Below are 70,650 nucleotides of genomic sequence, written 5' to 3'. Positions count from 1 at the left end.
TCAGGCAGCTCTGAGCTGCACTGCAGTGCAGTTGGCTAGGCTGAACTTAGGGCCAGAAACATGTGGCCATGGCACTTGAAGGCATGGTTTAATGGCCACAGTGGTGCTGGCTGATGGTTGGACTGAGTGATCTTAGAGAGCTATTGCAAGAAAGATCTGGAGGTGCTGGAATGTGTCCAGAGAATGTCCACAAGGAGGATCAGAAGACTGGAGCTGCTCTGCTGTTGGGACTGGCTGAGAGAGTTGGGGTTGTTCAGTGTGGAGAGGAGAAGGCTCCAGGGAGACCTTACTGTGGCCTGCCAGCACCTGAAGTGGGCTGCAAGAAAGCTGTGGAGGAACTTTTTAAGGTGCCAGGCAGTGACAGGACTAGGAGTAATGAATCCAAGCTAAAGGAGAGGAGATTGAGATTGGACATTAGGAAGAAGTTTTTCACCATGAGAGTGCTGAGACACTGACACAGGTTGCCCAGGGAGGTGGGGAAAGCTTCATCCCTGGAGGTGTTTAAGGCCAGGCTGGAGGTGGCTCTGGGCAACCTGATCCAGCGTGAAGGGCTGGGCACTGGGTGACCCTTCAGGTCCCTTCCAGCCCTGACAATTCTATAATTCCAACCCAAACAGCTCTATGACTTGGGCAAGGTAGTGTTTGTGTAACAGAGGAAACTGGAAAAGGCAAACAAGGTGATGGGAAAAGTGAGGAAGGATTGGTGGCTTGTTGAAGACGGCAACAAAGAGAGGGGGAAATGGCCCTCTGGGAGCTACTGGGACAATGCTGGGAGATACCTCCCAATAAAAGCAGTTAGGAGAAAAGATGTCCTAAACATTCAGAAAAAAAAGATTTCAAATGGAAAATAAGTGTTGAGGAAGAGCATGTCAGAGCTGCTGAGAGAGGCCCAGGTGTGAAGAACCAGGTGAAGTGAAGCTTGGCAGAAGAAGCTGGGGGTTGGTTTAAGGTCCCTTCCAACCCAAACTATTCTATGAGGGGCCTGGAGCACAGCCCTAGGAGGAGAGGCTGAGGGAGCTGGGGGTGTGCAACCTGGAGGAGGCTCAGAGGTGACCTCATTGCTGTCTACAGCTACGTGAAGGGAAGTTGTAGCCAAGTGGGGTTGGTCTCTTCTCCCAGGCAACCAGCAACAGAACGAGGGGACAGTCTCAAGTTGTGCCAGGGGAGGTCTAGGCTGGATGTTAGGAGGAAGTTCTTCACAGAGAGAGTGATTGGCATTGGAATGGGCTGCCCAGGGAGGTGGTGGAGTTGCTGTCCCTGAAGGTGTTCAAGAAAAGACTGGATGAGGCACTTAGTGCCATGGGTTAGTTGATTAGAAGGTGTTAGGTGATAAGTTGGACTTGGTGATCTCAAAGGTCTTTTCCAGCCTGTTTAATTCTGTGATTCTGTCTAGTTTGGATAGAGCTGGGTGCTAGGTTGGACTGGATGTTCTTGGAGGTCTCTTCCAACCTGCTTGATTCTATGATTCTAGGATTCCATGATTTACCCCAGCTTCACAGCCCCTCTCAGAATAGCTCTTCCTTGCTGATGACTCCAACCCTCCCTGCTCCTGGTGGATGTCTTTTGCAGATCACAGAGAATAGGTTACTGCCTGGATGTAGGAAACTGGAATGGCTGTCTGTGTCCAGAAGGAAACCCAAACTCCAGCTGGGGTGAACCTGTGATCATCAGGGGAGCAGTGAATCTGACCTCAGGCTCGCCAGAGATGGAGTTTGGGTTTCCTTCTGGACAAAGAGAAAGTTCATAAAGCTGTGAGCTCCTCAGGGGCAGTGAAGAGAGGAAACAGGACCAAAAGGAGGTGAGTGGCCAAGCAGCATCTGTGAGAAGGAGATGCAGGAGAGATTATTGCCAAGGCAGCATTCCCGAATTTGTGAGAGAGGGAAACTTATTGAAACAAAACAAAGGCAGAGAGTAATTAAGACTTGAAAACAAGCTGTGGTCTGAGCAAGGTAACCTCCCCATTTGTTTTGTGTGTACACAATGAACTGTGAAGTGCTGGAAAGGCACAGAGAGGCAAGCTTGGGGCTTTTTCTGACTGAATTCTAGATCAAACTTCAGATTTCTGCTATTTTTACGGAAATAAACTCAAAGTTATTCAAATGCTTTCAGTCAGCTGTGGTAGGTTATGCTATATATGGAGAACAGCCTGCCCTGCACACACACAGCCTCACCCTGCTCTGTCACTGCACCAGCTCTGGCTGCTTGATGAAAGCAGCGTGGGGATGCACCTTGTGCTGCCCGGTGCCAGCCCATGCAGGTGTCAGCTTTCCATCTGGCACTGCGCATGCCATCTTGGGGCTTTGCCTCCTCCCTCCACCAGGACAGATGCCTGAGGTTGAAGGTGAAGCCAAGTCCGTGCAGTGGAAGGGTGCTGAGTGTCTGAGGTGTTCCTGCTCACAGCCTGAAAGGAATCCATCTGATTCTGCACTGCTGGGGGGTCTGGCAGCCAGCAAGGAGCAGCGCTAGCTGCTATTTCCCTCTGCCTTGGTCTCTTCCAAAGACTGTAGTATATCCAGGACAGGGTCTGAACAGGGCATTTTGATACTTGCCAAGCTGTAACCCAGCATCAGAGAGAGGAAAACTATGTTCAGCTGGGAAGAACAAGAAACCAGGACCACGTATCTGGGTCAGATGGAGAAAGAGATGTCATTCCTGGCCTCCTTTATCTCCTTGGGTGGGAAGTGCTACTCATGCTCTTCCCAGAGATGTTTTGGGTACCCTGATACAGCCACCCAGCCTTACTTTTTGACCCATGACCCCTTGCCTCCTTGATTCCTCTGAGGGGGGAGTGGGACCTTGCAGAGCATGGGGATCTGAAATCAAATCCTCCTGCTTGAGATGCCTCCAGTCACCTAGCTCCTGTTGTCCTTCACCAGTGTGCTGGTGGCTTTACGTGCCTGGTGAGGTATGTTTGCTTACTCAGATGGACTTCTCCACATGGCCAGTTCAGTATGAGCTGGAAGAGACCTCAAAGATCATCCATTCCAACCATCAACCCAGCACCACCATGACCATTACAACATGTCCCCAGGTGCCATGGCCACAGCTTTCTGGAACACCTCCAGGCATGGGGACTCCACCACCTCCCTGGGCAGCCTCTGCCAATCCCTGATCACTTCTGCAGCAAATAGATTTGCCCTCATCTCCAACATAAACCATCCCTGGTGCATCCAATCTGAACTTCTCCTTGAGGCCATTTTGCCAGGGGAGGTCTTGAGAGCGGTCACTGAAGGTACAGAAGAATATCATTCTACCTTCACTGCTGTAACTGGGAGCTGTTCCATATCACAGAATAGTTCAGGCTGGAAAAGACTCTCAGGATCACTCAGTCCAACCAATAATCCTACTCTGCAGGGCTCACCTTAAGCCACATCCCCAAGCACCACATCCAAATGACTTTTAAACACATCCAGGGTTGGTGACTCCACCACCTCCCTGAGCAGCTCATTCCACTGCCTGACCACTCTTGCCATGAAATGTTTCCTAATGCCCAGTCTAACCTGGCTGCCCAGTGGCAGCTTGAGGCCATTCCCTCTTCTTCCATCACTACTTACCTGTGAGCAGAGACCAGCAGCAGCCTCTCCATAACCTACTCTCACATAGCTGCAGACAGCCATGAGGTCTGCCCTCAGCCTTCTCTGTTTCACAGCAACCATCCCCAGCTCCTTTAGTCTCTCCTTATCAGATTTACTCTCCAGGCCCTTCCCAACTTCCCTGCCCTCCTCTGCACTGGCTCCAGCACCTCCACATCTCTCTTGTACTGAGGTCCCCAAAACTGAACACAAAACTAGAGGTGTAGCATCACCAGCACAGAGTACCAGGGGTCAATCCCCTCCCTGCTCCTGCTGGCCACAGCATTTCTGATCCCAGCCAGGATGCCTTTGGCTTTCTGTGCCACCTGGGCACTGCTGACTCATATTCAGCTGTTTGTCCATTACAACCCCCAGGTCTCCTCCTGCAGGCAGCTCTCCAGCCACACTGCCCCAAGCCTGTAGCACTGCCTGCTTGGGGTTGTTGTGGCCCAAGTGCAGGACCTGGCACTTGGCCTTGTTGAAGTTCATCCCATTGACATTGGCCATGGATCTAATCTAGCCAAGACCCTCTGCAGAGCCTCCCTACCCTTATGATGATCAACACTGGCACCTCACTTGGTGCCATCTGTGAGCTCCCTGCTGGCACACTCTGTGTCTGCATCAAGGGCATTAATAAAGATGTTAAACAGAAGTGGTCCCAGCACTGAGCCCCGGGGGACATCCCTTGTGCCTGGCCACCAGCTGGATTTAGCTGCACTGACCACCACCCTTTGGGCCTGTCCATCCAGCCATGGCTGTACCCAGCATCTTTGTCCACATCTGCTGTAATGTTCCAAGAGGTACTGGCAACTTATAGATACGAGGCTTAGACACCACTTCATGGCTTTCAGAAATGTTAATCAGAGCATCTGGGTTTGAAAAGGGGAAAGGATGGAGCAGCCAGTTCAGCTTCCACTGCCAGGAAAGCCCTGGGGTGACTAATTGAGCCAAGGAGCAAACACTGAACAACATCACTGGAAAGAAATAGAAACCAGGCAGTGTGCATGTGCCAGACCTAACCCCTCTGTGACACTTGTGGAGAGGGAAGAAGCAGCACATGTCATCGATCTTCCACTGAGCAAGGCTGCTGACACTGTCTGACAAAGAGCTGATTGGGACAATCTGGTCTGTATGGCACTGCTCAAGGTTGTGCAGAGCGCCTGGAGAGGTCTCAGTGGGTCACTAAATGCCACAGGGGCCCCTTGTCTTCTATGCGTCCTTCTACAACGTGGAGCAGAAAATGGGTTTGTGTAGTAAGAGATGAAGCTGGGAGGGGCACATGTGTGCAGCAAGCAGGATTTGCAACACCAATGCAGGACGTGAGGAGATCTACAGCAACAAATCTAGCAAGAGTGGCATCCGCAGAGAGACAGTGTGAAAAGGCAAAGGGCACCCCTGGATCATGAGCCAGGTCAAGGCTATGCAAGTGTGAGCAGGGTGAGAGAGATGAGGCTGAGAGAGCCTGAGCTGGGGTTGTTCAACCTGGAGAAGAGAAGGCAGCCCTGGGCTGAATCAAAACAATGTGACCAGTAGCACAGGGAGGGGATTCTGTCCCTCTGCTCTGCTCTGCCCTCACCTGCAGCACTGCCTCTAGCTCTGGGGAACCCAGCACAAGGAGGACCTGGAGCTGCTGAAGAGGGTCCAGAGGAGGCCACCAAGATGATCAGAGGCTGCAGAACCTCTGCTGTGGGGACAGGCTGGGAGAGTTGGGGCTGCTCAGCCTGGAGAAAAGAAGGCTCCAGGGAAGCTTCAGAGCAGCCTTCCAGTGCCTGAAGGGGCTCCAGGAGAGCAGGGGAGGGACTGCTTAGAAGGGCCTGTGGGGATAGGACAAAGCCCAAAGCAGGGCAGATGAGGTTGGACATCAGGAGGAAGTTCTGCACAATAAGGATAGTGAGACACTGGAACAGGTTGCCCAAGGAGGCAGTGAGACCTCATCCTTGGAGATAGTCAAGGTCAAACTTGAATCAGCAACCTGCTGCCGTTGGAGATGCCCCTGCTGACTGCAGGGGCTTGGACACTTGTCCTTTGGGAATGATTCTGTGAGCACTGGGCTGGCACAGTGCAGGCTACAAACCCAAGTGTTGCTCCTTTCCTGCTCATCTATGCACGTGGCATGCCCTTAGCCCCAGCACTCTGTCCCGTTGCATTAACACTGGGAAAGATGAGAGAAGCCAGGAGAGAGTACATGGACACCAGAAGTCCAGAAAGAGAGGCACAAAGCCTGACAGCCATTCTGGACAAAGATGAGCGGAGGAGAACTCTGGTGAGTTTTTAGATCTGGTGAAGAGCACCATGGAAAGAACCAAAGTGTTTTATTCCAATAGAGTGTTTTATTCCCCATATCCATGTGGGGCAGGACTGGCAATCATGGGCCTGCACTTCAGGAAGGAGTTGGAGCAGTGGCTTGGGAAAGAGATGGAATTTCCATATCATTTCTTTAGGAACAAGGTGGACAAACTTCTGTCAGGACAGACTGAGGGAAAGCTTATCTTGGCTTTGGGCAGGAGAGGTTTCCTCCAGGTGTATCTTGCACACCCATCTGGCTGTGTGTGGGTTCAGAGGGGCTGTGTGATGCTCAGCTCAGCCCTGTGGTCACTCCCTCCCAGGTACATACTCTCAGCAGCTCAATGCTGCTACTTGTCCAGGAGCACCTCACCCTGCAGAGATGCTTAAAGGCAAGAAACTGTGAAAGCCCAGCAGAGGCCAACCAGGAGCACCTCAGGGAGCCAGGCTTTGCAAGACCTCTGTTTCTAGCCTCCAAGCACAGCTCTGTAAGCAACAGGAGATGAGAGCTGTCTGTCTCTGGAGAGCCTGGAGACAGCAGGAGGAATGCTGCCTGTTTCTTTGGTTACTGCAGCAGAGCCATGATTTATGTCCCTTGGTAGGCCACAGTGGAAGCAGCAAATCACCATTCACAGGGCTTCAAAAAGCAGTCAGACAAACCCGTGGAAGAAAGATCCACTGAGGCCACTAAATCTGAAGCCTTTCTCCTGGCTAAGCAAAGCTCTGTGCTGATAATTGCTGTGTGGGAGAACTGCTACTGTGCATCTGGCCTGGTTTGGCTGCTGCTGCTGCAGACAGGAGGCTGAGATGCAGAAACCTCTGCCCTGACCCAGCCAGGACCACTCCTGTGCTCCTCAGCTGCATTCTTGGCACAATCATCCAGGATGGCCACAGACCCCAGGGTTTCTTAACGCACAACCAGAGGCTGGAAAGGAGACAGGGATCCAGCCTCCTGCAGTCAGGCCACATCCTGGATGCTATTCAGGGCATGCCAGGAGCCCTGTCCTGCTCCCATCCTTCCCTCAGTGAGTCGTGTGGGTATCTCTGGAGGGGTCAGCACAGGATTTAGCTCTCAGCCTAGTTCTGCCAACAGGTTCTCCCCCATGCTGGGCAAAGAGCAGTAAAACAAAGCAGCCAAGCAAATCCCAACCCAGGCACAGGAGCTGCTTTATTTAACCAGCCCCAAAGTTTTCAGATACAAATAGCTTATTGAGTTGGACAAAAGTCATGGTAATAAATGTTTCTTTCTAACTTCACCCTACAAAAATATCTTTGAATAATAGGATTGCATTTCCCCCAAAATATTCTTTACTGATTTACAGCAGCAGCACATTAAAAGCCCAGCACTGGAGTCCCTTCATTAATGAACTAAGACACAAAAATCTTCTTACATTAGTGAATTTTACAGATTAATTCAGCTATTTTTAATATTCTCACAGAGGAGTGCCAGAAGGATAATATTTTCCTGTTCTGTAGCAAAGAAATACACTTCCAGACAGTTCTGACTGACTTTGAAGTGTGCTGAATGCCCAGGCATATTTTTCATCCCTACGAAGTGCCCAAGGAGAGTGGAGCCTGACCATGAGCACAGAGCAAAACCCTGACAGAATGAAATCCCAGCATGGAGGGGGTTAGAAAGAACCTTTGGAGATCACAGAATCACAAAATTATTGAGGCTGGAATAGACCTCTGAGACCATTCAGTCCAGCCTATGACTTAACACCACCACATTGACCAGAGCATGGCACTGAGTGCCACTTCCAAACTCACCTTAAACACCTCCAGGGATGGCAACTCCACCACCTCCCTGGGCAGTCCACCCCAGTGTCTAATTCCCCTTTCCGTCAGAAAGTGCTTCCTAACATCCAACCTAACTCTCCCTTGGTGCAGCTTCAGGCCATGCCCTCTCCCCTTGGCACAAGCTGCCTGGGAGCAAAGCATGACCCCCACCCGATTACAACTTCCCTTCAGGTTGCTGTAGAGAGCGCTAAGGTCCCTCCCTGAGCCTCCTCTCCTCAAGGCTGAACACACCCAGCTCCCGCAGCCTCTCCTCAGCAGCCTTCCCCTCCAGCCCCCTCTCCAATCTCGTCACTCCCCTCTGGCCCTGCTCCAGGACCTCAAGATCTCTCTTGCAGTGAGGGCCCAGAGCTGCACACAGCACTCCAGGGGAGGCCTGCCCAGTGCCATGCACAGGGGTAGAACATCCAATCCAACCCCCCTGCTAAAGCAGGGGCACCACAGCAGGTTACCCAGGACCACAATGGCCAAGCTGGTTTTGGAATCTCCCTACTGCTGCTGGCTGATCCAGGCTAGAATGCTGTATGACACACAGAGGGTCTGTAGGAAATTAGGTGACCTGCACAACTCTCTTGAACCATGCCCACAGCCCTTTGAATCCAACAGATACTGCAAGTAGGAGTTAAAACCTGCTGTCAAGCCTTCAAGCAGCCAGGATGCTTCTGCAAATCCTGGAAGCCAACTCAATGCTCACTCCTGGAAGCTCCTCTTTTGAGCAGTACATCAGACAGATGTTTGCAGGATGTGGCCTAAGAAACCTCCAATCACCATCACCTTCATGGAATCATAAAATCAGTCAGGGTTGAAAGGGACCACAAGGACCATCCAGCTCCAACCCCCTGCCATGGCCTGGGACACCTCACACTAGATCAGGTTGTCCAGGGCCTCATCCAGCTGGCCTGAAGACCTCCAGGCTTCCACCATCTCCCTGGGCAACCTGTGCCAGGGTCTCACCACTTCTTCCTAACATCCAGCCTGAATCTACCCATTTCTAGCATTGTTCCATTCCCCCCAGTCCTATCACACACCCTTGTGTCATCCTGGCACAGGCATTTTAGCTGAGCTCAACCACTGCATCTTGGGATGATTCAGGTACCTGCCTGCTGGAACCCCTCGGAAGGACTGAAGCCACTCTCAGTCGTCTCTGCTTCCAAACAGGCCTCAATTGCAAACAGCCGCTCACAATTCTGAGCCCCCCAGCAGCCCAGGAGGAGGTTGCAGCATGCTTTAAAGCACCTTCAGCAATCTCTAGCAAGACCTGACTGCACCGACTGCGCAGGCACCCATCAGGAGGGCTCTGCCATGCTTATGCTGCCGTCAGGACTCCTCTTGTTTCACCAAGCTCTCTGCCAGCAGCCCTGCTCCCTCCCCACACTGCTCTGGCTTTCTGCTACAGCAGTGCCGAGTACAGGACGTGCAGTGTTGCTCCTGCCCTCACGTTGGTCTCTCCTCTAACCCATTTGGACACCACCACTGTAACAAATCCACGGCCACCTTGGTCTCCATGCCTGTCACTGTGCAGCAAACCATGGCTGCCCACAGCCGCAGGGGACAGCAGCTCTGGCAGCACAGAGGTCCTGCTGCTCGGGCACAGCTCCTCCAGCTGTAAGCCACCTGGAGCCTGTTCCAGGCTTACTTTGTGGTCTTCCAGGACTTTGCTCCTCGTCTCCTCGCACACGCAGAGGTTCACTGCTTGGTGTTCATAGGCATGCTAAAACTTTGGCCAGCATCCTGAGCCCAGCTCCTAACTGGCAGTGCCTGTATGTCCTGGGCCTTCTTTCTTCTCCTCTCTCACTTCTCAGAGTAGCTGGATGATGTATTCCAGTGTACTCCAGAGCTGCTCAATGTTTACCTTCACATTTCCACAGTCTTTTGCATCTTGACTAGCTCACATCCTTGGCTAAACTCTGTACCACTGAGGACAATGCCTATTGTCCTGCATGCTGGCTGGCCAGAGGAGCACTTCACATCTGGAATGAGCACTGTAGGACTATGGTTTTGGGAGAAGCATCCATAAAAGGAACAAACTGAAGTTCATCACCCTGAGCTGATTCATGTTTCATGTCCACTGCTAACAGCAGTGTGTGCCATGCCCCTCGAATCCATCTGCAACTGCAGCTCCAGCCCCTGCAGCTCTGTAGGTGCTGCTGACCTCCAGCTTTAACCACCATTGGAAGCATCATAATCAGCCCTGCAGCTCCAGGAAAATGGGAACAGTGGACACAGCCACAATGGGACAGCCTGGCCTTGTACTCACAGGAGCTTCTGCTGCCTCTGCCTGATCAGTGTGGCTCTGCAGCTATAGTCATGATGATGGTTAGCCATGAGATCTATTTTTTGGATGATTTAGACATGAGACAAAGATCATCAGCCTGTGAAAGGCTCCTGTGCCCTGCCCTGTCCATCATGTTCAGTAAGCCTCTCTGGAGGAGGCAGTTTAGATCTCAGGGAGTTTTCATAGAATCATTAAAGTTGGAAAAGACCTCTAACATCATTACATTCAACCTTCTACCCAACACCTCCATGACCACTAGACCATGTCCCAAAGTGCCACCTGAGTTTTTTCAACACCCCCAGGGAGGGTGACTTCACCCTTCACCACCTCCCTGGGCAGCCTGATTTATTTGCCTCTCTCCTTCCCTATCCCTTTGGTACATCTCATAGAACAGAACAGAATGGTTTGGGTTGGAAGGGACCTTGAAGATCATTTAGGTCCAACCACCTTGCAATGAGCAAGGATGCCTCTCAGTTAGACTTGGCTGCCAAAGGCCTCGTCCCACCTGGTCTTTGAACACCTCCAAGGAGAGGACATCCACAACCTCCCTGGGCAATCCATGCATGCATCTCCTCATGCATGTCCACACTTGGGAAGCCCAGAAGCTGTCCGGGCAGCATGATGGGCAAGAGGCATACAGAGCTGCGCTAACAGCCTGGACAAGCAGCTCCCCATTGCAGGAGAAGGTCCTTACCCCTCACCCAGACAGAACAAGTGCAAAGTAGCTCTGGGGCAAGAAAACTGCTGCACCACCCAGCATGGAGAGAGGTTCACAAGCCCTAGTCCAGGAGATGTGAAAGCCAAGCGGTGCTGCAAGGTCTGTGAGCACACACTGCAGCCTGCAGCCTTGCGAGGGCTGACACTGTGCAACTTCACTAATGGTGACAATCAGAATTATCACCCAGGGAAAAAAAGTACCAGCAGCACAAGGCAGCTGGGCACAAGGAAATCCACAGCAAGGTCCGGACATTCCCCAGACCCCAACTATCAAAATGTCCCTTTCCTGTGGGAGAACTCAGAAGGAGGCTGTGCTGGCAATGAAGGTTTCTAAAGCAATACAGGAAGGGTGCTCAGGTCCTACCCCACTCCCAGACACCCAGAAAAGCCCAGTGAAGCAAGACCCACACCAGCCTCCCATGTTCCCACTTCAAAGCCTCCAGCACCACCTGTCCTTGAGCAGTAGGTTCAGGGGGACTGGGGGGGACAGAGACTGCCTGCATCTTCTTGGAGATGTAGTGAGTAGAAACAACAGGTCTACAGGGCTGGGATTAGAGCAGTAGCTACGGAGAGAGGTTGTTGCTGTTCAGCAGCCTTGGAAGGAGCAGCTTCTCCCTGCTGCATTCTCTACAGCCAAGCCAGGAGGAGGCCTGGTTTGGCCCTAGATGCACACATAACACAGACACAGCTGGGAATTTCCTCTCTTCTGGCTTTAAAAATATATGAGCTGGTTTGAACAACCCCACTATGAAGCAGCATTTCCCATCCACAGAGCTTATCTCTAAACAGCACCCTGCAAACTGCCAGGAAGCAGGCCACAGCACGACACATCTGCACAAGCGAAGTGTGCCAGATGTGACCAGAGGATGGTGCGGTGCTAGGGCAGAAGATGGATTCCTGGAAGCATCACCACCTCGAGTCACCCAAAATCAGCCCAGAAGGAGCAGGACCTCCCTGCTCTGTCGCCTTAGCCACACTGAGGCCACACTGTGTTGCCAGCATGGCATTTTGTCCTGCCGTAGCCTTCCTCCCAATGACATAGCTTTCAGGCCCGTGAAAGAGCCTCCTGCGGTCCCAGCTGCCAAGTCCTGGCCTCATGGTCTTGAACCTCCTGGCATCAAAGTCTTGAGGTTCATCTAAAGAGAAAGTCTGCCTGGATAGGCCTTATGGTCTTTAGAGCTGACTGTGACATGCAGCCCAGCAGGAGGGATGTGCAGGGTGCTAGCGAAGAGAGAGGTCGAAAATGGCTCATCTTGTTGAGCACTGCAAGCAGCTGGCTGTGACGGCAGGGGAAGTGCCACAATGCCAAGTGGCATTGGTGGCTTGGTGCAGGCAAGCGTGGAGATGTCCTGTAGGGCAGAGAGCGGGCTGCAGGCTGTTGTGTTCGGGTGCAAGGTGCTGTTGCAGGTGTTCTGTTGTTGGGTATGGGAGCAGTGTGTGTGTGTGATGGAGCTGAAGGGCGAGCGGGTGTGTGTGGGGAGGGCGGCACGTCACTGGAGCAGGGGGTTCAGCGCGGGAGCAGTGGGGCCGGTGCCGATGACAGGCGTGACTGGGGCTGGCACCGGGCCCGGGGCCGCTGGATGCGCGGCTTACGGGCGGCGCTGCTGAGCCTGCTCCCTGCACCAACCGCCATGGCCTAGGGCTTGATGGAGGCGTCCGCGGCACCTGAGCTCCCGGCTTCGGCACCCCCCGCGCCCTTCTCCACCCCAACACGACCCTGCCGTCTGGACACGAAACGCGGTCCAAGCAAACGGTTCTCTGGTCTCACAAGACAAACACCTCCACTCTCTTAATGACACTTCTGCCTTCACACAGGACAACCACACACACCTGCTTAGAGCCTCCCGGTAGGGTCACAGACAGAGCAAGGAGCTGTCCCCTCAGCCTCCTCTTCTCCACACTGAACATTCCCAGAACCACCCTCACCTCATGGACTCCATCCACAGTACTGCCCTGCACATAGCTCTTACACCCTGCCCCACGCAGCCTCAGCCAAACATCTTTTAAACACCTTCAGGGGTGGGGACTACACCATTGCCCTGCACAGCCCAGAGAGCCTTTTGGTGAAGAAATTGTTCCTCATGTCCAACCTAGACCTCTGCTGAGGCAGTCTGAGGCCCTTTCTCTCATCCTATCACTTGTTCCTAGCAGAAGAGCTTAACCTCCACCTGACTGCAGCCTCCTCTCAGGGAGCTGCAGAGAGCAATGAGCTCTGCCCTCAGCACCCTCTTCTCCACACTGAACCCCCCGACCTCCCTCAGCTGCTCTTCCCCAGCCCTGTTCTCCAGACTCTTCCCCACCTGCTTCTATGGACCTGCTGCAGCCCCTCAATGTCCTTGGAGTGAGTGGCCTGCACCTGAACCCAGGATTTGAATTGTAGCCTCACCAGAGCCAGTACAGGGGGACAATCCCTGCCCTGCAGGCAAATGATCCTGCTTCAATGCAGTTTCTGAATTGGGAAGCAAAGCAACAGCTTTGAGTTGTAATGAGATTGAAATTGTTCACAGCAACGGCTCAAAAGCTCCATGAAAAAGAAATGAGAGTGATTCAGACACCCCAGTGTGAGAGGAGGAGGATGGTGGGTACACAGAGCTGGGCACATAGCCTGGGTACAGACCCAGCAGTTGGGCAGGAAAACCATAGGACTAAGAGCAGGGCCAGTGAAGGAGAGGAGGACAGGGGAACTCTTCTGTCTGCTTGCCACTACCTGCACCCTGCAAGTGATGTCCCTATCTAGCAAAGAGGGGAACCCTGCCTGGGGAGCATGGCCAGGGCTCTGTCCCTCTAGTGGGCTGCTGTATTGGAAGGTGAACTTGGGAGTTGACACATGAGAAAATGAGAAATAGAGGGCTGTTTAGTTTGAAAAAAAGGAGGCTGAGGGAAGACCTCATTGCTGTCTACAACTACCTGAAGGGACATTGTGGAGGGGATGCTGCTGGGCTCTTCTCACAGGTAACTGGAGACAGAACAAGGGGGAATGGCCTTAAGATGAGTCTGAGGAGGTTTGGATTGGACATTAGGAAAAAGTTTTTCACAGAGAGAGGGGTCAGGGACTGGAATGAGCTGCCTAGGGAGGTGGTGGAGTCACTAACCCTGGATGTGTTTAAGAGTTGTTTGGATGTGGTGCTTAGGGCTACAGTTTAAGGTGAACTTTGTAGAGTAGGTTTCTAGATTGGATTTGGTGATCCTGAGGGGCTTTGTCAACCCACAGGTCTCTGTGACACAGTGATTCTGTGATGAGACTTGAGTGGCCAGGCTCCCAAGCAGGTGGCTGCAGCACCCAAAGGGCAGCGTGTGGGATGTCCAAACACAGCCCAATGTGTTCAAGACTGGGAGAACACAGTTGTGCAGTGCAACCCCTCTTGACAAGCCAGTTCCTTTATCCTGCAACTGCAGCTAGTGAGAGCCAGGAGCCAAGAGCAACACTGATCATGAGGTGACAGGAAATGTTTGCCATGGCTTTATCCTTAAAATAACCCCTGCAGACATTTTGCTCAGCAAAGAAAGGTCCTACCCAAGCTCTTGATGCACGAAGCACTGCAAAACCACAAGCAGCAGTGATGAGGCATTTGAACTACTGCTAGCATCTCAACCTCAGATGGTCATCAGGGAATGGAGTAGGACCACAACTGGATGGGCCAAGGCTGCTTCTTCATCCTGTGCCACCACCACTTTGATTGCTCAGCCAGAGCTGAGGGGCCTGAGACAGGCAGACAAGTAAGTTCCCTTGGCTGCCTCGGGAAAAAAATAACAGACCTCAGGAAACAAATGAACCTCTGGGTGCTTCAAGAGAGAAGTGATGTGTGTGGTGAGAGACAGCTGCGAGCTGTGCTGTGGAAATGTTGCTGTGTGACACATCTGTTATGAATGACTTGTCCTGAGGGGCTGCCAGCACACAGGTGCTGCTATCACAGAGCTTGATGGTTTCAGCCCGCGGTGAGGGCTCCTGCCATCAATCCTGGAGAACCTTCCTGGGGCTATCTTTAGCTCTGCAGGGCTCCAGGCTCAGCACTCACTCACAGCTCTAAAAATACAGTCTGTATCACGGCATTCCTGTCATTCCTCTGCTCCTTGCCTGCTGATTGCAGTGGCGTTAGAGCTGTGCTGCACAGCACTGGGCTGCAGGCTGGTATTTGGCTAGGATTAGCTCTCACCTGGGTTCAATACAGCCCTGGCAGGGTTTATTTGAGTTGGATCCAGAGCCAGCTGGAAAATCTGTCTGTGGATACACCTCTTACCTGGCTGTGTGGGACAAGGGCTAGGATTTGCTTGGGACTAGATAGTCATTTAATAACCATTCCAATATTGACTTAACTCAAACCAGATGCTCACAGTAGGGGCTGGGGAGAGCTGGATGGGGGTTTCTCCTCAAACCTGTTGCTCTCTTGCCTCTTCTAGCCTGGTCACTGTGGTGACTTCTAGGTCATACATCTCCGTCTCTCTTTTTGTTGCACTACCACTTCTCTCAGAGTAGTTACTGATTGAAAAACATCAACAAAAGAGCAACAAAGCGACAGAACCACAGAATTGTCAGGGCTGGAAGAGACCTCAAGGATCATCCTGTTCCAACTCCCTGACACGGGCAGAGACCCCTCACACTAGATCAGTTGCCCAGAGACACATCCAGCCTGGCTTTAATGACTTCCAGGGATGAGGCTTCCACCACCTCCCTGGGAAACCTGTGCCAGTCTCTCAGCACCCCCACGTTGAAGAACTTCTTCCTAATGTCCAATCTAAATCTCCCCTCCTCTAGCTTGGATCCATTTCCTCCAGTTCTATCAGTGCCTGACATCCTAAAGAATCCCTCCTCAGCTTTCTTGTAGCCCACTTCAGACACTGGCAGGCCAATATTTCACCTGTCTCTGGCACAGGTGAAATGCAGTTTGGTGGTGCCAGTCTCTTGGCTAAGGAATTGTGTGCAAACCACTCCTCAATTCAGACTATTTCTTGTAGCCTTCTTCAGATACTGGCAGGTCACAATAAGGTCTCCCTGGAGCCTTCTCCTCTCCAGATTGAACAGCCCAAACTCTCTCAGCCCACCCCACAGCAGAGCAGCTGCAGCCCTCTGATCATCCTCGTGGCCCTTCTCTAGCCTTTCTGGATCTGATTACCAGCTCACCAATGGCTGATGTCTGAGCAGGATTTAATGCCTTCTCATTTTCCTTGATAGGCTTCATGAAGCACGTTGCCTTTTTTTTTGTTATCCCTACTGGCAGCTCAACAAAGCCCAGCAATATAAAGCTCCATTTGTGTAATAAACTGTTGTACAATCTGCTGCTTATGAGCACGGGCCCTGAAAATGTGCAACCTTTCTGCACATTACATTAAACACAAACCAGATGGGGACTGGAAAATCCTCCCCTTTGTTGCAGGGGGGTTCAAGGAGCTGCTGGTCAGAAGGTCCTGTTCCACTGCACAAATAAACACAGCAGCTTAACTACATTTAGTTTCCAAAGGCAGCAGTGGGAAACCTAGGTGGAAACATTACGAGCAGCTAGGAAACATGCTGCTGGCACCAGGGCAGGCACAGAGGACCTCTCTGCCTCTCCTACCTCTAGTAGCCAGTCAGTGGCCTCTGGCTACATGCCTGAGGACCAGAACCATCATCCGCAGTGGGAGCTCTGGTACCCAAACCTGGAAACATGTGTGGAGATAAATGGCTTAAATCGTAGAAACACAGAATGCACCAGCTTGGAAGGGACCTTCAAAGGTCCTTCAGTCCACCTCCCCTGTAGTCAGCAGGGACATATGCACCTAAAGCAGGTTGCTCAAGTCCCCATCAAGCCTGGCCTGGAATGTCTTCAGGGCTGAGGTCTCCACCCATCTCTCTGGGCAACCTGTTCCTATGTTCCTCCACCCTCATAGTGAAGAAATTTTTCCTGGTGTCCAACCAAAATCTGCCCTGCTCCAGTTTCAAATCATTGTCCCTCAGCCTGGCACTCCCAGCCCTTGTCCAAAGTCCCTCCCTGGCTCTCCTAGAGCCCCTTCAGGCACTGGAAGGCTGCTCTGAGGTCTCCCTGGAGCCTTCTCTTCTCCAGGCTGAACAGCCCCAACTCTTCCAGCGTGTTCCCATAGCAGAGGTTCTGCAGCCTCTGATCATCTTCATGGCTTTTCTCTAGAACCTCTCCAGCAGATCCACTTCTCTCTTGTGTTAGAGGCCCCAGAGCTGGACACTGCAGTGCAGGTGAGGTGTCACCAGACTTCACCTGACTGCCAGGACTTTTCAAATGTCATGGAGAGTGACTTGGTAACTTCATCAGTCAGTTCCCTCAGGACTCTGGGATGCATCAGACACAGCCAGGCAGGATGTGCCAGGATTCCTGCTTGGCACAGAGGCACGAGTGGTCTCCATCTCCTGGTGGTGTGCATCCAGTCCTGGGTTTGCTGGGGTCCTGATGCTGAGGCTTTCTGCTGGCTCCAAGGTGATTTATTTGTACAATGAAATCCCCTCGGCCCTCCTGAGCAGCACTGGCGCTCAGAAGCCTCTTCCTATTTAACAGAGTCCCAGCTAGACTGTTTTCATTAAATCAAAGTTAAGTCAAATACAGACTGCAGCCTGAAAGTTCAGGCTCGGGCACTCAGCCCTCTCGGAGCAGCTGTACCCTTGGCAGGCAGGTGTCTGCCCAGTGCCCACCCAACCACCCAGTTCACCAGCCCACAGCTGGGAAGGGCATGGAGTAGGGGCCAGCAGCTGCCTAGCTGAGGTGTGCACACTCTGCACCCTCAGAAGATGGGATGCAAGAGGGCAGGAGGAGGAGGAGAGTGGTCCCACACCTTTCTCTTGCATCTCTTTCCATGCCCTGGCAGATCCCTAAAGGTATTAAAGAGGAATTTCATCCCTTTTACACAGCTCAGTTCCAGGAATTGTCTCCTTCACAGACACAATCTCAGATGCTGGGTCCTTGGCTCCCCTGCTGCTCTCCCCATGTGTCTGTGAGGAGAAGGATGAGCTGGGAGTGCTGAACACACCTGCATGGGTGCCCTTCTTCGGAGTGGGATACCAGGACACAATGACCTTTTGCTTTTACCCTACAGCAATCCCCTTTTACCCTCCACCATTCACTAGGGAACAGGCTACAACCACAGAAACACAGAACCACAAAACCTTAGAGGCTGGAAGGACCTCCAGAGATCATCCAGTCCAACTCTCCTGACAGAGCAGGACCACCCAGGGTAGTCCACATAGGAATGCATCCAGGTGGGTTTGAAAATCTATAGAGAAGGAGACTCCACAACCCTCTCTGGGCAGCCTGCTCCAGGGCTCTGTCACCCTCACTGTAAAGAAGTTTCTCCTCATGCTGAGGTGAAGCCTTCTCTGTCCCAGTTTGTATCCATTGCTCCTTTCTTATTGCTGTGCACCACACAAAAGAGACTGGCAGCTTTGCAGTGGCAACCCAACAAATGGCACTGAGTGGGACAGGGACAAACTGCTTCAGGGCCCTGTGGCAAAGGGAGGCGACTGCTGTGTACAGCTGTGGAGAGCTATGGGATGTCTCCTTCCACTTTGTTCTCTTTCTGGACACTGGTCAGACTGCTCCAGCAGCCCTGCAGAGGCTGTTGCACCAAAGAATGTGCCATCAAAGGCAGGCCTGGGTGCCACACAACACAAGTGACGCCACGTGAGGCTGCCAGATAACGTGAGAGGATGGGAGCCAGCTGTTCCCAGCTTGGGGGGCAGGAAGAGCTGAGCCCCTGTGCTCTCCAAGTGTGTAGAAGAAAGGGTGAAGGAGGAGTGCACAGGGCTGGAGGGATGTGCAGGCTGTGGGGGGCTGCAGGGCTGGAGCCATGTCCCAGTGGGCCACCAAGCCAGCAGCCTCAGCGGGTCAGGAGCTCCTGGCACAGGTAGGTCCTGCAGAACTTGGTGCCAGCGGTGTCCGTGCTGGGAGGCAGCTTTGACCTGTGAGCACCTGCAGGTGTTCCTGTCTGACTCCTTGTAACAAAAACCACGTCTGAAAATGGATGCAGGAGTGAAGGGAGTGAAAGCTGCACACAAAATGGGATGTTATTCATGCCAGCAAAAGGTCTCTTTCCAAAGCCATTCTGTCCTTCCCATGGTCCCCATGATGTTATCTCAGGGACACTTTGATCCTGGCACTGCAAAACAGGAGGAGTGCCCTGGCTGGTGTGACTCAGTCTGGCTACAGGCATGGTCCAGGGCTGGTTCTGTGCTGTGCTCCTGCAGCCTGACACCCACGGTGACATCATTTGGCTTATTTCTGATTTATAGTGATTGAGAAAAATTGGGTCCTGAACAACAATGATAACAAATCGAAGAGGAGACACCAAGCCAGTGCCTTGGAACTGTGCTCCCACAGTGCCTGGTGTTTCCAGGACTTACTGCTCAAAGCCTGAGAGTGCACAGGAGGAATTTTCCTCCTTTCATACATTGTCCAGTTGCCTGAAAGAAATGGCAAGCAGCTCCTCAGCCCCAGCTAGCCTTGTGCAGGCCTAGCCTGAGCTTTGCTGGACATCAGCTTCCCCAAGTGACCCTTACAGAGACCTGGCCCAAATTCTGCTCTCTGTGATCACAGAATCATAGAACAGTTTAGGTTGGAAGGGACCTCAAAGTTCAGCCAGTACCAACCCCCTGCCATGAGCAGGGACGCCTCCCACTAGAACAAGTCACCCAAGGCCTCATCCAGCCTTGTCTTGAACACATCCCTAGGCAGCCTGCGCCAGTCTCTCCCCATTCTCACTGTCAAGAACTTCTTCCTGGACACTGGTCAGACACTGGTCCAGTTTCAACCCCCCTCTGCCAGGCTAAACCCATTTCTCCTCATCCTGTCAGTACAAAACCTTGTCAGTAGTCCCTCCCCAGCCCTTCAGACACTGGCAGCCCACTCCAAGGTCTCCCGGAGGCCTTCTCTTCTCCAGGCTGCAGAGCCCCAACTCTTTCAGCCTACACTCATAGCAGAGCTGCTGCAGCCCTATGAGCATCTTTGTGGCCTCCTCTGGACCCACTCCAACATTTCCATGTCCTTCTTGATGTTGACCTAGAGCAATCTGGCTGAAAAGCACAAGAGATCTGGCCCAGATTCTGCTCTCTGCTCCACTACTCTGCAGCAGTGTTGCTGCAGACACCTGAGACACCCAGAGCAGAGCAGGTCCAGCGATGCCTCTGCAAACACAATGCCCCGTGCCCTTCTCTACTGAGCTGTCTCACGTTGCCCACACTGCCCAGCAGAGTCCATCACCACCAGGACACACAGGCTCTTCCCAACAGCTCCAAATGCCACCTTTCAGCCAAAGCGACGCCAACCCCTTGAGTGGCAAAGCAAAGCACACAGTGCCTGCCTCAGAGGCCCCAGGAACACAACGGCAAGGAGCCACTTCCATCGAATCTCAAAATGCTGCCACCAGCAACACCCTCAAAAGCAGCACCCAGACAAATAACCATGAGCCACCGAGGCTGCACACGCAAGAGCTGCTGAGCCAGCACTAATCTGGTCTCACCTCTCCCCCACTGGCACCCCTGGTGAGGCACTCACCATTCTTCCGCTCCGCAAAGGGCGGCGGCTGCAGCTTGGTGCCATCTCTCACTTCGCTGGCAGCTTTCTCTTTGGGTGCCTTCTCTTCCTCATTTCCACTTGGTGCACTGCTGTGGTCCAAGTGATCCTGGCTGATCACACCATTCATCACCGTGCCTGAAGGGACTGGTCCAGACCCTGGCTGCTCCACTTTGGAGAATCAGACAGAGAAGGTGATAAAAGTGGCCTCTGGAAGAGAAGAGGAGCAGGAAAAGATTAAGTCCCCGATGAACCCATGGGACAATGAACAAAGGCTGCCACCTGTGAAACAATTACAGAACCCCAGCATGGTGGCAGTGGGAAGGGACTTCTGGAGATCATCCAGTCAAAGCTCCCTGCTCAAGCAGGGCACCCACAGCAACTTGCCCAGCAGCACAATGCCCAGCTGGCCTTGGAAGCTCTCCACACAAGGAGACTCCACATCCTCTCTGGGCAGCCTGCTCCAGGCCTCCAGCACCCTCACAACAAACAACTTTCTCCTTCTCTTCAGGTGGAACCTCCTGGGTTCCAGTCTGTGCTCATTGCCTCTTGTCTTGTCCCTGGGCACCACTGACAACAGTCTGGCCCCAGCCTCTTGCCCCCCACAGCTCCTTCAGCTCTTGCTGAGCATTGCTCAGCTCCCCTCTGGGGCTGCTCTTCTGCAGGCTCTCAGCCCCAGGGCTCTCAGCCTTTGAATCAAAGAATCACAGAATCGGCCAGGTTAGAAGAGACCTCCAAGCTCATCCAGTCCAACCTAGCACCCAGCCCTAGCCAGTCAACTAGACCATAGCACTAAGTGCCCCATCCAGTCTTTTCTTGAATGCCTCCAGGGATGGCCACTCCACCACCTCCCTGAGGAGCCCATTCCAATGCCAATCACTCTCTCTGGCAAGAATTTGCTCCTAACACCCAGCCTATACCTGCCCTGGCACAACTTGAGACTGTGTCCCCTTCTTCTGTTGCTCGTTACCTGGCAGAAGAGACCAATACCACCTGGCTACAACCTCCCTTCAGGGAGTTGTAGACAGCAATGAGGCCACCCCTGAGCCTCCTCTTCTCCAGGCTAAACACCCCCACTGCTTGGGGTTGTTGTGGACAAAGTGTAGAACCCTGCATTTGGCCTTGTTAAATCTCATCCCACTGGTCTCTGCCCATCCATCCATCCATCCCATCAAGGTCCCTCTCCAGGGCTCTCCTACCCTCCAACAGATCAACACTTGCTCCTAGCTGTTCCAGGCCCCTCAGCATCTCTGGAGACTCCCCTGGAGCCTCCAGCAGTTCCCTGTCCCTCCTGACTGGGGAGCCCAGAACTGGACCCAGGACTCCAGATGTGGCATCACTGCCAGACCACAGAAGATTAACTACTCCATTTGCTCCCCTGTATTTGACACACTGCAGGAGAAGACTTCAGAAGCAGCTGCCTGCTTGATTCTGTTCTCCCTGTCTGCTGAGGCTGCATCCTTATGTGCTTTGCTGGAAGAATCTGTGCTCATGAGCACCAAATGCATGCAGAAACCAGGGGTGGTATGAAAAGCCACAGGCATGGGGCACCCATAGGAGAAAGCTCTTGAACTATTAGGACTGGTTAGCTGAAAAACCTGAGTGACAGAAATTACTCCACTCAGCACAGAGCAGGTTGCAGATTCCATGGCACAGACAGCAAGGACCAGCTGGCTGCTGCACCAGCACCTGTCCTGACACCCTGCACAGCAAAACATAGCTGCCAGAGCCTCTCACTGGGCATCCACGTTGTGATTGGCACACGTGGGAGAGTCAAAGCAGAATTCCACCTCCTCAGGGACAGCTTTTGAGAGCTTCTGAAGGATGGGAGGAGCTGTTTGTCTGACATACTTTCCTACTTCGAGGTTTATGGTCAAAATACCTCAGGGAATTCCTCAGACTCAGATTGTGCTTCTGCAAACATCTGAGTGAGGAGATGCTGCCCTTCCCCAGGAGCAGGGAGGGGAAGGACACAGCTGACAGCAGATATGTCTGTGGGATGTGGCCACATGATCCAGGGGGAGCTGCTGATAGTGAGCACAGCAGAAGAAAGCTGCAGGGAGCGTTTCAACAAAGCATTGTCCAAAACAGAACCTCTCCAGATGCTAAGTGAAAGTGAATGCCTGCAGAATCAGCACCAGCTCCTAATGAGTCCCATCAGGAAGGAGCTAAGGAGAGCTAAAAAAGGTCATTTGTGGAGAACAAGAATAGAAAAGTGCAAGATTGCTGCGGTGATAAAGTCTGATTTAATACCAAAAAAGTTACCAATTTACTGTATAAGGCAGGAGGAACAGAGCCCAGCTGCTCCATGCTTCTGGTGCCAGCACTGCCCTGCACCCCTCTGCCTTCCCTGGACCAGCAGGGATGTTGACATTTGCTTCCTGATCCCTCTCAGTGTCCAACCTTGTGGACCTCATCGATTCATAGAATCACAGAATGGGTTGGAAGGGACCTGCAACATCACCCAGTGCCAACCCCCTGCCATGCCAAGGGACACCACCCACCAGTCCAGATTGCTCAAGACCTCATCCAGCCTGGCACTGAAGATCTCCAGGAAGGAGGCATCCATAACCTCCCTGGGCAACCTGCACCAGTTCCTTCTCATCCTCACTCTCAACAATCTCTTCCTCATCTCCACTCTCAGTCTCCCCTCTCCCAGCCATTGTCCCTTATCCTGGCACTCCCAGCCCTTGTCCAGTACCTGAAGGGGCTGCTAGAAGGCTGCTCTGAGGCCTCCCTGCAGCCTTCTTTTCTCCAGGCTGCACAGCCCCAACTCTCCCAGCCTCTCCCCACAGCAGAGGTTCTGCAGCCTCTGATCATCTTGGTGGCCTCCTCTGCCCCCCCTCCAGCAGCTTCAGGTCCTCCTTGTGCTGGGTTCCCCAGAGCTGGAGGCAGTGCTGCAGGTGAGGTCTAGGCAGAGCAGAGGGGCAGAAGCCCCTCCCTGTGCTGCTGCTCTCCCTGCTCTGGCTGCAGCCAGCACAAAGCTGCTCTGGGCTGCCAGTGACCAATGCTGGGTCTTGAGCACTTTGGCACCAACTGACACCCCCAAGGACTTCTCCTCCAGGCTGGGTTTGTGCTTGGGACTGCCCTGACCCAGCTGCAGGACCTTACACCTGGCCTTGCTGAACTTGATGAGGTTGGCTTGAGCCCTCTTCTCCACATTCCACCGGTCTGATCCCTTCCCTCGTGTGCGTCAACAGCACCACACAGCTTGGTGTCATCTGCAGATTTGCCTGTGCCTGTCTGTCACACCTGGCACTGTGTATTGTTGCTGAAATGTTCCATGTAGGGTGTCCCTGGGGTGGGTGGACATGTTGGCCACAGAGAGGTCCCACAGGGGCCTGTGTCAGTTGATCACTGTGCAGGTGGGACATAAAACTGTCCCTACATGCATCACCTGGTGACAGACTGCATCCATGCTCAGCCCTGCTGCCTGGGCTTGAAGCAATGGAAACTCACTGCTGTCCCCAACCCAGTCACAGAACCACAGAACTGGTTTGGCTGAAAAAGTCCAACCATCAACCCAACACCACCATGGCCACTAAACCCTGTCCCCAAGTGCCATGGCCACACCTTTCTTGAGCACCTCCAGGCATGGGGACTCCACTACCTCCCTGGGCAGCCTGTGCCAACACTGACCTACCACCCACCCACCTCCTGCCTGCAGGGCTGCTTTGCACAGGCAGCTCTAGCCCCTCAGCTCTCCATGTCTCTCCTGGCTAAGGTGGAGCATGCCCTGACTGTTTACAGGACTGTCTGAAGATGTCCATTTTTCCAACTGCTCCGAGCTGCTGATAGGCTGCATCTCTGCCGAGGGCCTGGGAGGCGATGACAGCAGAATCCAGCAAGCTGCATCTGCTTACAAAAATGAGACTTTGCTCAGCTGAACTCTGAATCTTTGATAAATGAGCCTGGGCCCTGGTGACGTCCATGTTGAACCAATATGACAGTTTTATATGGATTATGATTATTAATGCTTTTGAAAAAGAGAGAGAGCGTGAGCCAGACACCCTGTGCTGGAACTGTGGGACCACCAGCAGAGGCCAGAGCCTGGCAGGAAGGCTTCTTGCAGGCGCTGGGAGCAAGCTTGCTGCTCTAGGAGCATCTGCAACATTTTAGTCTGCACTGAGCCCTCTAGGCTCCTGCCTGCCAGAGCCAGGAGGTCACACTGCGGCCCCACGGCGTCCCAGCACACTCAGCACCGCTGCCTCTGGGGCACTTTGGGCACTCTCTGCCTCCAAACATTCTCTGGCTTCAGCTTGAGCTGGTGGCGTTTGCACAGCTTCAGTGTTCTAAGCCTCAGGGCAGATGTGTGCTTCTCAAGGCTCTTCACTTTGTGTAAGGGAGGGTGAGGAGCAGATCTACTTCCCCCTGGCCATGCTTGCCCACACAGAAAGGCCCTGGTGGGACTCTGTTGTGTCTCCTTCCCAGCGCTTTGGCTTGCAGATAAATGCAGAGTCTCCTGAGAGAAGTTTTTTTTTCAGTCTGGTCAGAGAAGGGGCACCACAACCTCCCTGTGGGTGCAGATCCTCAAGTGCCAGCCACTTCATCTCCTCTGTGACTGCCGAGCAGGAGCTTCATGGGGGAATGCAATGCTTGCATCCCACTGCCCTCTAGGCCAAAACTGAGTGCACGGGAGTACAACTCCTCAGCTCCAGCAGAGAGAAAGCACAAAAGACTGGCCAGGTCATGCCACTCATGGCACCATCTCACACATTCCCTTCCTTGCCTTTGAGTCCCAGCAATGCAGGAGGCTCACACCTCCCCCACTGACTGCCAACTGCTGTCTCCCCCTGAGCCATGACACAGTCGGTGTGCACTGGCCCTGACCTGCAGATTGACCGCTCAGGGCAAACACCCTTGGGGGCTGCCTCCCTCCATCCCTGAGTTGCAGAAGGAGGTGAGGGAGCAGCATGGGCAGGCAGGCTGCTCCCCTTACCCTGCTGCCCCTCTCCAGGCAGCCAGTGCAGACAGCAGATGCAGGCTGAGGGTGTGCCAAGCTGCAGCCCCCTGGATCCTGTGCAGACCGCTGGAGACCTGCAGCCTTGCTCTCTGCAGGTGAATGTTCTGCACACAGAGAGAAGGTCTGGAAACCACAAGTGGAGGCAAGTGCAGCCCAGGCACATCCCTGGTGGGTGTCACAGACCTGGAGCATGGCTGCAGGTTCCCACACCTCCCTCAAGGCTTCAGTATTCCTTACCCCGAAGCCAGGAGACAGTCCCTGCATGGGGACCACCTGCCGAGCCCAGCTGGGCCTGGGTGCTGGCTGCCAGGAGCAGAACACACTCCCTATGCTCACCATCCACCACACCAAGGGGCTGTGTGTCTGCTGCTTCCCTCTCTGCTGAGCCCTGCCTGTGTCCTTCTGCCACCTGACAGCCCCCAGCCCACCACCAGCAACCTGTGGGCATGGTCCCAGCTGCAAACCGCTGAGAATCAGGACTAAACCTGGGCTACCACTGCCCTCGTGCAGCCTGGATGCTTGCTGCAACTTGGACTTAGCAGAGGAGCCAGGAAGAGCTCCAGAACACTGTCCACACGCATGTCTGTCACCTGGGGCTCTGTGGACTGTCCTCAGACTGTCACAACTCCAGCAAAGCTGTTTGCACACACAGCAAAACATTCCATGATGTTTATAATTCTCCCTGATCCCAAATTGAGGGAGGAAGATAATGTAAAATAAAGAAGAGGAAAAAAGGGTAGCAGGCTCCTGAGGAGTTTTCATTGGGTCACTCCAAAATATGTTATTTCTTTAAACATTTTTGCCTTGTTCTTAGGGAAAATGAGCTAAGCCACTGGATTTTAAGAAGTGAAGCAAAACTTTGCCTCTCTGAGAAACAGTTTTGGCTTCAGCAGCTTATCTTCCCACATAAATAAAATGGTTAGGCTGGCAAATTTCTGAGCTGAAAAAATTCACTGCTGAGGTCTCAGCAATCCCCTTCCACATCCCAGGTCTCCACAGGTCAGGCAAAGGCCTGGATTAAGCTTCCTTCTAGCTTTCCAGGAGTGAGTTTCATGTCAAGGTGCACACCATAAATAGGATTTGTCACTCACTGGAACCAAACAAAAACTTTCTTGAGTCCTGATCTGGGATCTGGGATAAGGACAGACAATCCTTCCTCTGCCCAGGGCCACTGCTGTCCTGCAAATCACACACACACAGAATCCCTGCATGCTGGGGGTTAGAAGTGACCTCTAGAGGTGCTCTAATCCAAACCACCTGCTAAAGCAGGGTCACCAAAATCAGGTTGCCGAGGGAAAAGTGGAGAACGATAAAATGATAGAATGCAGTGAGTTGGAAGTGATCTTGACAGGTCATCTAGTCTAAGCCCGTGCAGTCAGCAGGGACATCACCAGATCAGGTTGCTCAGAGCCCCATCAAGACAGACTTCGAATGTCTCCAGGGATGGAGCCTCCACTACATTTCTGGGCAATCTGTTCGGTGTTCACCACTCACGGTAAAGAGCTTTTCCTAGTGTCCAATCCAAACTCACCAGGTCTATTTCCAAACCGTTACTCCAAATCTCATCATCCCAAACCCTTCCCAGCAGTCCTGCAGCCCAGGCCGTGGCGGCTGGGGCAGGCAGCAGGCGCAGCAGCGCCGCCTACAGGGCGCGCACTGACCCCGGCCCTGACCCTCACCCTGGCGCCGGCCCCAGCCCGCAGCCCGCAGCGCTGACACTCACTCGCACCTCTCCTCCACCACACGCACACACTGCTCACGCATACAGCACAACACCAGCTCGTAACGCAGCTGCCTGCCCTGAAACACAACCCGGCGGGTCCATACCGCACCCACTGGCCCCCTACACGCAACGCTGACCGCCGCACACCTGCACTCCTCACTTCTCATGCCCCAGCTCCAACGACCGCATTCAAGCCCTGCACCAGCTCCACAGAATCACCACAAAGCTGCTGTGTTGGGATGGACAACAGGCATGGGGAGCAGCAGCTGAGGCGCCTGGGGGTCCCCAGCCTGCAGAAGAGGAGCCTGACTGCAGACCTCAGTGCTCTCTGCAGCTGCAGACAGGCGGCAGTGGGGCTCTTCTCCCAGCTAACAAGTGATGGGACAGAGCAAATGGCCCCGAGCTGCCCTACGGAGGTGTAGCTTGCACCTTAGGAGAAACTTCTTCCCTGAAAGGGTTCCCAAAGCCTGGCACAGGCTGCCCAGGCAGGCAGTTGAATGCCCATGCCTGGAGGTGTGGTGCTGAGGGAGGCCTGGGCCAGCACAGCACTTGGCAGAGTTAGACCAAGGCTGCACTGGCTGCTCTTCAAGGTCTTTTCCAGCCACAACCATTCCATGAGTCCATGATTTTAGCTTCTGAGCACAGCTCTCCAGCACCATCTGAGATACCCCTGCTGGGCTGGCAGATAAGATAGTCTGTATCTCTGGCACCCGGACCCGAGCCATCTCTGCAGCATTTAAGACATCCCCATTTAGGCAGCTGGCTCCTGTCCTCTGTGCACAGGGTGAGGCTCTCCACCTCACTTCTAGCTAGGAGCACTTGTCTGCTAGCCTTTAGAAACATCTTAAGGAATGACACCTCCACAGGGCTGCCTCCTGCTTAGTATCACAGTATCACAGTATTACTAGGATTGGAAGAGACCTCACAGATCATCAAGTCCAACCCTTTACCACAGAGCTCAAGGCTAGACCATGGCACCAAGTGCCACGTCCAATCCTGCCTTGAACAGCTCCAGGGACGGCGACTCCACCACCTCCCTGGGCAGCCCATTCCAGTGTCCAATGACTCTCTCAGTGACGAACTTTCTCCTCACCTCGAGCCTAAATCTCCCCTGGCATAGCTTGAGGCTGTGTCCTCTCGTTCTGGTTACTCTGATACAGCTTTGGTGGCCATTTGCTGCCCAGTATGGACCCATACTTTTACTCTTCACTTTTCACCTTCTCTCCTTTCCACCTGTGCCACCACCTGTGTGTACCGAGGTGGGGAATGAGTGCAGCTCACACCACCTCAGGCACCAGATTTATTGGCATCCTTCCCTGCTGTCCTCTTGGCTCTGCTGGAGGTAGAAGTGGAAGCCCATGCATGTGCAATGTCTCTTGGGCAATCTCTACCCACCATAAAACTCTAAATACCCAAAGAGAAAAACCAGGAGGGAGGTGTTCAGGGATGCAGTGTGGCCTTATCACATTCTTCACATGTTTGTTGTGCTGTGTTTGTGTTCCTGGGCTTCTGCTTGCGGGAATGTTGCTGATAAAACCCTCTCACTTTGTGTGTTTTAGCTGATGTTTAGGGCGCTCAGGCAGCAAGAGCAGCTCTGGATTCTCATGGGCAAATGCTGATCCAAACCTGCTCCAGCAGGGCTGCTGCCTGCTCCTCCTCAGATCCATGGCATCTTTGGCAATGCAAAAGGCAACTCTGACCACTTGCCCCTTGTGCCCAGAACATGAAGAGACCTTTGCTCCTCTGAGACCATCCTGGGGCTGCCAGGGAATGCTCCACTGCCATTATCTCACTGTTTGCCTTGCAGACAGTGTCCTTGTTGGACGATTCTCCTCGCTGAACTCCCCTCAGGCCTCCTCAGGGACACAGAAAGCCCCATCCCGTGCTGACGCTGAGGGCAGCAGCATGGCGTGGAGCCTGCAGGCTGTTTCCCACAGATCTGTGCATTCCTCCCCTGCCCTGCAGAAGGGACCTGCTCTCCACTTCAACCTCCATGTGCAGAGCTGCAGCTCAGGGGGAGTGCTTGGGAAGGCAGCCAGGGGACTTCCCCATGAAAAGAAAGCAAGCCAAGGAAACCTGCTCCAAGCCCGGGTACCCCCTGCCATGATGAGTTATTCCATGCAGCTTCTGGTGCAACCCCTCTGTGGGCCAGTGCCAAGCCCCCTGGGTCTTGCCCAGGCTCACATGGTTAGCAGAGCTGTGCACACATGGCACCATGAAATCTTCCCTTGAGGCAAACTCACCCAGGCTCTGGCCAGTGTGGTCCCCACGCTCAGCAAGGCTTGCCAACTGCTCACCCCCTCAGGGGTTATAGGACAGTATCTCCTTCCCAGCTCCAAATTCCCAGTGATGGTATCTGCTCCAAGCTGCTTGTAGGCCATGTGGCCTGAGATAGCAGCCAAGAGCCCAGTGATGGGAAGTGGCAACTGTCTGCATCCAGGACAGCTCCTGGCCTTCACCCTAGGGAGGATGATTAGAGATGATTCTGTGATTCTCAGGGGAGCATCTGGACTCTGGCCCCATCTCCTTAAGCTGTGCTAAAGTGATTTCTCCTTCACTTTTCATAGAATGAAGCATTAAATGGTGAAAAATAGCAGTGGAAGTGATGATCAGGACAGGGAAGATTACCCCAAGCCCTCCTAAGAGCCACCTCCCTGTCAGTCCTCCAAACAGGCTGAAAATATCCAGGACAAAATCCAAGGGGCAAATTGTGTGCTTCCAAAACAGTGGATCTTAAAGTTCACCTGGACTCAGAGTGATCAGACTGGGGCAAATTCCTCAGGAACTGATTTTGCTGCTTGCGTGTCCACATCCATGGCCAATCTGTTGGCACTGAAGGACCCTTCCCGGGAGAAGGACTTCCTCATGCTGCCCTGTGAGCACAGACAGGCTGGTGGCACCTCAGTGATGGGATTGCTCTCTACAGCTCATCTGGAGAGGCAGAGCACTGCTGTGTTGTTGTGGTGTGGAGGCAAGGGAAGACAGACAGGAAATGTCAGAAGTGAGAAGAACCTTAAAAATGAGGTTGCTGACTATGGTTTGACAGCATGGCACATAGTGACCACCACAAGAAGCTAAGTCCAGTGGAGAGCTACAAGGATCCCTGGGGATTGGACACCTCTGCTATGAAGAGAGGCTGGGGCTGTTTGGTCTGGAGAAGACAAGGCTGAGAGGGGATCTGATCAATGTCTGTAAATGTCTGAGGGGTGGATGTCAAGAGGAAGGTGCCAGGCTTGGTTTGGTGGTGCCTACTAATAAGGAACAGTGGGTACAAGCTGGAACCCAGGAGGTTCCACCTGAACATGAGGAGAAACTTCTTTGGTGTGAGGGTGCTGGAGGCTTGGAGGAGGCTGCCAGAGAGGTTGTGGAGTCTCTTCTGGAGACTTTCAAATCCAGGAAGCATTCCTGTGTGGCCTGCCCTGGATGACCCTGCTCTGGCAGGGGGGGCTGAACGTGATGCTCTCTGGAGGTCCCTTCCAACCCATACCATCCTGTGATTCTGCAAGGCTGCCAGGGCAATGGGTTGGCACAGCGATGTCTCTGGAGCCCACCTCTGTGGCAGGAGGTGTCTTTCTGGAGGACAAGCCACTTGATGGGCTCTGACACTCACCAAGACATCTCAAAGGGCTGTCAATCCTCTCCTCCTGCTTGCACTGCTGCAGTACTGGCACTAGTACTGCCTCCCTCCCTTGCTAGAAAGTTGCCCAAGATTATGGGATGTATGGGCATGCCTGGCAGAGCCTGGAGCATGGATAGGATCTGGGGTGAGCCCGTGGGGGCATTTCTGAGTGATGAGCTCTATGGAACAGGCAAAGCACTCCTCCTGCTCCCTGTGTGCCTGCTGCTCCTGCAAGACCTCGTGGTCCTCAGGGGAAGAGCAGGTCAGTGTCGCCCTGCCAAGGGGGAACAGCTCCAAAGCTTTGCTAAACAATGGAGCCTCTGGAGGCAGCTGGAGGAGGCTCATGCTGTATGGAATCCCTTAGCTGACATCTGTGCACAATCCAGAGCTGTGCCCACTGCCAGCTGCCTGAGCAGACCCAGCGCACCAGCGGTCTCCAGGAAACATCCAGGGCCTTGAGAACAGCATGTCTCGGGCCAGTGACCCTGAGCAGCTCTCAGAGCTCTCCCTGTGGCTGGCACCCAACTGAGCAAATGCCACTCTTGGCTCCCTTGGCATTCACCAGGGTGAAGCAAGAATTTCCAGTGCCTGTCTGTGAGCTGAAAAGCAGGTGAGATGATCTGCTCCCTAAAGCACCCATCTCTTCACACCAGATGCAGAAAGACCTCGTGTGATGGACTCAGGTGGAGAGCTCTAGCGCTGTGCTGGGCTGTGACCAGCTATGGGACCCTCAACACCAGAGAGACATGGATCTGCTAGAGCAGGGCCAGAGGTGATCAGAGGGCAGGAGAACCTCTACTACAAAGAAAGGCTGAGAGAGTTGGGGTTGCTCAGCCTGGAGAAGAGAAGGTTCCAGGAAGACCTCAGAGCTGCACTTCAATATCTAAAGGGGACCTGCAGGCAGGCTGGGGAGGGACTGCTCAGAAGGGCCTGTGGGGATAGAAGGAGAGGCAATGGTTTGGAACTGGAGCAGGGCAGAGTTAGGTTGGACATCAGGAGGAAGTTCTGCACAGTGAGGGTGCGAAGAGACTGGCACAGGCTGCCCAGGGAGGTGGTTCAGGCCCATCTCTGGAGCTGTTCAAGCTCAACCTTGCTGTGTCCCTGTGCAGCCTGCTCTAGCTGGAGGTGTCCCTGCTGCCTGCAGGCAGTTGGACAAAATGCCCTTTAAAGGTCCCTTCCAACTGGATGCCAGCCGTGAATCTGTGATTCTGTACCACTTCCAGTGATCATTTCAGGGTGCCCAGCCCACAGCCCCAGCTTTGCTTGGAGTCTGTGCACTCAGATAAGCTTGCAATAGAAATTATTCCAAACAGAAATGACTCCAAATGGCAGTGGAGTCTCTCCATAGCCAGCAGGCAAACAAGCAAGGCCCCTGCACACCGCACACCACACACCACAGCTGAGGGGGCACCTCCTCACCACTGGTGTGGCCTGCAGTGAAAGCCTGAGAACATGGACATCACTTTGCCCAGGAGAGCTATATTGGCATGGAAGCAGTCCCAGCTTCTGGCACCAGTCAGGGAAAAAGGTCTCTGCAGCCAGCATGCTGCTAGCAGCACCCATCCACAGGACGGGTGTGAGAGATGGATGGGGCTGTAAGGAATGGATGGTGGTGATAATGCTGGGACATGGGACTGTGCTCCAGACACACAGCAGAGGCTCCAGAGGGACAGAGGGAAGCACAGATTTATCCACAGAGAGGGAGAGAATGAGGCCTTGGGAGAAAGGAGCAGAGTCTGCCTGGGCAGTGAGGCTGCAGAAGCCAAAAGATGCAGATTTTACTTCCCAGTAGCAGAGAGAAGAGGTCTTCATGCTGAGCTGAGGAGCCTGAGCATTGTCTTAGGTCCTTTTCTCATTCAGATCTGGTCATGACAACACTGAAGGTACCCAGGAAAGACTCAGGGCTGTACTTTGGCCTGCCAGCAGATTTCGTGTAGCCTGGAGAAAAGAAGGCTCTAGAGAGATCTTTTGGTGGCCTTTCAGGGCTGAAAGGCACTGCTTGGGGGGGGGGGTGTGTGTTTGAAATTAAAATGGGGAGAATTGGACCAAATAGAAAGAAGAACTTTTTTGCACCTGGCTGGATGCATTCCTCTGTGATCTGTGCTAGATTGTGTGGTCCTCCTCTGGCAGGGGAGTTGGACTCAGTGATCTCCTTGGGTCCCTTCCAGCCTCTCATATCCTGTGCACCGAGGGTGGAGAGAACCTGACCTAGGCTAGGCAGAGAGGTGGGAGCTGCCCCATGGCTGGCACCAGTGCAGGTCAGGGTGTTTGGGGCTGTGACCAGCCTGCTCTGGTTGGGGGTGTCCCTGCTGGCTGCAGGGGTTGCACTGGATGAGCTTACACTGCCTTTTGCAACTCCAACTATTCCGTGATTCTACAGCAACCTGGCACAAGCCCTGTGGAGACCTCAGCACTTTCCCCAGTGCCCTGTGCTGATCCCTGACTGAGGTGAGCAAGCCCCTCGCCACTAAGGCCAACTTGCACCGCTGCTCTTTCCATGCTGAGAAAGAGATACAAGCATCCAGAAAGTCAAACTGCAACCCTGCTTTCTGCAGCCCCAGAAAGTGCTGTGCAGTGGATGAGCAATCACAGAATTGTTTGGCTGGAAAAGAGCTTAAAGATCATGGAGTGCAAGCATCAACCCAACACTACCATGAGCACTAAAACCTGTCCCCAGGTGCCACATCTCAGAAGCACAGAAACTTTCAGGTTGGAAAAAAACTTTTGGGATCACCAAGTCCAACCAATAACCCTGCTTCCAGGGATGGGGACTCCACCACCTCCCCGGGCAAACTGTTCCAATCCCTGACCACTCTTGCAGCAAAACGTTTTTCCTCCTCTTCAAGCTAACCCTCCCCCGACATAATTTCAGGCCATTTTGTTTCTTTGTGTCACCTGAGACTAGGGAGAAGACTCCAGGTCGCCCCTGTGGTGTAGGTGAGGGGGGGTGTGGTTTGTGCGGTGTGTGCCCGATGGGCTCGGGGGCTGGGAGCAGCAGGGGCCCGGCCAGCGCCGCGGTCAGCACCAGGGCCGGGGTCAGTGCGCGCCCTACAGGCGGCGCTGCTGCGCCTGCTGCCTGCCCCAGCCGCCACGGCCTGGGGCTCGACGGAGGCGTCCGCAGGGCTCCCGGCTTCGGCACCCACCCTGCCTTCTTGCTTCGCTCCAACCTGAGCACAGACACTGCCTTCTTTCTCAGCGCACACAACGCAGAACATCTGCCTCTCTCCGGAACACTTCTGCTGCACGCAGGACGCCCCCACCCACACCTGCTTACAGCTTCCCCTCGGGCATGGAGAGAGCAATGAGCTGCAGAGCTCACTAAACACTCCCAGCTGCCTCAGTTCTCTTCCCCAGCCCTGTTCCACAGACCTTTCCCCACCTTTCTTGCCCTTCTCTGGACCTGCTCCAGTCTCTCAGTGTCCTTTTTGGAGTGAGGACGCCAAAACTGAAGCCACGATTCGAAGTGCAGTCAGTGCCCAGGACAGAGGGACAGTCCCTTCCCTGCTCTCGCTGGCCACACTAAGCTGGGCTAGAAGCTAACCACAGCACAAACCTGCACAGTCATCCACAGCACCTGCCATGACCATGGACTAGCTCTGGGCAGGGCACAGAGGCCACAAGCCCTCACCACAGAAGCTACCCTCTTCTCCCAGCAGTCTGAGCTTTGCCAGCTGTGGCTGGGGTTTGTGCATCTGCTTTGGGGTCAGCAGCACCAAGGGGTGCAGCCCAGGTGCTGCCTGGCACCAGCTCCCAGCCCTGCTCATGTGGCCAGGGCTACTTCCTGGCAAAACAGCCTCTTAGAAACAGCATAGAGCTTCCCTGGGCAACACATGCAAACAGCTCTGAGCTGGGTAAAACACCTCTCTGTGCCCCTGCGCCACGCTCCTCTGTTGGAAGTCATCTGAAAATAACCAGAAACATCTCACAGTAAGCAGGAATGCTCTAACTATGCTGAAAAGGATGAGGGTGGGGAGACACTGGCACAAGTTGCCCAGGGAGGCTGTGGCTGTCCCCTCCCAGGAGGTATTCAAGGCCAGGCTGGATGAGGCCTTGAGCAGCCTGGGCTGGTGGGAGATGTCCCCACCTATGGCAGGGGGTTGGCACTGGTCCCTTCAAACTCAACCTGTTCTGTGATTCTTTGTGAACTGCTTTTAGGCTGAACTGTTGAATGGTCCAGGCCTGAGGGCTCTTAAAAGTGCTCTGTGCTGGAGCTGGAGGTGCCAGGGCCACAGAAGTCACTGCACAGACACTGGGTGCAGGGCCCACAGTGCCTGGGGACAGCCAGGGTGAAGTCTTTGTTGGAAGTGGCACTGAATTGTGAACGATAATTTGATCTGATTTATGAACACTTGGCAGTGAGCTGCCCCTGCTCATGGCAGTGCAGCCTGGGCAGCTGCCCAAGGGCAAGCCCCTGCTCCTCACATGCAGGAGATTGCTTTGTCCTTCAGAGGCCCAGCCCCAGCTAAAACTGGTTTTCAGTGTTTGCGATGAAATGTGAATCCCTGGTGCCCCTGGTTCTGAGCATCAGCAGCATCACTGCTGCCCTTGACACTGGCACTGCTGCCAAGCATCTGACAGCTGTATGATGAAGAAGTGAAGCTGAGAGCCCTAGGGCTGAGAGCCCACAGAGGGCATCTGAGCAATGCTCAGCAAGAGCTGAAGGAGCTGTGGGGAGCAAGAGGCTGAGGCCAGATTCCTGTCAGTGGTGCCCAGGGACAGGACAAGGGGCAGTGGACACAGACTGGCACCCAGGAGGTTCCATCTGAGCAGGAGAAGAAAGTTTGTTGTGAGGGTGCTGGAGGCCTGGAGCAGGCTGCCCAGAGAGGTTGTGGAGTCTCCTTGTGTGGAGAGCTTCCAAGCCCAGCTGGGCACTGTACTGCTCAGCAAGCTGCCGTGGGTGCCCTGCTTTTAGATGATGCCCAGAGGTCCCTTCCAACCCCAACACTGTGATTCTGTGAAGTGTGGAGAGCTCCTGAGTCCAGGCCTTACAGCAGCCTTCTCCTCCCTTCTCTGACACTCCTGTGGCCATGGGCACAAGGGTTCAACCCCCGGGCTGAATTTTCTCTTTGCATTGCACTGTATCAAGAACAAAACCCAGTGCCATGGAGAGCTGCCCTGTGCCTTCAGTGTCCCACCAGAAAGGCTGTCATGCATCCTGCAAGGCTGCTTTGCCAGTGAGGGGCCTGCAGCCCCAAAACAAGACCCCAGCTGAGCTCCCTCAGCTCACAGAGTTCTGTAGCTCAGTGCTAGCCAGGGCAGTGTCTGCTCCAGACCTAGATCTGCTCACACGGCATTGCACAGCCTGCTCGCCCTTTGCCACGCTGCACTGTGCCCACCCTCCAGGGTCACTCCCTCTGCAGCACAGAATCACATAGCTGTCAGGGTTGGAAGGGACCATGGGCAGGGACACGTCACACTAGATCAGGTTGCCCAGAGCCACCTCCAGCCTGGCCTTAAAAACATCCAGGGATGAGGCTTCTACCTCCTCCTTCGGCAACCTGTTCCAGTCTCTCAGCACCCTCATGGTGAAGAACTTCTTCCTAATGTCTACTCTCAATGTCCTCTCCTCTAGCTTGGAACCATTCCCCTCAGTCCTATCACTGCCTGACACTCTAAAAAGTCCCTCCTCATCTTTCTTGTAGCTCCCTTCAGATACTGTAAGACCACAATAGGGTCTCCTTGGAGCCTTCTCTCCAGATTGAAGAGCTCCAGTTCTCTCAGCTTGCCTCCATAGCAGAGCAGCTCCAGCCTCTGATCTTCCTCTGCTAAAGGCCAGTGGAGCCCAAATCCCACTTCAGGTTCTTCCTGCATGTGCCTTGTGGATCTGTGGACACCAGGCAGGCCTGGCTGTGATGGGTCACCCCCAAGAGGCTCTCATGGGGACACCTGCACCCCTTGCCAGCAGCTCTGCAAGCAGGCATTGGCTTCTCTTGCAGGTCACTTGGATGTTCTTGGCTGTTGCTGCCGCCTGGAATCGTGTCCCAGTGGCGTTCATGGCACTGCCTGATCCTTGTCTCTCTGCTTTTGTTACATTTTAGAAATGCAATAAACAAAACCTTTCCAGAAGAGAGGAAACATGGCAGGGATCTGAAATGGAAAATGAGCACAAACTGGACCTGTGCCTTTCTGTTGGCTGCCAGAAGGAGGGGAAGGAACAAACCCCCACGATGACAAACACTGTTAATGAGGTGGGGAAGGTTCTCAAACAGGAGAGCAGCAGCAGTAGGCAGAGCCAGCTTGCTGGCCTGGGACGGTCCTGCTGCCCAGTGCAGTGTCCTTGCCAGTTTGAGTTGGCAGAGGGAACATTCAGTGAGTGGGAAAGGCCACAGACTGACCTAGCAGGGCTTCGGGAAAGGTCCCAGACTGCTGGTAGAGGACTTGTGCCCATGGGGTGTGTTCCTGCTGCAGCAGGGACCAATCTGAGCCAGAATATGGAACAGACCCATCTACTGAGTGGGTCATTCCCTGTCTGCTGTCCCTCTAGCCCTAGGAGTGTGGGTCTGAACACTTAATAAGGACACATCTGGTGACAGAACAAAGGGTAATGGCCTTGAGCTTGAGGAGAGGAGATTGAAACTGGATCTGAGGAAGAAATTCTTTACAGTGAGAGTGGGGAGACACTGGCACAGGTTGCCCAGGGAGGCTGTGGATTCTCCCTCCCTGGAGGTGTTCTAGGCCAGGCTGGATGAGGCCTTGAGCAAGCTGGGTTTGTGTCTCTGCCCATGGCAGGGGACTGGAACTGGATGAGCTTTAGGGTCCCTCATCCTGGCACTCCCAGCCCTTGGAGTCCTCAGTTCTCCTGCAGCCCCTTTAGGTACTGTAAGGCTGCTCTGAGGTCTCCCTGAAGCCTTCTCTTCTCCAGGCTGAACATCCCCAGCTCTCCCATGTCCTGCAGAAGGCCCCAGGGTCTGCAGGAGACACACCACCACACCACAGGGGTTCATGGTTCATGCTCATTTCTCTCTAGGAAAATGTAGGACATGGGGATCAGCATCAGCCTTTGGGTCTGATGCACTGCAGTGATCTCAGTGACCAAAGCAGCCAAACATTTGCCTGCTCTCCACCCACAAGACATTGGAAGGTGAACTCATAAAGGAAGGAAAAAATCCCAGAGGGACCTGAGAGTCTAGCTAAGGGCAGAAAGCTTTGTGGCTCCAAGTCCAACAGACACTGCTTCCCTCAGGCACTCAGGAGTGCCCTGGCACAAAGAGCAGTGCGCCAGATCTGATCCTATCTCCAGCCTAAATGCTGTGGCAGAAGGCTCCACACCAGAAGCCAAGGCTGCATCAAAGGGAAAGAAAAGCTCATGGGTCCTTCAGACAACTAAGGGAAGCACGGGGATGACAAACCATAGTGCAAGGAAGATATCAAGACACTTCCAGAGACACCAGCAAATGGAACATCCAAGGCTCATTACCTGATGGCTCCATTTTTCACTCTAGGATCACTTCTGTCATGTCATAAAATCCCTTCCATTAACTTATCAAGCTCCATCTAGAAACAACAGAGGCTCCTTGCCCCTGCTTTCCTGTTTGGAAGGTTGTTCAAGAGCAGTATTCTTCTACCAGCTAGAAACTGTAATGGATCCTCCAAGCTGGATTTATCTGCAGAATCAGCCCAGCTTACAGCACCAAGCCTGGGACTGAAAAGGGCCATGTCTGGGTGAGTGCAGGTGAGCTCAGTGCAGGAGGCAAGGCTTGGCCTCTTAACTGGGCCTCCAGGTCCAGCTGCTACTCTCATCCTTGGCCCCTCTTATTTCAGTGTCAATGACCCACAACTCCCTCAGACACCAGAGAAATCAGTTCTCTGTCTGTGTGGGAAAGGACCAGGAGACAGGAGAGCTTTTGTTGTGGATAATGCTGGTGTCAGAGAAAGAAATCCTCCTGACAAAGACTCAGTGCTTCACATGGAATCCAGATGCTGCACAGAGTCAAGGACTCATAGATTGCATCAGGTTGGAAGAGAACTTTGAAGGTCATCTTGTCCAGCCTCTCTGCAGGCAGCAGGGACACCTCCAGCTAGCGCAGGCTGCACAGGGACACAGCAAGGCTGAGCAAGAATGTCTCCAGAGATGGGCCTCAGCCACCTCCCTGGGCAGCCTGTGCCAGTCTCTCCCCACCCTCACTGAGCACAACTTTCTCCTGATGTCCAACCTAGCTCTGCCCTGCTCCAGTTCCAAACCATTGCCTCTCCTTCTATCCCCACAGGCCCTTCTGAGCGGTCCCTTCCCAGCCTGCCTGGAGGTCCCCTTCAGGGACTGAAATGCCTGGAGCCTTCTCCAGGCTGCACAGCCCTAGCTCTCTCAGCCTTTCTTTGCAGCAGAGGATCTCCAGCCTCTGATCATCTCTGTAGCCTCCTCTGGATCCTGTCCCACAGGTCTGTGTCCTCCCCGAGTTGAGGGAATTCCTGTTGCAGTATCCTTTCAGAGGGGCTGAGCCTGCTTGGAAAGGACACACAGAGAGCTGCAAGCCAAGATATAATGCAGTGTCTCTGCTGCTGGTTTATTTCTCTACCCTGCCTAGATCCTATGGAAGGCTAAAATGTTAGCTAGGCTGAGAGGAGAGATCTCCCCAGTCTCATCAACAGCAAGGAAGGTCACCACCAGCTCTGCTGCCTCTGAGGGAATGGTATCCACAGATTCATAGGTTGGGTTGGGTGGGAAGGGACCTTCAACATCATCCAGCTCCAACCCCCTGCCATGCCCAGGGACACCTCCCACCACCACAGACTGCTCAAGGCCTCATCCAGCCTGGCCTTCAACACTTCCAGGAAGGGGACATCCACAAACACCCTGGGCTACCTCTTCCAGGTCTCACCACCCTCACTCCAATTTCTTCCTCATCTCCAGTCCAAAGCTGCCCTCAAGCTTCAATCCATTCCCTCTTGCCCTGTCATTCCCAGCCCTTGTCCAAAGTCCCACCATAGCTTTCTGATAGGCCCCCTTCAGGTACTGGAAGGCTGCTCTAACAATCCCATCACCAAGCCAGAGCTCACATCCAGAGCTTCAGGCCTTCCCTAGGCACAAGCAAGTAGACTCTCAGCAGCAAAGACCTCAGCAGGTGCAGCCAGATTCAGCAAGACACAGGAGTGCCAGACTGGGTGGCTTAGAGCTCAACCTTGACATCACCACTGGACATGCAGATGGGACAGTAATGAAGAGACAGAAGGTGAATGGTACAAGGGAGACACATCCAAATGGCTCTCTTGGTGCCTCATGCCTCAGGTGTGCTGGAGCTCTCCAAAGGCTCCTGGATAAAGGACACCTAAGTCACCGTGGATGTTCATAACATTTCTAACAGGTTTGCTCACTGAAAGCTGTTGAAAGGTTGTAGAATCATAGAACCATGAAATTATTAAGAACAGTCATCCAGGGTGGAAGAGACCTGGAAAAGAAAGTTGAGTCCAGCCCTTAACCCAGCACTGCCAGGGCACCACATCTACACAGCTTTGGAACTCCTGCGGGGATGGGGACTGCACTACTGCCCTGGGCAGCCTGGGCCAGGCCTTGACCACCCTTTTGGAGAAGAAATTGTTCCTCACGTGAAACCTGAACCTCCCCCGGGGTTACTTGAGGCCATTTCCTCTTGTCAGATCGCTTGCTCCTTAGGAGCAGAGCCCAACCCCCACCTGACTGCAGCCTCCCTTCAGGGAGCTGCAAAGAGCAATGAGCTCTGCCCTCAGCCTTTTCTTCTCCACACTGAACACCCCCAGCTCCCTCAGCTGCTCCTCCCCAGCCCTGTCCTCCAGACCCTTCCCCAGCTTTGTTGCCCTTCTCTGGACCTGCTCCAGCCTCTCAATGTCCTCCTTGGAGTGAGTGACCCAAAACCAAACACAGTGCTCAAGCTGTGGCCTCACCACTGCCTAGTACAGGGGAACAACCCCTGCCCTGCTCCTGCTGGCCACACCACTGCTGACCCAGGCCAGGATGCTGGTGCCCTTCTTGCCCACCTAAACCTCATTACCCCTGGACCTGCTCCAGTGCCTCGATGTCTTTCTTTCAGTGAGAGAGAATCTGAGTGTTCAGAGACAAGGAGCAGAGGATAGGTTTGCTTGACTGAAGGCATAAGGCAGGGCCTTGTGCTGGGGGCTGTGTGGATCAGGAGACAGAGACATTGTCTTTATTGTCTTCTCACTGAGTGCCACGAGCAAGCAAGCTGCTGTGGAGAGCTGGAGCAGGAGATCCTGACCCTGAGTGGCTGCACGACACAAAGGGAACTGCAAAGCCATGCTCACGGGAGAAGGGCCTCTCCTCTTCACAGAGAAGGGCAACAAGGAAGAGCAAAGGACAGGTGGAATGGAGTAGGAGTCAGCTTGGAAGAAGACTGAGGCATGACAACTCAGCCTGGAGGGTCAGAAGGGGCCCAGGCAGCACCAGCAGGCATGGCTGCTCACTGCAGGAACAGGGCAAGGGCTGTGAAGTGTTCAAGTGGCAGGCTTAGTAAAGACAAGAGGAGAGATTTTCTCACCCCTGGTGGACCTCTTTGCTGCAGGATGTGTTCAGAAGGCACTCAGTGAATTCATGAAGCAGAAAGCCACCATGAGCTGTCACACACAGCCATGCTAGAGCCAGTTCAAGGAGTTTCTGAGGCACAGGTCGTTATAGAACAGACCCACAGCGAGGGGAGTCCCTGAGCACTTTGTGCTCTCCCCTGGCCATGGCTGGAGACCACTCCACTAGCCTGACCTATCAGACACCAAACAAGGTGGCCGTGCTGTGGGGGCTGCCTGTCAGCTCTGCTTTCTGGCAGGCTGGGTGCAGGTCAGGAGGAGGAACAGGTCTGATTCAGGGCAGGGTGGAAATTTCTGGCTCTTGGGATCTGGTTGAGACTCAGCTCGCCCCGCACAGCTCCAAGGCTCAAAGGAGCTGTCCAGGCTGCCAGGGGACCTTGCTCAGAGTTCCTTGCTAAGCCATGGCTCTGAATTCCTGCCTTCCTCAGGCAGGGCTTAAAAAACCCTGTAAAATTAACCACATTAGACCCTGGCCTAAACAAAGGAGGGCCGAGGCTGCCAATTTCACAGTCATCCCGAAGAGCTCTTACTGGGACACAGATAAAGACCTACCCATTGCCCACTGGAACAGGGCTGCCTGGAGGAGCTGGAAAACATCTTACATGGGCCAGAGACCCAGGAGGTTGGGGCTCTATGCCCACCTGCTGCAGCCTCACATGGCAGGCTGGGAGCCCTTGGTGCCACAGTAGCAGGGGCAATGGGACACCTGGGAGTGGGTCGATGAGGGACATGCATCACAGAGTCATGGAATGGTCTGGGTTGGAAAAGCTCTTTAAGATCATCCAGTCCAGGAGCTGAGCAGCAGCTTTATTGATGCTCACACAGCCCCCACAAGCTCAGAAACTTCTCTTTGCTCTATCAAAACCAGCAGAAGGTTTGGATATTTTGCACCTCCACTGACTGGGGTTGTTCAGCCTGGAGAAGAGGAGGCTGAGGGAAGAGCTCATTGCTCTCTGCAGCTCCCTGAGAGGAGGCTGCAGTCAGGTGGGGGTTGGGCTCTGCTCCCTAGTCCCAGGTGACAAAATGAGGAACTGGCCTGAAATTGTGCCAGGAGAGGATCAGGTTGGAGATAAGGAAATATTTTTTTGCTGCCAGAGTGGTCAGAGATTGCCAGAGGCTGCCCAAGGAGGTGGTGAAGAACCAGTGCCTGGAGGTGTGCAAAAAGAGTGTGGCCATGGCACTTGGGGCCATGGTTTGGTGGCCATGGTGGTACTGGGTTGCTGGTTGGACTGGGTGATCTCAGAGGGCTTGTCCAACCCAAACCATTCTGTGGTTCTGTGATTCTGTGACCAAGGGGGGGATGCAAAACTGTGATCTGAGGGTGGCTGAGAGACCTGACTGTGTGAAGATCACAAGATCACAGGATATTAGAGGTTGGAAGAGACCCAAAGATCATCGAGTCCAACTCCCCTGCCAGAGCAGGACCACACATCTAGCACAGATCACAGAGGAACACATCCAGACAGGCCTTGAAACTCTCCAGGGAAGGACACTCCACAACCTCTCTGTGTGCATGCTGTGAGCATCAGCAGTGGGTAGGCTGATCCCTGGGCAGGGAAGCAAAGCCCATGCTCAGGGGTTGGCTCACTGCTTCCTGATTGGCCAGGGGTGCTGAGACCGTTGCCCTCCCTGCCACCCTTGTCACCATACAAAAGGGCTCCAGGACCTAACTGCAGCCTCAGGCTCTGGGGCTGGTCAGCCCCAAACTTTCTGTCTGGCTGTGCAGGGAGGCAGGGTGCTGAGTGCTGTAACCATCAGTGGCACAGCAGGAGAGAGGACATGGGCACCTGCTAGGAGGTGGCTCTCGGGTGCCAGAGCCTGAACCAAGGCTTTAAGTGACAGCCAGGCCTGGCTGGGGACAGGAGCAGAAAGCAGACACTGGATGGAGCAGCCAGCCAGGAGGGGCAGGAGCATCCTTGGGCACACACAGGCAAGTGCAGGAACCAAGTGTCCCAGGAAGGGTTTTCTTGCTGTCTGAAGAGCTCTGCCACATTCAGAGCCAGCCAGCCAGGGGCACTGCCAGCCTCACTGTCTCCTGAAGACCAGCCATGACCCCGTCCCTCTTTCAGGATGTCTTTGTCCCTGGAACCCGGGACAAAGCACAAAGAATCATGGAATCACTAAGGTTGGAACAGACCTCTGAGATCAAATCCAACCTTCCACCCAGCAACCCCATGGCCACTAGGCCCTGTCCTGACACGTTCCATCTGCTCATTTTCTAACACCTCCAGGGATGGGGACTCCACCACCTCCCTGGGCAGCCTGTGCCAATGCCTGACCACTCTTGCAGCAAAGAAATTCTTCCTATTGTCCAACCTGAACCTCCCCTGGCACACCTTGCATCTTCCCTAATGCTTTTCAGACCTTTCCTCCCCTGACTTGGGTAGGTTTGGCAGTGCTCTTCAGCCATGGGGTCCCAGGGACAAGCTCAGAGCAGGGCACTGAGGCCACCAAAGCATACTACTTACTAGCTGCCAGGCCACACATTCCCTCCTCTATCTTCTCCCTGGCAGCAGTTAGCTGCTTTTCCCAGATAAGCTGAGTCCCAGCACTGCACCATGTGCAGGATGAGGTCCTTAGTGACCTGCTGTAACAGTTGTATACAGGAGGTGATTAGGCTATGGTTGGACTCAATGATCTTCAGGTCTTTCCCAACCGGCTCCCGAGATCCGTGCCCTTGGGAGAAGTACAAGGAAGAGCTGAGGGCAAGCTGGGAAGGGTGGGCACTGCCCCGGGGGACACTCCTGCACCTCCCAAGAATAACTCTTGTCCTACTCAGGCCAAGTTTCAATCCTGTCACAGGAAGAACCAGGGTCAAACACAGAGCACTGAGGTGTGGGGCACACAGGGGTGACTGAGAGCACCACACACTGCTTCACCACATCCCAAATCCTGATCCAGGACCTGTGATGAACCTTTGAAGTCCCCAGTCTGTACTCCATGCTATCGTGGGTTTCTCTAATCTAATCACTGATCTTAGGTAGGATTTGTGCAAGTTTCCAGACCACAAGGATCTCAGCAGCGTGCTGCAGGGTGGAGCAGGGGGAGCTGTGTGCTGGCAGAGGCAGGGATGCTGCAGCTGCAGTGGGAGAGTGAAATGTCAGTCAAAGAAAGAAGGCAATGAAAAGAGATGAGTGCATCTCTCTGGTCAGCAGGTCACACTTTCCCTCAGCCAGAAGCTGAAGACAACCTTTCTGATGCAGACTGCCACGAAGGTGGTCAGAGGGCTGGAGAAACTCTGCTATGGGGACAGACTGAGCGAGTTGGGGCTGTGCAGCCTGGAGAAGGCTGCAGGGAGACCTCAGCAGCCTTCCAGTACCTGAACGGGCTCCAGGAGAGCTGGGGAGGGACTTTGGACAAGGGCTGGGAGTGCCAGGATGAGAGACAATGGCTTTGGGCTGGGAGAGGGGAGATTGGGACTAGAGATGAAGAATTTCTTGAGAGTGCTCTCACTGGCACAGGTTGCCCAGGGAGGCTGTGGCTGCCACCTCCTTGGAGTGCTCAAGGTCAGGCTGAATGAGGCTTTGAGCAAGCTGTGCTGGTGGGAGGTGTCTCTGGGCATGGCAGGGGGTTGGAACTGGATGAGCTTTTAGGTCCCTTCCAACCCAACCCATTCGGTGGCACTGCTGCCATCTGCTCCCAGCGCCAGGTAGAGCTACCTGTGCAGGAGCAGGAGCCACAAGGGCTTCCCTCTCCACTTCCCTCTGGTAGCCTTTGTGTCACCTTGAGCCAGTTTGAAAGCAGAGCTGGGGACAGATAGTGAGGGATGAGGGCAGGGCTGCCGAGTGGAAACTCCATCGATTCCTGGTGGCGGTACCTTGCCGACACGAGGAGCACCTCAGGCCCGGGGAAATCTGGGTTGTATCAGCTCTTGTAAGCAAGAGTTTGGAAAGGTTTACAGAAAAGTAAAGTAAACAGAGCTGTGAGTAACAAAAGAGCCCCGTTTATGCATTCTTTGATTCACTGTAGAGCGTGGTGTAAACTGACTTTTTACCCAAGCATTAGGCAAGATTTGGGCCCCCGCCATCCTATAATAAACAGTGACATGGCTATATTAAAATATTTACTTAATGCACTGAAGTGACTTATAGTATGAGTGGCTACTCAATAGGATGGCCTAAGTGTGGAGGCGTCAGGTGCCATCGCCTGTGTAAATATTCTGTGTGCACTTGTTTATAGGAAAGCCCCATCTGGATTTGGCTAAAGGCAGCAGACACCCTGCTGACCCCGGCACTGCTGGTGGAAAATCTAACACAAGTGTTCACTCATCCCTAAGTGCCAGCTGACAGACAGAAGGGTATTGGCTTTTCTCAATAGGCAGGGAAGGGCTTTGCGGCAGCTCCCCAAGATTTACAGCATCCTGTGGGCCAGCAGCAGAAGGGTTTTGCCTTCCTGCCCGTGGCCTTTGGCAGGAAGGAGACATCAGGATCAGAGAACCACAGAATCACAGAACCATAGAATCACAGAATCATAGAATGGTCTGGGTTGAAAGACACCTCCAAAGCTCATCCAGACCTCTGCAATCAGCAGAGACATCCTTAACTAGGTCAAAGAATCATAAAATCACAGAATCATGGAATCACAGACTCACAGAATCATAAAATCAAATAATCATAGAATGGTCTGGGTTGGAAGGCACCTCCAAAGCTCATCCAGTCCTCTGCAATCAACAGAGACAGCCTTAACTAGGTCATAGAATCATAAAATCACAGAATCATGGAATCACAGACTCACAGACTCATAAAATCAAATAATCATAGAATGGTCTGGGTTGGAAGGCACCTCCAAAGCTCATCCAGTCCTCTGCAATCAACAGAGATAGCCTTAAGTAGATCACAGAATCACAGACTCGCATAATCATAGAATCATTACATTGAATAATCATAGAATGGTCTGGGGTGAAAGACACCTCCAAAGCTCATCCAGTCCTCTGCAATCAGCAGGGACATCCTTAACTAGGTCACAGAATCATAAAATCACTGAATCATGGAATCACAGACTCACAGAATCACAAAATCATAGAATCACAGCATGGTCTGGGTTGGAAGGCACCTCCAAAGCTCATCCAGTCCTCTGCAATCGGCAGAGACAGCCTTAACTAGGTCACAGAATCATAAAATCACTGAATCATGGAATCACAGACTCACAAAATCACAGAATCATAGAATAATCTGGGTTGGAAGGGACCTGCAAAGCTCATCTAGTCCAACCCCTGTCTGCACTCAGCAGGGACATCCTCAACTAGATCATGCTGTCCAGAGCTCTGTTGATTCTCACCTTGAATATCTCCAGGGCTGGGGCCTCCACCACCTCCCCAGGATGCTTGGGTGTGTGTAAAAGGGCTCAGACTTCCCCCCCCCCAGATCCTGCCAAAGTCATGGTGGAGGCCTGTGCCACTTCGGGAGAAGGTAGGAGGTCAAAGTACATGGAGGTGCTTAAGAAATGTGTGAATGTGGCACTTTGGGACATGGCCATGGTGGCCTTATGTCAATGGTTTGGCTCAGTGATGTCAGAGGTCTTTTCCAACCAAAGCAACTCCATGATACTGGGTTTCTCTGACCCATCTGGCTACTCTGAGATGTTAAGCAATTGAGGAGCCACTCTTTCCTCACTGGTGCCTAGTGCCAGGACAATGGGCAGTGAGCACAGACTGGAATCCAGGAGGTTCCACCTGAACAGGAGGAGAAACAGCATCAGTCCAGGCTGGAGGCATAAGGCTGCAGAGCAGCCCTGAGGAGAATAACTTGGGGGTGCAGAGATGGAGATGAACTGGCACTGAGTGCTGCCAGGCCAGCCCCAGCCTGTCCTGGGCTCATCCCATCAGTGTGGGCAGCAGGGGCAGGGAGGGGATTCTGTCCTTCTGCTGAGACCTCCCTGCAGTGCTGGGGCAGCTCTGGAGTCCTCAGCACAGCACAGACAGGGACCTGCTGGAGCAGGGCCAGAGGAGGCCACAGCAGTGCTGGCAGGGCTGGAAGGACTCTGCTGTGAGGCCAGGCTGAGAGTTGGGCTTGGGCAGCCTGGAGAAGAGAAGCTCCAGGGAGACCTTCTGGAGGCCTTGCAGTGCTTCAAGGGCTGAGCAGAAAGCTGGGGACAGAGTTTTGAGCAGGGCCTGTGGTGCCAGGACAAGGGGGGAGGGTTTGAACTGACAGAGGGAGATTGAGAATGGAGAGAAGGGAGAAATGTTTGTCCCTGAGGGAGGGGAGAGCCTGGCCCAGGCTGGGCAGAGAGGTGGGAGCTGCCCCATGGCTGGCACTAGTGCAGGTCAGGGTGTCTAGGGCTGTGAGCAGCCTGCTCTGATTGGGGATGTCCCTGCTGGCTGCAGGGGTGTGGATGGATAAGATTTAGAGGTCCCTTTCCATCCAGACCTTTCTGTGACTGTGGCTCCAGGCTGACAGCCACTTCTGCTCCCTGTCTCTAGCACCAGCAGCAAGCAGAATTTTCAGCACTATGTTTGTCCTGACCAGTCCATCTCAGCTGGGTGCTGCACTGCAGCACATCCTAGTCTGGATGTCTCCACACAGCACCTTTGGTACTTTTCTGCAGCATTTCACAGCAGAACTGGAACCGTGTGGCTTATGCCTTTCATCTGCATCCCTTTTTCTCTCCACCTGAGGACAGACACAATCTTGCCTCTGCCTTTCTTCCTAAGAAGAGCTGCTTCATTTCCCTAAATGAACTAGAAATCATCACTCAGCAGAATGCCAGCTGAGCTGAAAGTAAGTGGATTCCACTTATTTAAGCTCTCTCAAACTGATTCTTTTCTTATTTGATCCACATTTCTCCCCCTTTGTAGCTAGTTAATTGCATTAGTCACTTGATTGAAATAATTACTCTGGGAACAACTGAAGCAGTGAAAGCTTTGAATTCCTCAACCTCAGCACTCCATCTGTTGCAAACTTCCCCTCTGCACCGAGCAGAGGTCTCCTTGCTTGCGTGCACCTTCCTTGGACTGCCAGCTCAGCATGTTCTTAAATCAGGAGGAAACTGCAACTGGACAAGCTAAAGAAACAGAGACCTTCTCCTGGGGAAAGCTCAGGCAGAGAGCAATATGGGTACAAGGAGAGGGAGGGACCACAGGCTGCCCCCCCAACCCACCTTACCCCACAGTGGTCCTGCCACAAAGAATCCCAGAACCCCAGCATGATGGGGGTGGAAGGGACCTCTGGAGATCATTCAGTCCAACCCGCTGCTCCAGCAGGGCACCCACAGCAGCTTGCCCAGCAGCACAATGCCCAGCTGGCCTTGGAAGCTCTCCAGAGGAGACTCCACAGCCTCTCTGGGCAGCCTGCTCCAGGCCTCCAGCATCCTCACAACAAACATCTTTCTCCTCCTGCTCAGATGCAACCTCCTGGGTTCAAGTCTGTGCCCATTGCCCCTTGCGCTGTCCCTGGGCACCACTGACAAGAGTCCAGCTCCAGCCTCTTGCCCCCCACAGCTCCTTCAGCTCTCGTTGAGCATTGTTCAGCTCCCCTCTGGGGCTGCTCTTATGCAGGTTCTCAGCCCCAGGGCTCTCAGCCTTTGCGCCTCCCAGAGCTGCTCCAGGCCCCCAGCGGCTTTGTGGCCTCCACTGGACTTTATCCAGGGGTTCTCTGTCTCTCTTGAAATGGGGACACCAACTGGACTCAGGACTCCAGATGTGGTCTCACCAGGGCAGAGCAGATAGGGAGGTGAACCTCCCTTGACCTGCTGGCCACATCAGGTGAGGTCCATGTGCTGGTCCTATGGCTTTGCTTCCCCTCAATGGATTGCAGAGGGTTAGAAGCTGTAAAACTCCTCTAGAATCTGAGCCTGCAGCTTCTCCAGGTGTATCTCCCCCACTCCTATCCCTCTCTTCCATGCTGTGATCAAAGAGCAGTGCCAATGGAGCCCAGGCTCACCCCTTGTCAGCAGCTCCCTGCACAGCAGCCCTGTCCTGAGAGCTAGCATGGCAACTCAAAGAGAAAGAGGAGGACTTGTCACATGAACATGAAGCATGCATGGGTACAAGGCGCAGCCACCATCTTCACCACCCAAGGACAACTATAAGGCCAAGTGCTGAGTCCTGCAGTGGGGTGACAGCAAGCTCAGGATTACTCCAGGCTGCATGCAGAGGGTCTGCCAACTGCCTGTCAGACAAGGCTGTGGGGGTGCTGATTGAGGGCACGAGAAGAGCCCTGAGTGTGGGCAGGGGGGCAAGAAGGGCAGCAGCATGGTGTCCTGGCTGAGCAGTGCTGTGGGCAGCAGGAGCAGGGCAGGAATTGATCCCCAGGGCACGGTTGAGGGCAGGGCTTGAGCAGTGGCTCCTGAGTGTAAGAAGGACGTCGTGGGTGTGTAGCAGGTGCAGAGAAGGGCAAGAAAGGTGGTGGGGGGTGTGGAGAAAAGGAGGCTGAGGAGAGAGCTGTTCGGTGTGTGCATGTGGGTGAGAGCAGGCTGCGAGCAGGTGTGAGTGCGTCCCGTGTGAAGGCAGAAGTGCTGTCAGGAGAGGCCAAGCGGTCACGTTGTGTGTGCTTGCGTTTGCCCTGTGTGTTGTGCGAGAAGAGCTGCCGTTGGCGTCGGGATTTGTGCGTGGGCTGCGGGGTGGCAGAGGGCGCGGTGGTGCCGCAGGCAGCAGCTCAGGCGCCCTGGGCGCCTCGGTCGAGCCCAGGCCATGGCGGCTGGGGCAGGCAGCAGGCGCAGCTTTCTCAGCGCACACACCGGCCCCGGCCCGGGCCTCACCGGGGCGCCGGCCCAGTCCCCGTCGCCCCCCAGCACACACACTCACACTCACTCGCACCTCTCCTCCACCACAGCCCCGCACTGCTCCCGCCCGCAACAACCAAACAGCCTCACAGCAACGGCACAGTTCTAGGCCGCCTGCACTCACCGCTGCTCCCGGCACGGCTGCAGCCTCACCTGCTGCTGGGCCCTGCGCTCCAAGGACGACACTGAGGACCTGCAGCAGGCCCAGGGAAGGACAGCAAAGCTGCTCTCGGCTCTGCAGAACAGGGCTGCAGAGGAGCAACGGCGGGAGCTGAGGGTCTCCAGCCCGGAGCAGGGGAGGCCGAGGGCAGAGCTCATTGCTCTCTCCATGCCCGAGGGGAAGCTCTAAGCAGGTGTGGGTGGGGGCGTCCTGCGTGCAGCAGAAGCCTTGGGGAGAGAGGCAATTGTTCTGCGTTGTGTGCGCTGAGAAAGCAGTGTCTGTGCTCAGGCTGGGCTGAAGCAAGACGGCAGGGTCGGTTTGGGGTGGAGAAGGGCGCGGTGGGTGCCGCAGCCGGGCCCCAGGTGCCGCGGACGCCTCCGTCGAGCCCAGGCCGTGGCGGCTGGGGCAGGCAGCAGGCGCAGCAGCGCCGCCTACAGGGCGCGCACTGACCCCGGCCCTGACCCTCACCCTGGCGCCGGCCCCAGCCCGCAGCCCGCAGCCCGCAGCGCTGACACTCACTCGCACCTCTCCTCCACCACACGCACACACTGCTCACGCATACAGCACAACACCAGCTCGTAACGCAGCTGCCTGCCCTGAAACACAACCCGGCGGGTCCATACCGCACCCACTGGCCCCCTACACGCAACGCTGACCGCCGCACACCTGCACTCCTCACTTCTCATGCCCCAGCTCCAACGACCGCATTCAAGCCCTGCACCAGCTCCACAGAATCACCACAAAGCTGCTGTGTTGGGATGGACAACAGGCATGGGGAGCAGCAGCTGAGGCGCCTGGGGGTCCCCAGCCTGCAGAAGAGGAGCCTGGCTGCAGACCTCAGTGCTCTCTGCAGCTGCAGACAGGCGGCAGTGGGGCTCTTCTCCCAGCTAACAAGTGATGGGACAGAGCAAATGGCCCCGAGCTGCCCTACGGAGGTGTAGCTTGCACCTTAGGAGAAACTTCTTCCCTGAAAGGGTTCCCAAAGCCTGGCACAGGCTGCCCAGGCAGGCAGTTGAATGCCCATGCCTGGAGGTGTAGTGCTGAGGGAGGCCTGGGCCAGCACAGCACTTGGCAGAGTTAGACCAAGGCTGCACTGGCTGCTCTTCAAGGTCTTTTCCAGCCACAACCATTCCATGAGTCCATGATTTTAGCTTCTGAGCACAGCTCTCCAGCACCATCTGAGATACCCCTGCTGGGCTGGCAGATAAGATACAGACCCTCTGGCACCCGGACCCAAGCCATCTCTGCAGCATTTAAGACATCCCCACTTAGGCAGCTGGCTCCTGTCCTCTGTGCACAGGGTGAGGCTCTCCACCTCACTTCTAGCTAGGAGCACTTGTCTGCTAGCCTTTAGAAATGACAATACCTGAGAGGTTCTAGATGGCAGGAGAAGAGCTGCCAAGGGCTACCACCTCTAGAAGCTGAATCAGAAAAGAGGTATTTGACTGCAAGCAGTGAGTAGCCTCTTGGAGGTCACTTAAATGTTACCCACATCTGGGTGAGTTCAAGCTGAAAATTACCAAAGATCTAAAGAACTTTGTGCCAAAGCTGTGCTGGTAGGAGCTGGGAATGTGCTGCTTGTCTTAGCAGGTTGACCTGTGCTGTCCCTAGCTGCCAGCCTCACTGTGTGTCCCAGACAAACAACACGGGGACAGCAGTGCATGACATGAAGAACCAATGTCAGAACCTATTTGAGAAGTAGGTTCACATCCAGCACAGGTGTAGGGAAGCTCCCTGGAAAAGGTGGTTCTCTGCATTGCTCCCCACACAGTGCTTCTTCCTGGTGTAGCACACCTCCACTCATCTTGCTCTGCTGGAATTGCTCACCAAGGAAGTCAAAGAGCAAGTTTCATTTCTCCTCTCAGCCACAACCTGTCCATGCACCCTCAAATCTTGACTTCACAAGATCACACAGAACCACAGAATGTATCCCATTGGAAAAGCCTTCTCAGCTGGCCTAGCCCTCCCCCCCAGCACTGCAGGCTCAGCACCAAACCATGGCCCTAAGCACAGCTCCACAGGCTGCTGGGACACCCCAGGGATGGTGACTGCAGCACTGCCCTGGGCAGAGACTCCACAACCTCTCTGGGCAGCCTGCTCCAAGCCCCAAGTGCTCTCGCAACAAACAACTTTCTCCTGCTCAGGTGGAACCTCCTGGGTTCCAGTCTGTGCTCTCTGTCCCTTGTCCTGTCCCTGGGCACCACTAACAGGGGTCTGGCCCCAGCCTCTTGTCCTCCACAGCTCCTTCAGACAGGATCACTACAAGCAGTGCAACAGGTCTCTCCCCTCCCAGGTCTGGCACATTTCCATTAGGTTCTACACATTTGTAACCCAGGCAGAAGCTGGCTGGAAGCCTGTCCTGCTGGGAGTGCTCTTTTGTGCCTGCAGGAGGGAACCTGCTGAGGGCTAGTGGTGGCTATGAACATGGAAGGTGGCAAGTCTTGGGCCACTACTGTTCTGCCAGCTGTGCTTGGGTACATTTCCTCACCTCCTTGTGAGCCAGAAGTAGGTTTCCCACTCCTGGGGTCAAAGGGCTCTCCCATTTCCTTTTGTATGCCTATAAACATGCAATCCAGTCATGGCTGAAGCTTCAAAGTGATCCAGGTGCCTTCTCCCTCAAATTCTTGGAGCCTCAGCCTCTCTTCCCTGCCTCTTGCCTGGTCTCCAGCCTGCTCTCTTGTCCAGCTCTCTAGCTTTTCTCTGGCATTTCACTGAGACCCCAGGCCAACCCTTTTGCTGTGCACTTTTTTACTCATCCTCAGGTCCTGCTGCTCTGAGGTCCCAAGCAGTCTCATACCATCTTGCTTCCCTCTCTGCCTCTCTAACAGCATCCCTTTTTCTCAGATCCACCCTCAGGCTGTCATCCCAGTGCCCATCCTATCCATTTCCCACCTGGCTCCCCATGCCATTCCTCTGGCACTCCCACCTGGGCTCCTGAGTCCATCTCCACCCATCTCCACATTTTCTTCCTCTGCCCTCCAGGCTCTGTGTGGCTTTCCAGGATGGTCACATTCAGAGCCTGCTCCTGTCACAGGCCTGTGCTCAAGCAAGACCTGGAGAGGACAACCCAGTGAGGAGGGCTGCAGCAGAACCAGTGCAGACTCTCCAAGCTTTCTGGGGCTGCACTTGAGCCGGTTTGCAGTGGGGCTGCATGAACTGGGACTTTTCAAACACTTTTAACCTTCCCAAATTTGGGCATCTTTTCTCCAGGATAGCGAGAGGCACATCTTGACACACACACCACCACCTCTGCCAAATGTCATGTGCTGCAGCATAGCCTACATGGGCTGGAGCTTCTCAAAATGAAAGCCATAAGAATCTTGGAAAATGGGCAAAATCAACTCTTTCCACTCTAGCCCGGGTGCAGCTTAGCTGAGATCGGGGCAATGTTTCAAATGAACCCAGCCCAGGCATGAAGAACCCTGGTCCAGGGTGTTCATCAACGTTACTGACAAATGAAGACAGACCCTTGAGATGAGAAGTGTGGAGTGACCTGAACTGCAATGACTCTTCCTCACCCGCCTGTCATTAGCCACAGCCATGCTTCAATTGTGGGTGTGAAATTTCAGCTGTAATTGCCCTCAGCTCAGATTTGGTTTACTTCAGAGGTACCAGGCCCATTGGGAAGGGTGATGCTGGTGCCAAAAGCCAGGACATTCTGTGTAAGATGAGATCAGAGGAATTAAAGTTGTCAAAACACAGTTCTCTAAAGTGCCATTGAGAGCACACTTGGGCTGCCCAAATTAGTCAAGTCAGGCACCCAGAACTGTGCTAGCCAGCCCCTTGCCCAGCCTGTGATGATGCTTCTTTGCTGGAAGACTCTTCCATCCTCCAGCTGGAGTTTGTCCTGAGAATCAGAATAGCAAGCACGTGGGGCTTTGGCTGGGGACATCACAGTCTTTGGACTGCTCTTGGCGCATGAGTTTTCTCCTCAGCATCCCTTGATGCCCACTGAGATGTTTGGCTAGATCCACTCCTGCCCCAGCACCCCTGGTTCTTATTTGATGTCCAACCCACTTGCTGCTGCAGGACAGACCGTTGCATTGTGGTGTGAGGTCCTGGTGAGGCTGGTTTGGGCCTCTCAGGTGGGTGGGAGCAGTGTGTGCCTGTGGTGTACGTGAGAATCAAGCAGGTTGAAAGAGACCTCCAAGCTCACCCAGTCCAACCTAGCACCCAGCCCTGTCCAGTCAACTAGACCATGGCACTAAGTGCCCCATTCAGTCTTTTCTTGAACATCTCCTAAGACAGCGACTCCACCACCTCCCTGGGCAGCCCAATCCAATGCCAATCACTCTCTCTGTCAAGAACTTCCTCCTAACACCCAGCCAATACCTTCCCTGGCACAACTTGAGACTGTGTCCCCTTGTTCTGCTACTGGTTGCCTGGCAGAAGAGACCAATCCCACCTGGCTACAGCCTCCCTTCAGGGAATTGTAGACAACAATGAGGTCTGCCCTGCTTCTGCTGCCCACACCACTGCTGATCCAGGCCAAGCAGCTGGTGGCCGCCTTGGCCACCTAAGCATGTTGCTGGCTCTTCTTCAGACAGACCAGAAACACTCCACTTCCCTGCCAGTCTGCCAGGCCAGACTGGGGTGCACAGGATCTGCCTGGAGCAGCATCAAAGGGCACGGGCTGGAATTTCTGCTACATTTACAGCATGCAAACCTTTGGAGGCTCAGGAATGATTGGGTGACTGGGATGAGTTGTGGGCTACAGACAGACCCAAGACAGTCACCATCTGCTTGCAGGCACATCCCTGGAAGGTGCAGGCAAACCCATTCCACCTGCTCAAGCATGCCCAAGTCTCTCTGCCTGCACCATTGAACACCCACAGGGCTGGCAGCCTGTCCCCACCACCCCACTCCTAGCCAGCAGCTCAGTCAGACACCACCACCAGCAGCGCTGCACTTCCCCAGCCCTCTGGACTTGGATGGATGCTGCCCAGGTCCTCAGGCTGAGCTCAGGTGTCCACAGTGCTCACACAGCCTCTGCACAGCTGAGTGCCTGGACCAGCAGCTACTGCCTCTGGTCACTCTGTTACCCAGCTCAGTTCTGGGGATCACCACCTCACAGCTGACTCATTCACAGCTAGGACAGCTCCAGGGAAGGTCCTCTTCCAGCTGAGGATGCTGTACCCAGTGTCCCACCATCAGTGTCACAGAACCAAGGAAACTCCAGGCACTGAGGTTTGTCACTTCCCCCCCTCCTCTCCCAGTTTCTCTCCTACCTGAGTTCCCCACACAGAGATGAAATCTTACATTTTCCTCTCTGAATTTCGTTTTTCCAGCCCCTGCCCAGTTCTCACCTTTCTGTGCCTCCACTGTTAGTACCAGCCTGTTGTAGCCACTTCTTGCAGCATGTCCACTCGGTCAGACCACAGAGCACTCCAGGAGGTGCAGTGGTGATGCTCTCCTCTCTGGCAGCCAACGGAGCTGACCTGTGAGCCAGTGCAAGTCCTCACACCTGACCACCTCCAACCTCCTGCCTGGAGGGCCAAACTGTCTTCACCCCGAGGGGAAGGCTGAGAGCTGAGCAGGAGCAGCACCACAACTTCACAAGCAAAGAGGGAAGAGCTGTGAAGGGGTCAGTGGGTGAAGATCACCCCCAAATCTGGTCCTACTGAGATAGAGGATTCCCCTAATCCATTAATCCTTTCTCCAGTTCCGTGGTACCATGGGGTCAGGGCACGCTCAACGTGATTAAAGTGCTGCAGGAACGCAGGGCCAATAAATCACTTTTATATTCTTCATTTCTTCAGTTGTGACATATAGCAAGGAGATAAAAGAAGCCCTTAGAGAATCCAGCCCTAGCTCTTATCTTCTGTTTGAACCCTTAAGTGCCAGCTTGGTTATTACTCATGCTCTTGACATTGAAGTTTTTCCCTGAGCAGTAACTCTGGCACTGAGGCTGCTGTGAGCAGTAATCTCTGGGATTTAGGCAGCTGCATGCTCAGGCAGACGTTCACCAGCAGAGCTGAGCCCTGGTGCCTGCTCCCCGTCCCCTCTAGGGCTAAGCCCCAGCAGAGCTGGCTCTAACCCACTCCCTCCACCTGCACTTGACTATGGGGAGCACCAATGAAGTTAAGACCCCCAGGTGCAAGGAAAGCTCACCAACTTCTCTGGCCTGCCTAGGACAGCATATGTGAACCGCTTGGGTCTGCCAGGCCAGAGGACATCTCCATTCCCAGAGCCAGGGCCGGTGCTCTTGGCTCCATGGACCAGCAGAGCTCACCAGCCCAGCCTCAAGGCCCCTGGAGCTGTGGTGGCTGGGAGACAACTGTGCTGTGCAGCTGGATGGGTCAGGAAGGCTCTCTCGGGTTGCATTTGTCAGGGGTTCTGCTCAGGCTGTCCTGGCCAGCTGATGCCAGAGGCTTCCAGGTTGTGCAAGAGGTGTGAGCTTCACGCACGCTCCTCAGGACACTGCCAGAACCCAGGATGATGCAAGAACAATGAGATGGCTTCAGGTCATTTCCCAAGAACTGACACAAAGCCAGGGCTGTCCAGGCTGGTGGGGCCAGAAGGCCTGGCTGCAAGCCAGTCACCAGCTCCTGGGCTTAGGACCACTCTTCCAACAGTGGCCTGGGGAGGGGGAGCAGCAGAGCTACTCGGTCTGTGGGAGCTATACTACTACTCATCTTCACTACACATTTTCCAGAGCAGGTCCCCAGCATAACTCTCAATCTTTAGAACACATCCCACTGCCACCCAGTGCAGCTCTTGGGAGGGCAGCTGTCTGCTGCTGGACACCACCCTGAGGGCATGGCCCTCTAAATCAGGGCTTCTCCATGTCAGCCTCTGGTCAAGGAAATCATGCTGCCACTGTCAGGTGTGTATCTGCTACAGTCCAGCCCGAGAAAGCAAGCCCACAGTGCCTCCTGAAGGACACCCAGCCCAGGCTGTACCTACCCTCCAGTTTGTGAAAGCTGGTGGCCAGGGCACAGGGACATCCTGGTCATTCATGTGTCCAGCTGGAGGCCTTTCCACACCAGAGGGAAAGATTTTGGCCAGAGGTTTAATTGACCCCAGCATGGGATTGCCCAGATCAGCTGGAGATGTGGGCAGCCAAGGTCTGTGAGCTGCAAATGAGCTCTGCCAAAGCTCCTGCCAGCCCCAGGCAGGATCCTAAATATGTCCAGAGGTCTATCAGTGCTGCTCAAAGCACAGGCAGCTTACTGCAGTGAGTGGTGTCTGTGCAGTCTGACCTAGTGCTTTCCTGGCTCAAGAATGACAACAGTGTCCCTGCTGCAGTCTGCCTGTGGTCACCAGCCAAGGCTGTGAACACCCAGAGCCAGTCCTGATCCAAGAGCCAGTGTCCTCTTCAGAGGAGCTGCTCACTTGTCACCCAAGGTCTGAAACCCACCTGAAAACACTGGTTCCTTCCAGCTCCCCCCTGACCTGCTCAGAGCAAACCAATAAACAAAGCAATAATTATGGTTTGGGCTGGAAGGGACCTTAAAGATGACAGAATCACAGAACTGTCCAGGCTGGCAAAGCCCCTCAGAAGCACCAAGTCCAACCTAGAACCCTACTCCACAAGGTTCATCATAAACCATATCCCCAAGCACCACATCCAAATGACCCTTAAACACATCCTGGGTGGGCGACTCCACCACCTCCCTGGGCAGCTCATTCCAGTCCCTGACCACTCTCTCTGTGAAAAACTTTTTCCTAATGTCCAGTCTAATCCTCCCCAGACTCAGCTTGAGGCCTTTCCCCCTTGTTCTGTCTCCAACTACCTGTGAGAAGAGACACAATGTCCCTTCAAGTAGCTGTAGACAGCAATGAGGTTTCCCTTCAGCCTCCTCTTCCTCACACCATCCCCAGCTCCCTCAGTCTCATCAGATTTATTCTCCAGGCCCTTCCCCAGCTTTGTTGCCCTCCTCTGGACCCACTCCAGCACCTCCACGTCTGTCTCATATTGTGGTGCCTAAAACTGAGCACAACACTTGAGGTGTGGCCTCACCAGTCCCCTCCCTGCTCCTGCTGGCCACAGCATTTTTAATCCAAGACAGGATGCCATTTACCTTCTTGGCTGCCTGGGCACACTGCTGGCTCATATTCAGCCACCTGGGCACACTGCTGGCTCATACTCAGCTGCCTATCTATTACAACCCCCAGATCCCTTTCTGCCAGGCAGCATGGGGAGGGACAAGGCCGTATCCTTTGAACACTTGCAGTGTTGGAGCCTCTCTAACTTTTCCAGACAGTCTGTTCCAGTGCCTCACCACCCTCATGGGGAAGATTTTTTTCCTAATATCTTATCTAAAACCATCTTCTTCCAATCTGAAGCCACTGCCCCTTGTCCTGTCTTGATTCCCTGTCAAAAGTCCCTCCCCAAGCTCTCCTGTAGCCTCTTCAGCTACTGGAAGGCTGCTCCAAGGTTTTCCTGGGGTCTCCCTGCAGCCTTCTCTTCTCCATCCTGAACAGCCCCAACTCTTCCAGCCTGTCCCCATGGGAGAGTTGCTCCAGACCTCTGATCACCTTCCATGATCTCTTCCATCCCCAGGCAGTCCTTCTGCTCTCTGCACCCAGCCTGTCCCTCCAGTCCCACCTAGCACTACCTACAACCATAAAAGAAGCTGCTGGGGAGTGACCTTCGGTGCCGGCGCCAGATGGGTGCTGCAGCAGCACACCCAGCTCAGTGCTGGGAGCTCCTGGAGCTCATCCACAGCAAGATGGAGCAAACAAGATTAGAGGCAGGGCTTGGACTCCTCTGGAGAAGGCCCACACACCTTGTGAAGCATTCTGTGTTGCTGAAATTTCACAGCAGCTTCCACAACTGGTGACCCTTGCTGGAATTCTGCCATCCCATGTTCCTAGGCACAGCCTAGTTCTGTGTTGCTGGTCTGTACCACCTGGAGCCCACAGTGTGGTGCAGAAAGGCTGCAGAGCTGCCCACAGCTCTGCATAGCACAGCACAGTGCCACAAACTCTCTGCATCCCTCTCCATGGCAGCAGCAGACCTGGCCCCACAGCATGCAGTTTCTGCAGTCTCCATCCAGGAGTGTGACCTGCTGAGGCACATTCTCAGTGCCACAGCCTACATCCTGGAGCAGAATCACAGAATGGCCTGGTTGGAAAACAGGAAAGGACTCCTGAGCTCATGGAGTCCTTCCACAGCACCTTCCACAGCACCTCTCTGCACACAGCTCTCACTCTGCCCCTGGCATCTTCAGCCAAACATCCTTTAAACACCTCCAGGGATGGGAACTCCACCACTGCCCTGCACAGCCTGGGCCAGTGCCCAGGAGACTTTTGGTGAAGAAATTGTTCCTCATGTGAAACCTAGACCTCTGCTGGGGCAGCTTGAGGCCCCTTCTCTCATCCTATCACTTGTTCCTAGCAGAAGAGCTCAACCCCCACTTGACTGCAGCCTCCTCTCAGGGAGCTGCAGAGAGCAATGAGCTCTGCCCTCAGCCCCCTCTTCTCCACACTGAATCCCCCGACCTCCCTCAGCTGCTCCCCAGCCCTGTTCTCCAGACCCTTCCCCAGCTTGGTTGCCCTTACAATGCCTTTATTGGAGTGAGAGACCCAACACTGAACCCAGTACTCAAGGGGTGGCCCCACCAGTGCCAGGTACAGTGGGACAATTCCTGCCCTGCTCCTGCTGCCCACACCATTGCTGATGCAGGCCAGGCTGCTGGTGCCCTTCTTGGCCACCTGGGCACACCCTGGCTCTGCTTCAGCTGCTGTCACTCAGCACCCCCAGGTACTTCTCTGCTGGGCACTTTCCAGCCGCTCTGTCCCAAGCCTGGAGCCTCCCTGGGGTTGTTGTGACCCCAGTGCAGGACCCAGCTCTTGGCTTTGCTCAACCTCATCCCACTGAGCTCGGCCATGGATCCAGCACTGGCAGATCCCACTCCAGAGTCTCCTGCCCTCCAGCAGATCAACACTGCCACCCAGCTTAGTGCCATCTGCAAACTTAACGGGGGTGCCTCAACCCCTGGTCGAGGTCATTGATGATATTAAACAGAACAGGCACCAGTGCCAAGCCCTGGGGGACATCTACACTGCAAAATGAGACTGCTCAAGGCAAGACTGCTCACTGTCTGACCCTCCCTCTTCAGTGAGGAGACCAAAAGAGAGGCAGGCTGCAGCATTCAGGCAGAGCAGGAAAATGCTCAGCAGTTGCCGTGGTGGGAAGCAGAGCAGAGAGCTGCCCAGACCTGGCAGCTGGGCTCACCTCTGCAGGGAAAGCAGATTCAACAGTGCAGGTGAATTTCATGTACAGAGCACCAGGAATCTACACTCAGCTGCTTCCTCCCCTCCAGGGAGCGAGGCCAGGTGCTGCTTTCTGAGCAAGATCCTCTATCAGAGATGGAGGTTTCCAGCCAGGAAAGCCCAGCATGAAAAATCCATGTGCTGAAGAGCTGCAGTAGGGTGGATCTTTTATCCAGAGGAGACAAAGCCCATCAGGCTCTTCCCTCTCTTATCATTCCTGGCAGGAGGTGGTGGGTCCTGCTGACCTCATGTTTCATGGACAGAACAAATGACTTCTCCAGCAGCTCTCTGCTGGCAGGGTTCCCTCTTGGAGCTCCAAAGGGCCCCTTCTCTGCTGCCAGATTGGTCCTTGCAGCCCCTGCAGGCGCTGTCCACAGCAAACGGAGCTGCCTTCACTCCGGGCTTTTCACCCTGCCGCTGTAAATCCGCTGGCCTGGGGCCAGAGCCTCCGCCAGACACCACCAGAACAGGGTCATTTTTTTTCCCCACGTTGGGGAAGGAAACAGCAGAAATGCTCTGCTTTCAAATGCTGTAACGAAATACAGACCTCAGTCGAGGTGACTCCTGAGCCTCCTCAGCCAGAGCCTTCCCTGCTGGCAGGGCTGCGCTGTCCTGCAGCCTGTCTGACCCCACCGCCTGCGGGGGCTTGGCAGGGAGAGGAGCTCTGCCCTGCTCCCCCAGACCAGATCTGCTCACAGCCCTGCTCGTGGGGAGCAGCCTGAATGGACAGACAGAGAGAGAGACAGCAGCTGTCCCTCCAGAGCCTGTTCTGCAGCAGTGGGGTGGACAGAAGGGTTTGCACAGAGCCATCCGTTGAGACTCCTGCTCCTGTGTCGCTGTGCCCAGCCCCACGCTTACAGCACAAGGGCACAGCAGCTGCAGTGGGTCTGTGCCACTTGGCACTGGTGAGGCTGCACAGAATCACAGAATGGTAGGGGTGGAAGAGACCTCTGGAGATCATGGAGCCAACCCCCTTGCCAGAGCAGGATCACATCCAGAAGGTCGTCCAGGCTGACATCTAGGTGGGTTTTGAGTGACTCCAGAAGAAGAGACTCCACAACCTGTCTGGGCAGCCTGCCCCAGAGCTCCCCTTACATTTAAGAAAGTTCCTCCTCATGTTCAGATGGAACTTCTGATGTTCCACTTGATGCCTGTTACCCCTTGTCCTGTCACTGGGCACCACTCAACACAGTCTGCTCTCATCCTCCTGGCACCTGCCCTTCAAGTATTGGTCAGCATTTATCAGCTCGGCCTTGGGCTGCTCTTTTCCATCCCCAGGGCTCTCAGCCTTTCCTCAGCACAGAGATACTCCAGGCAGCTGCCTGCCTGCACAGCACCATGGTAGCTTCGTGCCCTATCTCCCAGGCCTGAAGAGGAGCTCAGAACATGGACAACAACCTCTCTGTGCTCCACACCTCCACCCCACTGGCTGCTCTGCCTGGGAAAAAGGAGGTCAGTGTGGATGAGCTGCCCTCCTGGAGCAGGTCACACACAACAGCCTGGTTGGAAAAGACCTTAAGACAGAATCATAAAATCATTAATGCTAGAAAAGCTCTCAAAGACCATCAAGCCCAACCTTCTACCCAACACTTCCATGACCACTAGAGCACACCCCAAAGTGCCACATCTGCTTGGTTTTTGAACACCCCTAGGGATGAGGCCTCCACCGCTGCCCTGGAGCAGCCTGTGCCAATCTCTGACCACTCTTGCAGCAAAGACATTTTTGCTCACCTCCAACCTAACCCTCCTCTGGTGCATCTGGAGGCCATCTCCTCTTGTCCTGTCATTAATTATCTGGGAGAAGAGGCCAATCCTGTCCTCACTACAACCTTTCAGGCAGCTTTAGAAAGCAATGAGGTCATCCAGTCCAACCACAGTCTGACATCTCCCTGTACACCACTCAGACCGTGGTCCTGAGCTCCTCATCCAGATGTCTTTTAAACCCCTCCAGGGATGGTGACTGCACCACTGCCCTGAGCAGCCTGTGCCAGTGCCCAGGAAGCCTTTTGGTGAAGAAATGTTTCCTAATATCCAGCCTGAGCCTCCTGTGGAGCAAAAGCAGGCAGCTTCAGCACACTGAGTAGGTGGTTTGACTGCTAACAGTAGCCTGCTGGTTGCTCCTCTCCAGAACTGACACTGACACAGGGATAGAACCAGGAGCCCAACTTGTTCAGCGTGGGACAAAGCTTTACTCGGCCCAGAGAGCCTTCCTGGGTCCTGCAGACAGAAAGGGCTTTTCCAAGGGGAAAAAACAGGACAGGAAAGTCCAATAATCCCCTGAAAGCCACACCAGCACATTCCTGCATCCAGGCAGCTACGTGAGAGGCAGCAGAGACAGCTCCCCAAAGCTGCTAGAGCAAGGCTCCACAAGAGCCATGTGTGGAGATCCTCTCTGGTTGTGTGGTGCAGGCTGGGAGCATGCAGGAGGTGGCAGCCAGCCTTGCCAAGAACCTGGGACTCAGCCCCTCACTGATGTGTGTGCTATGTCCACATCCAGCACAACCTCTGCCAGGCCTGCCCTGTGAGTGCTCTGGTGCAAGGTGTGCTCCCCTGGGTGCTCCCGGCTCACTGCAGAGCACTGGCACACTCACTGCACCTCTTGCCCACAGCATCAGGCAGAGGCAGCTGGTGAGGGCTTGAGACTGGTCACTGTGGTTACATCTCTCCGTCCTACTGGGGCTGGGATAGTTGTGGCTGCTCAGCCTGGAGAAGAGAAGGCTCCAGGGAGACCTCAGAGCAGCCTTACAGTACCTGAAGGGGCTGCAGGAGAGCAGGAGAGGGACTTCAGACATGGCTGGGAGTGCCAGGATGAGGGACAATGGCTTCGAGCTGGGAGATGAGAGACTGAGAGTGGAGATGAGGAAGAGGTTGTTGAGAGTGAGGGTGGGGAGAGACTGGCACAGGCTACCCAGGGAGGCTGTGGATATGCCCTGAGTGCCCCAGGTTGGGTCTGACTGCTTTAAGGACATTTTTGTGTGTGCTGGCTCTGCTCCGTGGCTTGTGTGGAGGTGCTGGGAAGCAGCACCAAGGGCAGGCAAGCAGGCAGGCAGTGAAGAGCTTCTTTTTCCTTTGTGAGCACTCATCCCCTTTGGCTGGTTTATAGAGTTGAGTCCAGCCCTGCTGGAGTTGCAGAGAGTTAGAAAGCCCTTCTGAGAGCTGGCAGGGCACAGGAACATTCACCTGGGATGGGGCCTGAAGTGTCACCTCTGCAGAGCCTTGAACTTTCTGGATGAATGACTTAGTTTAGATAAAAGGAATCAACAAAGCCAAGAGCAAGGCATTCTCCACTGGGAAGAGGCATCAGCCCTGCCTCTGCTGCCAGCAGCCTCCTGGGAATTTAAAGGAGAAGCAGACAGAGAGCAAACACTCTGGAAGTGCAGAGATGCCAGTTACTGGGAGGAGGATGAGTGGCCAGAGAGGATATTTTCTGGCTTCAAAGACACATTAGGGCTTAAATAGCTCAGTTACTTTTTTTTCCTTCCCCAGTAACTACCAAGGCAAAAAAAACTGCTCAGAGATTATCTCTGCAGTGATATGTGGAACGCAAAGCAGAGCTGTAAAACATCCCCAGTTAGGGATCATGATCTGGAAGAAGAAAACAGGAAACATGAAACCAGTGAAAAGCCAAAGATAAATGATGGTGCAGCTAAGGAGGCTTTGAGACAGGGAGTTATTTCCTGCTCAGGGAAGGAGGCCTTGTGGAAGTGCCACTTCATCTTGCACAGCAGGAGAAGGCTTTCCACTCGGGGAGGAAACAAAGAAATGATTGCCTGCCTTGGAGAGGAGAAAGAGCAGGGAGAGCATTCCAGCCCTGCAGACAGCAGGTGACAGGGAGCTGTGCACAGAGAGCTGGCAGCTGGGGCTCAGCTCCTGTGGCAGGCATCAGTCTGTGGAGTGAGCTGAGGTCACTGAGGGGACGCTGCTACCACCTCTCTGTCTGAGCTAAGCTTCACAGTGGCACAGAGGGCAGGGCTGTGCTGGGCTTCGCCATTGGAGGATACCAAGGAGAAGCCATCATGGCTGCAGCACAACCATTAAACCCTGCTCTGACCACAAAATACCAGCAACCAGGAGCAAGTGGAGATGCCTGGAGGAATTGAAGGGAACTGAAGATACCTTCCAGCCTGTGAGGCAGTGGTTTCCTATCCAGCTGGGCTGCAGCCTGTGGGTCTTTCTGGGCTGGCATCTCCAACTGCCGTGGGACCTAATCCCTTATCACAGAACCATAGAATGGCTTTAAGTCGAAGGGACCTCAGAGATCATCCAGCTCCAACCCCCTGCCATGCCCAGGGACACCTACCACCAGCCCAGGGTTCTCAGGGCCTCATCCAGCCTGGCCTTGAACACCTCCAGGCAGGAGGTAGCCACAGCCTCCCTGGGCAACCTGTGCCAGTCTAATCAGCCTTGTACTGAAGAACTTCCTCCTCAGCTCCACTCCAACCCTGCTCTGCCTCAGCTCCAAACCATTTCCCTTGGCCTGTCTCCACTCACCCTCAGGAAAGTCTCTCTGCAGCCTTCCTGCAGGATCCCTTCAGGCACTGGCAGGCAGCTCTAAGGTCCCCTGGAGCCTTCTTCTCTCCAGGCTGCACACCCCCAGCTCCCTCAGCCTGTGCTCACAGCAGAGCTGCTCCAGCCCTTGCAGCATCTTCGTGGCCTCCTCTGCACTCTCTCCAGCAGCTCTGTGTCCTTCTCCTGCTGGGGACACCAGAGATGGAGGCAGGATTGGAGGTGAGGTCTGAGCAGAGCAGAACCAAGGGACACAGTCTCCTCTCTTGCCCTGTTGCCCACACTCCTCTGGCTGCAGCCAGCACACAGCTGCCTTAGGGCTGCAGGATGACACTGCTAGCTTCTGGGGAGCTGCTCAGCACCCAACACCCCCAGTCCTTTCTGCACCAGCAGATGCACCCTGTCATTTCCCAGCTCTGCAGCCCTTGCCATTGCCTCTCTTAGTTCTGGAAAGAAGCATTTGGGAATGGCTGCATCCCCTTTTCTCAGGTATGCTCTTCTTTATGGACAATGTGACAGAATCACAGGAACAGGATCACAGGATCACAGGATCAGAGTCACAGAGTCAGGTCATGGAATCAGAGAATCACAGAATCACGGAGTCACAGAACCATGGAGTCACAGATTCACAGAGCCACAGAGTCACAGAACCACAGAATCACAGAACCACAGAGTCACAGATTCACAGAGTCACAGAATCACAGAACCACTGAGTCACAGAACCACAGAGTCACAGAATCACAGAGCCACAGAGTCACAGAGCCACAGAGTCACAGAACCACAGTCGCAGAATCACAGAGCCACAGAGTCACAGAACCAGAGTCACAGAACCACGGAGTCACAGTCAGTCACAGAGCCACAAAGCACAGGATGTTAGGGGTTGGAAGGGACCTCCAAAGATCATTGAGTGAACCCTTCTGCCAGAGGAAGATCACCTAGAGTAGGTCACACAGGAATGCATCCTGGTGGGTTTTGAATGCCTCCAGTGAGGGAGACTCCACAACATTTCTGGACAGCCTGCTCAAGGGCTCTGTCACCCTCACAGTGAAAAAGTTTTTCCTTATGTTGAAGTGAAACTTTCTCTGCTCCAGCTTGTCACTGGCCACCACTGAGCAGAGCCTGGCTCTGTCCTCCTGACACTCGCCCTTCACATCTTTATAGCCATTCAGGAGGTCCCTCCTCAGGCTCCTCCTCTCCCAGCTAAAGAGCATCAGCTCCCTCAGCCTTTCCTCAGAAGGGAGATGTTCATCATCTTTGTGGCTCTGTGCTGGACTCTTTCAAGCAGTTGCCTGTCCTTCAGCAAAAAAAAAAAAAAAAAAAAAGAAGCCAGCCAAGAGCCAAGAAAAAGATCCTAGCTCCCTGCATGCCCAGCATTGTCACACTGCACCTGTGAGGAGATACTGCCTCCCCCCCACCCCGCAGTGAACAGCAGTGTTCATCGTTTCAGGCATACCAAAAAAAATCCAAACCCAACCAACCAAACCCCAAAGCACAGTCACTAAGAAAATCTTCACTGTTTTTCCATAGATTGAACCTGACTTTTTGCAAACCTGAGAAGAACAGCATTTTTCTCTTCATGTTGCAAAATGATTTGCAAATGTTTCTTCAAGGGCAATATATAGAGAAAAAAAAAACCCAACAGGCAAAACAAAACAACCAATCAATCTGCTTGCAAGGTCTGATTGAGTTGATGTTTCCAGGGGCAGCATTTTCAAGATCTACTTGGTCTTACCCCTCACTGTGACCCCAGACAGCTGGCACCCCTGGCACCATCACACACTGCTCTGTGCCTTAGGGACATCACAGCCAGGGTTGCAGTGGGCAGAGAGGGACCCGAGGTACTGAACATGAACCAGCAGTGTGCCCAGTTGGCCAAGAAGGCCAATAGCATCCTGGCCGGTATCAGGAACTGTGTGACCAGGGCAGTCCTTCTGCCCCTGTACTCAGCACTGCTTAGGCCACACCTTGAGTCCTGTGTCCAGTTCTGGGCCTCCCAGTTTAAGAAAGATGTTGAGGTGCTGAACGTGTCCAGAGAAGGGCAGCAAGGCTGGTGAGGGGGCTGGGCACAACCTTGTGAGGAGAGGCTGGGGGAGCTGGGGGTGTGCAGCCTGGAGAAGAGGAGGCTCAGGGCAGACCTCATTGCTCTCTACAGCTACCTGAAGGGAGGTCATAGCCAGCTGGGGTTGGTCTCTTCTCCCAGGCACCCAGGGACAGAACAAGAGGACACAGCCTCAAGCTGTGCCAGGGCAGGTTCAGGCTGGATGTTAGGAAGAAGTTCTTCACAGCAAGAGAGATTGGCATTGGAATGGGCTGCCAGGGGAGGTGGTGGAGTCCCCATCCCTGGACGTGTTTAAAGGAGGCTGGATGAGGCACCTGGTGCCAGGTTTGTTTAATCAGAAGGTGTTAGGTGATAGGTTGGACTCCATGGTCTTCCCCAGCCTGTTTAATTCTGTGATGCTGTGATTCTGAGCTGGGAGAAATCCTCTCCCTGCCGCGCTCCAAGGCCAAGGTGCCAGGGCTGCAGCTCAGGAGGGTGCTGCTCGCTGCTTTCCAGGCTGCACTTTGTCAGAGATCCACTTGGGAGCTTTAACAAAACAACGTCCGAGCGAGCTGCCATGACCCAGGAGACTGGAATGTGTCCCTGGGAAAGCCTGCCCAGCCCCGCCTGGGCTGTCCCCGCTGCGGGGAGCACTGCTGAACCTGCCGCTCTGCCCTGCCGCTGGCGGGACGTGCCCACGGTCGTGCCCAAACAAGCCGTGCCCACGGCCGCAGCCATGCCCGGCGCGGTCCTTCCCCCTTCTGCCTCCTGCCTCTCGCTGGAAACGTGCTGGCCCTGGATGTGGATCACATACCAGGGCCTGAGTCCAGCTGCACTGGGGCTGGGAAGACAGCACAGATTTATGGCACTAAGTAGATGGTCCACGCCTTGCAGTGCCAAGGGGGGAGGGCTGTTGACCCCTCAGACATCTCATAAATCCTCATCAGCACGCTGTGACTCTGCCAGCAGCTCTGCCCCCCGTGGCAGTGGGGCTTTGGCTCACAGCATGAGTACTCTTGGAGAAAAGCACAGCCCTTGGAAGGAGCCTTGCCTTGGGCTGTCTGCTCGATGGGCCCCCAGAGCCCTGACAAAACCCAGAGAGCTGGACCGTGGCTGACCATGCCAGCTCCAGCTGGCACCAAAGAGCAGCTCTTGCCGAACCCTCTCCTCCCTCAGTTTCTGGGTCTGCACTTGCTCTCCTCCAAGCCCTGCTGCCTGCCTCCTTGCCCACCCCCAGAAACCTTGTGTGGTTTGGCTTTGCACATGTTAAATCCACAGCAGGGCTGCATGCAAAGCACCAGGGAGATGCAGCCCAGGAGGGTTCCCCCACCAGGCCTCCTCTGGAGGACGCAGAGCCAAGACGCTTGTCCTCCCCATGGCATCTCCTAGGTCATTGCCTTCTGTGCTTGGTGTTATTTTAACCTCCTGCCATTACAGAGCAGAGAAACATGCTGGACACTGGTGCCAGGCTCCCAGGCTGTTTGCTCAGTGTCTCCCTGGGCTCTGACGCACATTTTGCTTTCCTCTCCTCCTTCCTTCTCAGTCTTCTGCCACCTGATCTCTTCCCACTCTGTGCTGGGACTGCTGTTGGCACCTCCAAGAAGGAAAGGCAAAGTTTTGCATGTGGGAAAACACAGCCCAGGAGCACAGCACAGGCTGGGATCCACCTAACTTGGAGGCAGCTCTGGGAAAAGGGACCTGGAGGTTGTGGTGGATGACAAACTGAGTACAAGCTAACAAGGCAAAGAAAGCCAACAGGGTGCTGGGTGGCATCAACAAAGGCATCTCCAATGGAGGTGAAGAGCCTTTATCCCACTCTGCTCAGCACTGGTCAGACCACACCTGGGATTCTGCATTCAGTTTTGGTCTTTGCTGTACAAACCAACGTGGACAGGCGGGAGAGGCTCCAGAGAAGGACCACAAGGATGATCCAAGGACTTGGAAGCTGCTATGCAAGGGAAGAGTGGGAAATGTGAGTTTGCTCAGCCTGCAAAAGAGAAAGCTCAGGGGGGACCATATCATCTGTGCAACCCCACGTCAGCCCTCCTCACTGACAGCAGGGGGCTTGGACTTCATGACCTCTAAAGGTCCCTTCCAATCCAAAGCATTTCATGATTCTGTGATCATGTTCCAGTATTTAGATGGTGGTTAGGAAGAAGCTGGAGGCTCCTCTTTACAATGAGTCCCATGGAAAAGAGAAAGGAGACAAGTTACTGCTGGAGACTGGGACACGAGAGGAAACATTCGACCCATGGAGTCCCCAGCACTGGGCACTTGTTGTGCTGGGCAGGAGTTGGGCCACCTGGGTTAGACTGAGCTTTGGCCAAGAAAGATTGGACCAGATGATCCTTGAGGTCCCTTCTAACTTGGAATTCGATGGTTCTATGATTCAGGAACATGTTCCAGCTGCAGCACAATGATTCATTCATGTTCACACTGCATGGCACCACCAAGATCACAGCTGCCAGAAAACTCTCTGATGCCATCTTCTCTGGTTTGGCCTACAGCAACTGTCAAGAAGAAACCAAGAAATTGCTTCCATATGCAAACCATGTCCCTGCCTCAGGGTAGTAGGTCTGCAAGATGTCTGTGCTCTCCCATGTTCCCTTCTGGCCAAGGTTTGTGCCTTACAGAAGATGGTAGGTGAGCACCTTGACTCCACAAGCTAACAACTGCACCAGACCCTCTGTGTGGAGGCACTGACTGTTTTGGACCTGCCTTTATGCCCTCAGCTGGTACTGCTGTCCTGGTGTCCATGCCAGGGCAGGACTCCTCCTGCATCCCACTTTCCCTTTGGCTTCCCTAGATTGCATTAGTAGGTTTTAAACAAGCTTGGCTCTTTGGGGGAATCACAGCTTCTCTGTACAAGCAGTGGGAAGGAAAAGGATCTGAAGGACAAGGATCAGAGGCCTGCAAGCCCTCTGGCCTGTGAGAAAAGGCTGAGAGTTGAGCAGCCTGGAGAAGAGAAGGCTCAGGGCAGACTTTACTGCCATGGAGCAGGACATGCAGGGTGGCCAGCAGGAGGATGGGGACTGCCTTTGTACAAGGAGTGCCATGGCAGAGACAAGGGGGGATGGGGACAAGTGACTGCTGGGGACATTCCCATTGGGCTGCAGAAGGAAATGTTCCCCAGTGAGAGCAGTTGGACACTGGAATCACCTCCCAGGGGAAGTGGTGGAGTCTCTGCATGGAGCAGCCTGGCAGGGTGCTGGGACAGGTCATTCCAACTGGGCTGTGACCTAGAAAGGTTGGAGCAGATGATCCCTGGGGTCCCTTCTGCCCTGGCATTCTATGAATTCCCACTTTCTTCTGGCAAACTCAGTGCCTAGTCCCGAGGCAGACACCATGTCCCAGATGGAGGCAGTGCCTGTTTGGCTTCCCCAGCCTTTGTGCATTTGGCCTGAAATCCTAACCAGGAGTGAGAATGCTGGGAAAAACTCAGTTGGGAATGCTGTTGGGTTTGGAGGCCAAGGTTTCTTCCCATCCACAACCTTGACACCTCAGGCCTCACACATCCATGACCCTGTCCTGCTAGCTGACATTTCTGCAGCACTGTCTATGCTCTGGCCAGCCCTCTGTGGGTCCCCCTCCATCCTCTGCCTTGCCTGACGCTGACACAGTCCACAGCCCTCATCTCTTGGCAACCTTTTTGCAGAAGCTGAGACTTAAAAGTGAGCTGGGAGTTGGATGATGCCTCCTGGGTCACTGCACCCAGCTGCATTCCTCATCTGCTGGATGCTTGCCTTGCCCACCCCTTGCTGCAGCATCTCCACTTCGAGAGCAACAAGCAATTGGTGGCAAGTTGGGAAGCTCAGATGTGGAGTCAGAGTCTGACAGCAGGAACCTGAGCATCTGTGGGCAGAATTCTGTGAAGAATTGGGCCCTGAGCTCCACCCCACTGATGTTTATTTGGAACAAATGCTGGAATATTGTTCCAAAGGACTGGAAAAGGCCAACAGTGTACAAATATTTACAGAGCGTAGAGTAAACTGTCAGCCTCTGAACTTGACATCAGGCCCAGATGAAGTTGTGGCAAGCTGATT

At 54.2% G+C, this 70,650-nt stretch overlaps 1 long non-coding RNA gene across 1 annotated transcript; it reads right to left on the bottom strand.

Moving 5' to 3' along the window:
- Positions 1 to 34,165: 34,165 nt before the first annotated feature.
- On the bottom strand, positions 34,166 to 50,305 carry LOC135179734 (uncharacterized). Its single transcript, XR_010304096.1, has 2 exons — positions 49,807 to 50,305; positions 34,166 to 34,356 (listed from the first exon to the last, which is right to left on the bottom strand). It is a non-coding gene; the product is annotated as an uncharacterized LOC135179734 (long non-coding RNA).
- Positions 50,306 to 70,650: the final 20,345 nt, after the last annotated feature.

The sequence above is a fragment of the Pogoniulus pusillus genome, chromosome 11 (assembly GCF_015220805.1).
Source record: "Pogoniulus pusillus isolate bPogPus1 chromosome 11, bPogPus1.pri, whole genome shotgun sequence".
Lineage (NCBI taxonomy): Eukaryota > Metazoa > Chordata > Aves > Piciformes > Lybiidae > Pogoniulus > Pogoniulus pusillus.
This window is presented reverse-complemented; position numbering and strand designations above follow the sequence as displayed.